General features: G+C 42.1%; 4 protein-coding genes and 1 pseudogene across 5 annotated transcripts in view; all 5 read left to right on the top strand.

Annotated features, from left to right (window-relative positions):
• LOC146982494 (transmembrane protease serine 9-like) overlaps window positions 1-10,362 on the top strand; it is a 15,945-nt gene extending 5,583 nt beyond the window's left edge. Inside the window, exons 6-13 of the mRNA XM_085785583.1 lie at window positions 2,526-2,685; window positions 3,532-3,794; window positions 4,227-4,381; window positions 4,464-4,755; window positions 7,708-7,879; window positions 8,612-8,865; window positions 8,978-9,072; window positions 9,924-10,362. Of these exons, the coding sequence (XP_085641709.1) occupies window positions 2,526-2,685; window positions 3,532-3,794; window positions 4,227-4,381; window positions 4,464-4,755; window positions 7,708-7,879; window positions 8,612-8,865; window positions 8,978-9,072; window positions 9,924-10,262 (1,730 nt within the window). The 3' untranslated portion in view covers window positions 10,263-10,362. The remainder of the gene's footprint in view (window positions 1-2,525; window positions 2,686-3,531; window positions 3,795-4,226; window positions 4,382-4,463; window positions 4,756-7,707; window positions 7,880-8,611; window positions 8,866-8,977; window positions 9,073-9,923) is intronic.
• Window positions 10,363-20,552: 10,190 nt separating this feature from the next.
• LOC146982495 (polyserase-2-like) lies at window positions 20,553-39,923 on the top strand. Its single transcript, XM_085783506.1, has 12 exons — window positions 20,553-20,654; window positions 21,148-21,168; window positions 22,061-22,220; window positions 26,202-26,464; window positions 26,891-27,036; window positions 27,123-27,396; window positions 28,816-28,987; window positions 29,697-29,950; window positions 30,058-30,152; window positions 31,491-31,599; window positions 31,666-31,881; window positions 39,862-39,923. The coding sequence occupies exons 1-11, from the start codon at window positions 20,576-20,578 to the stop codon at window positions 31,875-31,877; spliced, it is 1,785 nt and encodes a 594-aa protein (XP_085639632.1). The 5' UTR covers window positions 20,553-20,575; the 3' UTR covers window positions 31,878-31,881; window positions 39,862-39,923.
• LOC146982496 (trypsin-1-like) lies at window positions 22,257-25,362 on the top strand. The gene is made up of 5 exons (XM_085785525.1): window positions 22,257-22,315; window positions 22,561-22,823; window positions 23,823-23,968; window positions 24,051-24,336; window positions 25,199-25,362. The coding sequence occupies exons 1-5, from the start codon at window positions 22,257-22,259 to the stop codon at window positions 25,360-25,362; spliced, it is 918 nt and encodes a 305-aa protein (XP_085641651.1).
• On the top strand, window positions 34,984-39,875 carry LOC146982497 (chymotrypsin-like protease CTRL-1; annotated as a pseudogene). The gene is made up of 5 exons (XR_015036262.1): window positions 34,984-35,058; window positions 38,202-38,222; window positions 38,315-38,474; window positions 38,580-38,833; window positions 39,227-39,875. The product of XR_015036262.1 is annotated as a chymotrypsin-like protease CTRL-1 (transcript).
• A 3,342-nt stretch (window positions 39,924-43,265) lies between the features above and the next one.
• LOC146982498 (chymotrypsinogen A-like) lies at window positions 43,266-50,687 on the top strand. The gene is made up of 5 exons (XM_085785584.1): window positions 43,266-43,320; window positions 45,574-45,736; window positions 49,519-49,760; window positions 50,185-50,330; window positions 50,415-50,687. Exons 1-5 carry the CDS (start codon window positions 43,266-43,268, stop codon window positions 50,685-50,687), a joined length of 879 nt encoding a protein of 292 aa, XP_085641710.1.
• Window positions 50,688-59,484: the final 8,797 nt, after the last annotated feature.

The following is a 59,484-nucleotide window of genomic DNA, read 5'->3' on the forward strand; positions in this document are numbered from 1 at the left end:
ATGCTTTTTCTAGTTCATTTTAATTCACCAAAAAATAGTCACAGGTCACAAAAAAGTCCTCTTCTTACTTGGTGTGGCTAATTTATACTAATTTCTTTTTATTTTAAGCATCATTGAAAAATCCCACATTCATCAAAGTCTCAACCTCTCCTCTCCTCAACTCCATTGTAGTGTAGGGGTTAGGGTAACTGCTTGCCAACCCTAAGGTCACTGGTTTGAATCCAAGTGAAGAACTCTTGTTATGTTATGTTGAATTCTGCTCTCCTCCCCCGCCTTCAATTGGTTACAGGTGTTTGTTATCTCTTTGATTACTCGTACCAGTTTGCAGCACATCATCACATTACAATGAATGACAACAGTTTTGAAAGCAGTGTGCTCTCTGTAGCCGAGTAGCAGAGTAAAGGCTTAGTGATCATATGGTCATGGGTTCGATTCCTGCCTCAGTCATTTCACATCATTGCTTGACTTTTGATTCCAATTATTCAGCTGTCATTGGACAGTCTTTGATTCCTCATAGTATAAAGCTCATTGTAACTCAGGTTCTCTGTGGCCATATGGTTAGTGTGTTAGGTGTTGTGCTATTTCAACAATTCATATATCAAAACGTGCAGCTTTTTTTGAACTTTATCTGCATTACTTTTCTCTTTTTAACTATTTATACTTTTTAAAATATTTAACTTTTTCTGCAAATTAAACTCTAGACAAATTATTTTCTCCAGTTTTGTAGCCACACTTGTCTTCTGGCTAAAATTCTGGTCAAAAATGCAAAGAAACTTAGATAATAATTTTAAATATTTTTTAAATGCAGCCAGGGAGCTCTCTGCACATCATCACATTACAATGGCAACATGCTTATGTCTGTGCTCTCTGTGGTGAAGTGGCAGAGTAAAGGTTTAGTGATCATGAGGTTGTGGGTTCGATTACTGGTTCAAATCTTGCCTCATCAACAATTATAGTGAATTATTTTCCCAGTCGTCCTCTGTTGACTTCTGATAACTTGCTTCATGTTGAAACTGCTGCTCTCAGCCTGAAATTCACAGACATTTTCATTCTAAGTCTTACTTGGTGTGGCTAATTTCTGCACTTTCCTTACCTTTTTTTTTTAAGCAGGAGCCAGTGATCCTCTTATTAAAGGTTTTCTTTGCCATTCACATACTGTCTCTGCCTGTAGCCTAGTGGTTAGCTTGCTGAGCTGGAGACCTGAAGGTTACTGGTTCAAATCTTGCCTCAATAACAATTATTCACAGAAATTTTCATTCTAAGTCATTCAAGCTTGACTCTCAAGCTTTCTTGATGTCAGAGTGAGACAGAGTGCAGCTCATCAACAGACAACAGTCTCTGTAACTGTGTGTGCACTGTGGCCTAGAGGCAGAGTGGAAGTCTATTGACCATGAGGTTGTGGGTTCGAGTCCGACCTTGGTCAAACATTTGTATGGTGATCACTGCTTGCACTATTTGCTAATTCTGCAACAGCGTTCAGCTGCTGTCAGCAGTCACACCATTTCCATTCTTGGAAATGCCTTTTCTAGTTTTATATAAATTCTAGCTCCACTTGTTTCTAAAGGTCAAAGAAGATGTTTCTATCGAAGATTTGGCTCTTTTTACACAGGCTAGTTAACAATATAGCATAATTAGCAGTATCTTCAAAATTCATCCTTTACACACCAAAAGCTGTCTACAGAGGTGGAGAGTGACCCTCATGTTTTGTGAGAAGACGTATTTTAACCCTTTTGTATTATAGTTGTAACAATGGCTGCCAAGACTAGTAATGCTAACTCTGTTAGCTGCTTTAAACTAAACTCTTGGCAATTTTGAAATTAAAGCAATTCAACCGTTAGATAAAAGATGAGATTAGTTTTTCTTTTAATCCAATCTATAATCCACAATGGTTTACAATACTGCAGTGGTCGGGCAGGGCAAGTGTTGCTCATGTAGCCGATGTTAATCTGGCCCTCTGCGTTGTGTGCGGTACGGACTGCGATGACGCAAACCGTTGTGCCAAGAGGTCAATGGCCGCTTAGCAGTTGGGTTTGCACGTCCTTTATGGGTGATTGAGTGCACCCGGACCCTCCGTTACACCCACCCCTGCTGAACTCACTCCACCCAGGGCATCCGGGTCACAGCACCACTGTAGCTGATGTTATCTGGCCCTCTGCGTTGTGTGCGGTACGGACTGCGACGATGCAAACCGTTGTGCCAAGAGGTCAATGACCGCTTAGCAGTTGGGTTTGCACTTCCTTTATGGGTGATTGAGTGCATCCGGACCCTCCGTTACACCCACCCCTGCTGAACTCACTCCACCCAGGGCATCTGGGTCACAGCACTACTGTAGCTGAGTTATCTGGCCCTCTGCGTTGTGTTTTGGTACGGACTGCCCCAGGTCCCACACGGCAGGCGACGATGCAAACCGTTGTGCCAAGAGGTCAATGACCGCTTAGCAGTTGGGTTTGCACGTCCTTTATGGGTGAGTGAGTGCACCCGGACCCTCCGTTACACTCACAGTGTGTTTTCATGTCTCTCCGCAGTGTGTGGTATTGCTCCACTCAACAGCAGGATTGTTGGAGGACAGGTGGCCTCTGCGGGCAGCTGGCCCTGGCAGGTCAGTCTGCAGTCTATAGGCCACTTCTGTGGAGGAACCCTCATCAACAACGGATGGGTTCTGACGGCTGCTCACTGCGTCTCAGAGTGAGTACTGAGGGTGGAGCTGCAATAAAGCACAACATGGGTGGGGGGCGTTCAAGAAGAAAAATATTGTCCAACTTCTCAGTTCTTTATTTAGGCCTCTAACAGTCTGAGAAGTTCAGAGAAAATCTTTATTCTAACTGAGGCTGTAAAAGGTCACAGTCGTCTCCCTGCTGTTGAACATAGTGGAGCAGATGTTTCCTTCAGGAACTGGTGGAGAACAAACACTGAGCTAAAAGACAGTGAACACTGTCACAGTATTGCACCACATGAATCATCGTTTTGCTCTGTAACTGCTCGATTTGAAATGTTTGAATTTACTGTTGTTTTCTAATGAGTCTACATTGCTGCAAAATGTACTAATATTACTGTACTTACAGAATTAAGACTAGTATCTCCCTCAACAATCAAGGAAGCCTGTCATCCAACTGATAATTATCCTCAAATTAACCCTGTGGATGTTTAATCCACAGTGTTTTTTTAGTTCATCTGGACTGAGATTGGGATAGACATCAGGTGTTAGCTACACAATTTCCTGTCGTCTTTTACATTTCTACATACCATGAGAAGACGTTTCACTGTTTAAGGGAAAACAAAACAACTATTATAATTACATGTGTTTCAGCTCATAAAACTGAGGTCAATAGTATTTGCATAACAAAATGCACAAAATGTTAGTTTGTGGGATTAAGTGAGGTAATCAAAAATTATATCAAATATAAGTAAATTGAGAGAATATTTAATTTATATTTTGAGGATACACATTAACCATTAACATTAACATTAACTAGGCTCCATACAATCCTTGTGTAGTTGACTAACATGCAACAACTCTTCTCGTCACCTCAGCTCTTCACCACAGACTGTGATTCTGGGACGTCAAAGTCAAGAGGGCTCCAACCCCAACGAAGTTTCTCGTTCAGTGTCACAGACCATTCTCCATCCTGATTACAATGAAACAACTATTGACAACGACATCGCCCTCCTAAAGCTCTCCTCAGCGGTCTCTTTCACCGACTTCATCCGGCCCATCTGCCTGGCGGCCTCAGACAGCGTCTTCTTTGCAGGCACTGACTCGTGGACCACTGGTTGGGGCAACATTGGATTTGGTGGTGAGTTTTTTTTTTTTTTTGAATTAGCGTCACCATGTGTTGAGTCATAGAATAGCATGAAACTTTAGCACATGGACCCATAGATTTGTTTATGATTAGCATCTTGTGTGTGCATGACACAAATTAAATGGTGACTCACCTGTGAAAACACTCCTCCATAGTGTCACTAGTGGTTTCCTCAGGGCATCTTTAAAATCAAAGAGGTTTGTTTATTTAAGGAGTTTTAATGTTCCCAGGAACATTTGTTGATTTCATTTCACAAACCTCAAGACAAGCAACTTAAACAGCAGAAGATCAATATTTTATATTCTATATTTACTTGTATCTATAGTTTCTTGCTAGCTTCTGAAGTGATGTGGATGTTGACCCATTTTGTGAGAGAGTGTATTTCACCACATTTACAGTATTTAACCTGAGTCTGTGTCTCCTTAGTTCCACTTCCGTCACCAGAGAACCTGATGGAGGTGCAGGTGCCGGTTGTGGGGAACAGACAGTGCAACTGTAACTATGGAGCGGATGGAGTGGATACAATCACAGGGAACATGATATGTGCCGGCTTAAGTGAAGGAGGGAAGGGCGCCTGCCAGGTGATCATTTTACCGTCAGTGTTTATCTCAGATATTACTTCATGTATAGATTCCCAGCTCCTAAATGTTCCTCTCGTCTCAGGGCGACTCTGGCGGGCCGATGGTGAGTAAGCAGAACGGCCGCTGGATCCAAGCGGGAATCGTGAGTTTTGGAACTGGTTGTGCAGAGCCTGATTTCCCAGGAGTCTACGCCAGAGTGTCTCGCTATCAGAGCTGGATCAACAGCCAAATCACCACCAACAAGCCGGGCTTCATCACCTTCACATCCAATGGGACTGACAGTGACCAGAGTGTCACCTGTCCAGGCCTGTCGCCACCTACAACCCTAGTACCTCCAGTAACCACAGTACCTCCAGTAACCACACCAGCTGCACGTGAGTCTCCACACTCTGCAAAAACAGACATTCAGTTTTCATTTAATAAAAATGTATTTATTCTTTCACAGATTTAAATTCTCATTCATATAAAGTCTAGCTCCTCTTGTTTCTAAAGGTGAAAGGGATAGTTCAACATTTTGGCAAATTGGCCCATTGTCATAATCCCTATAGTCATAGCAGTAGGTTTGTTACCTTTAAAGGGACAACGAGGAGTTTTGGAAAAGCGAAGCGTTTTCACACTACATTTATGAGCCTCCGCGCGCACCGTGAAATTTCCGCATTTCCGCCACCACTAATAATAACAAAATAACGATAGAGACAGAACAATATATTTATCGAAAATGGGCCCATTAACAAGTGTGGGTAGCGGAGATTCATCCACATTAACGTGAGACTTTTTTTTATAACCAAATAGAAACTCCTCGTTGTCCCTTTAATTGTTGGTGCAAGCTATTTTTTTTTTTTTTTTTTTTTTGAATAATGTTTTTATTATGGTTTTTCCATAAACATACAAATTGAACACATTACAAACAAACAAAAACAAACAAACAAACAGTGGCCACAGAAATCAAGACACAGGAGCGTTCAGTCCATTTCAATTGACAGTGATGCAACAACACAAAATATGAGCAGTAAATAAATGACAATTGATCACCAAGCAAGTGGAAATCTAGCCTCACGGCCCAAAGATGTCATCTTGCCATTTGTCAGCGCTGCGGTCGACCATTCCCTTTAAAACAATATTTGTAAGTCTTTTACCAGCATATTTAAAGAAGGGTGTCCAGGTCTTGAAGAAGACCGGCGTTTTACATTTGAATCTGTATGTCAGATATTCCATTGGTATTAACTCAAAAACCAGTTTATGCCATCCTATAATTGTAGGAGGTGCATTATCAATCCATTTAAGGAGTATATTTTTTCGGGCAGCAAATGTAAGAATATTAAACAGCCTTCTTTGATCAGATCCTTTGATATGAGGGCTGGCTAAGCCAAGGAGCAGAGCCTGAGGGTCAGGGTCAAGATGGACATCAAAAATCAAATTGAGTTTGTCAGTAATTTTACGCCAGTACTCCTCAATATAAATACATGACCAGACACAATGTCTGTAACTCCCCACCTCTACGTGACACTTTGAGCACATTTCAGTCAAACTCGGATTCATCCTATGTCTGAGCTGGGGGGTAATCTGCAATCTGTGCAGTATCCTAAACTGGGTCTCTCTAGTTCGATTACAAATAGAGATCTCTTTCGCCCGTTGCCACATTTCTGACCATGTTGTCTCATCAATTCTGAGATTGAGATCCTTATTCCACACCTGCCGTAGATAGTCTGTATCCATATTGCTGGCAAGATTAAGTTCAACATAACCCCGGCCAAGGACTGATTTTTTGCCTCGGTTGAGAAGCAGGCGCTCCATCTTTGAAGTCTGATGGTCAAAGACATGACTATTTTGATCCTTAATGAAGCTACGGACTTGGAAAAATCTGAAGCAATTATGTGGAGGTAAATTATATTTCTTTTCAATTTCTGTAAATGGGAGCATCACTCCTTTATGAAATAAATGCCCTAGGGTTAAGACCCCTCTATCTCTCCAAATGTTAAAACCACCATCTGTGCTGGCTGGGGCAAAATCAATGTTACAGTGTAAAGGAGCTAGAGAAGACAATGTATTTGCACGGCCCTCCAGCTTCCTTATTGCTTGCCAGGCTTGTAGAGTTGTTTTAACTATAATATTATTAACTGAGACACTCTTAATTTTTTTAAAATCTAGGGCGAATAACAGACTTGGCAAAGGGCTACCTGCATTAAGTGTTTCTAGATCTAACCAAACTGATTCCGAGTCACCATTAATCCAATCAGCTATGTAGCGAAGCTGTGCAGCAAGCTGATAAAGTCTAACATTAGGGACGGCCAAGCCACCTTTCTCCACAGACATCTGTAGCTTAGCCATCTTTAATCGAGGCTTCTTTTTGTTCCAAATAAATGTACTAAACCAGCTGTTCACCTTCTTAATAGTTTTATTATTAAGTAAAATAGGGATCATTTGAAGGTGATAAAGGAGTCTCGGCAAGATATTCATTTTGAGCAAGGAGATCCTCCCCAACATAGACAATGGTAGAGATATCCAGTGCAAGCTATTTTTAGAACGGCAGAGCAGAGCCGCGAGCTGTTTAGAGCTACGCTACGGAGGCTAATGGGATTTCTTGGTTTCCCTCATCAAACTCATCAAAAACACAATCCAACAACTCCAAAACGCTCTGGTGGACAAGCTGTGACCTGCACATTCACCACGCTATGAGATAATAACAGAACGTTACCAGACAGAGTTGTTTTAGAGGTTAATGCAGAGACTGCTTGCTGAAAAACTGCCCCCAACAGGAACGCGCATCAGCGGTTTTGCATGAATTTACCTCTAAAACAACTCTGTCTGGTAACGTTGTTTTGTTATCTCATAGTGTGATGAATGATGAGTTTGATGAGGGGAACCAAGAAATCCCATTAGCCTCCGTAGCGTAGCTCTGAGCAGCTCGCGGCTCTGCTCCGCCATTCTAAAAACAGCTTACACCAACAATTAAAGGTAATGAACCTACTGCTATGACTATAGTGATTATGGCAATGGGCCAATTTGCCAAAATGTTGAACTATCCCTTTAAAGAAGCTGTTTCGGTTGGAAGTTGTACTATTTTTACAGCGCTAACGATAGCATAGTTAGCATAGTATCTTCAAACTTTTTCCCTTTACACACCAAAAGCTGTCAACTCACCTAGTGGGGAAACATGGAGGCTTTTAAAACAGCATGGTGATGCATTTGCCATCTGATGTCCATTATGAGTATTACACACATTACATTTGTGTGACTAAACAGCCTGTGTTTGTAATGACAGTGGTTTGATTTTAAGGTACCCCACCCCCAACCCCCTCTGTCTCTCTGTTGTTTCCTCCCTCCAGCCGTGTTCTGTGGCCAGGCCCAGAAGAACTCACGTATTTCTGGGGGAAACTCTGTGGCCTCGGCTGGCATGTGGCCGTGGATGGCGAGCGTACAGATGAATGGAACTCACATGTGTGGCGGGACGCTGGTGTCCGAGGACGCTGTGCTGACCAACGCCAACTGTTTCCCCAGGTGAGACACCTGAGTGAGACGACGGGATTTGGAACCAATGAGCTGAGAGCTACAGACGGAGGAGGGGAGGTCAGGGGGACGAAAGTTGTCGGCTTGGTTAACGATAAGAAAATATGGCAGTATCAGCCCGAAGTTCAGTCTTTGTTTTACACCAACCCAGTGTTTTAAAGGGATAGTTCAACATTTTGGCAAATCGGCCCATTGCCATAATCCCTATAGTCACAGAAGTAGGTTTGTTACCTTTAACTGTCGGTGCAAGCTATTTTTAGAACGGTGGAGCAGAGCCGCGAGCTGCTCACAGCTACGCTACGGAGGCTAATGGGATTTCTTGGTTTCCCTCATCAAACTCATCAACTACACAATCCAACAACTCCAAAACGCTCTGGTGGACAAGTTGTGACCTGCACATTCACCACGCTGTGAGATAATAACAGAACGTTACGAGACAGAGTTGTTTTAGAGGGAAATGCAGGTCACAACTTGTCCACCAGAGCGTTTTGGAGTTGTTGGATTGTGTATTTGATAAGTTTGATGAACCAAGAAATCCCATTAGCCTCCGTAGCGTAGCACTGAGCAGCTTGCGGCTCTGCTCCGCCATTCTAAAAATAGCTTGCACCGACAATTAAAGGTAACAAACGTAGTGCTATGACTATGGGGATTATGGCAATGGGCCGATTTGCCAAAATGTTGAACTATCCCTTTAAAGTTTTGCATTCATTCTGTCTACATCAGTACACCCTCACCATCCAACTGGACTGTCATCCTGGGCCGACTGAGTCAGAACGGATCCAATTCCTTTGAGGTGACACTGAACGTGACGAATATCACTCTGAGCAGCCTGAACGGGTCTAACGTCGCAGTGCTGCACCTGGAAACCAAACCCACCCTGTCCGACTACATCCGGCCCATCTGCATGGACAACGGGCAAACCTTCAGCGTTGGCACTACGTGCTGGGTGTCCGGCTGGAACGCCGAGCAAGGAGGCGGTGAGTCCATAACACACAGTTTGACACAGTACTGTATTTCCAACACTCACCACAAAGGAGTTGTCTGGGTTTTAATCCACCATTATCCATTTCCTTATTTTTCCAACTCCAGAGGAACAAGTTCTGCAGGAGTTCCAGACCTCAGTTATTGACTGTGGGAACACAACCACAGGCAGCATTTGTACCGGAGTATTTACACTGGAACAGGTGACTATAATAACTATGATCCTGATTGTTATTATGATTAACATTATCATTCATCTGGCTACGTCTTTGTGTTTATCTAGATGTTTGTAGCCATGGTTTGAAATTACCCCCCATTGCTTTGCCAAATGTGTGTAAAATATTTAGGTCACTTGTCATTGGCAGACCTTTAAATTGTAGGTCCTTCAAAGGGACAACTAGGAGTTTTGGAAAGCGAAGTGTTTTCACACTACACATGAGCCTCTGCGGGCACGGTGAAATTCTTGGACCGGCGCAAGATGGACAAAAGCTAAAACATTTGCCAAGAATGTTTTCATTCGTCAAGAACGAAAGTCGGGGGTTCGAAGAGTAGTAGTAGTAGTAGTTCTGACCATAAATGGCGATTCGGCCGCGTTATTCCCATGGCCCGTCGGGCAGCGGCCTGGAAACAGAGTCGACCACTAAATAATAATATCAAAATAACTATGAAGACGAAACGATATATTTATCGAAAATGGACCCATTAACAAGTGTGGGTAACGTAGATTCATCCACATTAATATGAGACTCTTTTATAACCAAAAGCAAACTCCTCGAGGAATCTTTAACATTTAGCGTGAGAGAGTTCAGATTCAAAAATCATTTTGGAAAGAGAAAAAAGGTCCATTTAGCAGCTTTTCACAAAATCAAGATCCAGAATTTGTCCTGCAGTCGGCACAAGAGTAAAGGTCATTGAAGTGAGACCATGTGATGTGATTTTTCTTAATGATACCTGATTTTTATCTGGCTGATGTTTTAAATATATATTTATATAGGTTACATGTTAATACAGAGTCCTAAGTGTGTTGGACTTGAACGTTTCCATCTCTGTTCAGGGTGACTCTGGCAGCCCGCTCATGTGTAAGCAGGGAGACTCCTGGTTTCAGGCGGCCGTGTTATCGTTTGAAAACAACTCCACCAGCAACTCCACCAGCAACTCATCTGGACGTGATTCACCACCAAGGATGATGGTCTTCACCAAACTGAGCGAGTTCCAGAGCTTCTTGTCTGAGACAGTCGGGGAGTTCTTGACTCCAGACACCACCAACGCCACCAACGCCACCACAGCTGCCCCCACCATGACCACCAGCGGGGGCGTTCTTACCCATTCCCCATCCCTCTTCTTCTCCTGCCATCTCCTTATCCTCTTTATGTGTCTCCTCCTCTTCTCATAGAAACCTCTGAATCTTCTGTTAATAGTGTTTTACATGATGAACAAATGAATGTGAACACCCATTAACTGAGAGACAATGTCATCTTAAAGGGATAGTTCAACATTTTGGCAAATTCGCCTATTGCCATTATCCCTATAGTCTCAGGAGTCGGTTCATTACCTTTAATTGATGGTGCAAGCTATTTTTCGATCGGCAGGACAGACATGAGCTCTACACGGCGCGCCGTATTTCTGGGGTTTTCCTCATCAAACTCATCAAATACACAATCCAACAACTCCAAAACGCTCTCATAGACCTGCACATTCACCACACTATGAAATAATCGAGACAGAGTTGTTTTCAAGGTAAATACGTAATCGGAACTACATCCCAGACGCGACTGGTCGGCAGAGTGACTTCAAAAGCTAAAGTAGTACCGAGTATTTGCTTGCATGTGTTGTAATGTTACATAATTATATGTTATTATGTCATAGCGTGGTGAATGTGCAGGTCACAACTTGTCCACGAGAGCGTTTTGGAGTTGTTGGATTGTGTATTTAGTTTAATAAGGGAAACGTGGAAATCCCATTAGCCTCCATTGCGTTGCACTGAGCAGTTTGTGTCTCTGCCCCGCCGATCTCAAAACAGCTTGCACCGACAATTAAAGGTAATGAACATGCAATGGGTGAATTTGCCAAAATTTTGGACTATCCCTTTAAAACTGCATTCACTTAACTATGACCCAATGTGAATGTCCATTTGTTGTTTTATTATAAATCAGATTTAGGCTCTATGTTAAGACTATGAAAGTAAAGCGTTCAGTCCATGTAGAAATGCCAACAGCCAACAGAAAACAAGCTGTACATATTTTTCAAATTAATTAAATATTTTTGTGAAGGTTAAAAAAATAATAATAATAAAAATGTTTGTGGCAAATCTTGAGTTTTACTTGTCCTTGATATAATATCAACAAATCCAAAATACTTGGGTTTCCAAAACTCAAAACTAGAAAATTACGAATTTTTGCAAGTGCCACAAGGGCACATGATCTGGTTAACTCATAACATTGAGATCAAGAGTCATATATTAGGCTATACACAGAGCTAATTACAGATACATGATCATCTTTCTCTGTGCAAGACAGAAACCAAGAGAAAGATTTGATTTAGTGTTTCTAGAGTAAATATTTTGGAAACCCTTGCGAGTTAAAAACAGAAACTGCGTAAGAAAATTGTATTGGAGTCAATGGACAGCAGGAAGGGATCTGGCCGCATTCAGGCTCATAATTCAAATTCTCCAGTCAAATGAGAAGCAGCTCAACTGGGAGGAAACTAGTTAATCTGATGATGTCACTGTACTGGACACATCAGCAGCTACAGGAAACAACTTTAACCTGCAGGAAAACATGCAAACTTCAAGCTGCAAAGTTTCAATCATGACTTTTCACTTTTGCATACGTGCAATCCACACCTGTTTCCCCTCAGTGAAGCCGACTTCCTTGTCCAGCTCAGGATATCTACAGCCACAATGGCTGCTCCCGAAGCTTGCTACCTACCTACCTACCTACCTACCTGTCTATCTTCAAGGTCTATACCCCTTGTAGAGGGGTTCTGATACACAGAATTACAACTGTCAGATTGAGGCACCGACGTCTTTGTTTGCGCTGTAATGTTATGATGCTATGTGTTGTCACTCCTATAAATTCTGTAATATTCGCCTATCCAAGGCGTACCCAAAGTAAATTGAATGCTGTTCTTGAACTGTTTGGAGAATATGGATGGGCTTGGTCTCTTTTGAAAGGTATCACTCTGAAGTTTTTCCCCAAACTGAAATAATCACTATAAGTGCTACTATCATTGAGTAATCTAAGTGGGAGCACACTGAATTAGAATGTTTTTATTCTCGCCTGAATTTTTTTGTTGCAATCAGATGCCTGAAGATGAGTGTAGCTGAGAATTTTAGCTGGAAAACACAATGGGACTACAGCATGAAGCCTTACCTGGCCCCAGTTCAAATTTGATAACAATCCTGCTAAAAATGAGTATTTTACACATGTTTTTCTAAGTGTATATCTAGGCGTTTTCCTAAAGTTGCCATTGACAAACAATACATGCGCCAAAGTGCAGCTTTTGCAAAGTTACGCATGAAAATGGCGGTGCTGCCTTTTCCCAGGGACCGTGAATGCAGCACATCGTTCGTTTCGTAATTTCATTGGCTATTCAATGCTACAGTTGTCATCGGGATCTGTTTCTATTGGCTGAAGCCATTCAGCGCTGTCGGAGGGGATGTTCCTCATGAGACACAGCCACTCATTCGCTATTGCAGGCGGCAGCCGGAGAGAGGGAGCTTGTGATTGGTCGAGTGAGCTGAAATTTCGAAAGGTCAGAGGGCAGCGCCATTTTGTAAAGTGAAATAAACATTGTTTTCATGTAAACGCCGGACTTATGAGGAGAAATAAACGGATTTACTGGATATACAATGCGTAATTTCATAAGATGCAGCAGCGGGATGAGGTTATCTACCGGTACAACCGTGTGTTTTGGACTAAATACTTTACTGGATTGGATTTACTGGACTTTTCTGAATGTAACGACACCAAGTTTGTGGGGAAACCCTGTGATCCTGAGCCTGCCCTGACACAAATCGTGAGTTATATCGGCTTTTTACGAACTTTGTTAGCATGTTTATAGTCTGATTCGAGTGTTGCTGTGATGATTATATTTAGGAATGGTCGGCATATCTTTAATCACAAGAGTTTTAGCTTTCCAACGATATGTGGCATGACTATTTCAAGTGACTGGTGACATCCTGATGACACCTCCCTGATTAAAACCCCCCCGACCGTCGGAGTGGCAACAGGTTAATGTAAAGGTCTACTATGGTCTCTCTTGCGCCTTGTCAGATTTGATATTTATATGTAGATAAAATTTTTTGTATACTAGACTGTAGCGTTTTCTCATTCTATACTTAAATGATACGATACGAACAATTTTCAAAAAATATTTTTGTACTTTGACCAGCGGTTTGAATTTTACGGGGTCTATATTCAGTGGTCTCTTTTTGAGGCTTGTTTGGGTCTGTTTTGTGGTCTCTGTTTCGAGGCTTTTTTTGAGTACCCCTCCCTTCACTTAATGTGGAGGGGGTCAGATATTTATTTATTAACATGAGACACTGTTGCCCTTATGTCCTTGTTTTTCATTGTAAGTGTCATTATGCTTCATGTTATGTAAGGCTCCATGGTGGCTCTGGTGCCTTGACATTTTTTCTAATATGTATATATTTTTGTATTCTTGTACACTGGAGGGTATTTTGTAGCCCTTCGTTTTTGATGTTTTGCCCTGTGGGCCTTATGTGTGTTCATGTGTATTTTCTGTGAGGAGGTCTAATGACTGAGGGTCATACACCTGGTTCAATTAGCCTCTAGGGTATTTATCTCCCACCTCAGGCACCTGTGTGTTTACATTGAAAAAGACTTCGGTCGAAACGTCTGTCCTGCCTGCCTGTCCTACAATAAAAAGTTAAAAGGAGCTGATTGGAGGGTGCTGGTTTTCTCTTCTCTTCTTGTTTGCCTTGGCCGTGCACCTCCACATGAGAGTTTTTTTTTTTTTTTCTCCTTTTTTGAGATTCAGGGTGAGTGCTCACTCTACCACAAGACAATCTCGATCAACACAGTTTGCTAGGACGGGAGCATACCTATGTTCCCCAGGTCCTATGTTCCCCGATCGGGGTATATAGGACCCTCTTTTTGAAAAAGGGTCCTATGTTCCCCGTTTTTCCCAAAAAGGGTCCTATGTTCCCCGGTCGCAAACTGGGAACATAGAACCCTGTTTCAAAAAAAGGGTCCTATGTTCCCCGCTGTTGCTGGTCGATGGACTCTCTCTATCTATCTGGCCTGTCTAGCCACTACCTGGTCTTTTTTACTAAACTTAACCAACTCCTTTCTTCATTGCATAAACCCAACCAATGGGACAATTACACTTCTCACTCAAAGTCACAACTCAACTTCTCACTCAAAAATAGGCCAAAATATGCCAAGTCACAACTCCACTGCAGGTATGGGACCAAAAATTGCACAGGTCCATTTTTCTAAAAAAGGGTCCTATGTTCCCTGGTCAGTACACAGCGGGGAACATAGGACCCTTTTGGGGAAAAGGGTCCTATGTTCCCCGGTCCCATACAGAGCCAGAGCCACCACTTCATACTGAACCCCACCCACTCCTTTTATATAACTGTTAACTTTGATCCTCTTGATTCAATGTGTAGAAATATGTGAGTCTCCCTGTTTTCTGTTTGCTCACTTCCACCTTCTCCTGCTCAGTGGGGCCTCATTCAGAAAAACAAACAGTCCAGTCGATGAGGATAATATTTAAATCACCAGCATCATCACTGGAAACAGACCAGATGAACAATGTTATCAAAGTCATCTCTGCAGAACGGATAGTAGTTTTTAGTTTTTGGTTAAAGCCCCTACAAGGAACTTTCAGTTTTTCTTTATTTTGGCGTTCCCTGTGGACAAAAGCGCTTGCGTTTTGTCGGAATGAAGACTGCATTTCCCATGAGCTCTAGCGCTCATGCGTCAGGGCTCGAGACTAACTTTTTTTGTGAGCAGTTTTAGGCAAGTTACTTTGGAAATGTACCTTTGTGTGTAGTGATATGCGCATTTTCAGTGAAAAGAAAAGAAACTTATTAATTATCATCCTACATATTTTACGTCTGCGCGACTTGAGGTCTTGAGGTCCCGGTTTCACTAGTTAGAAACAGCTGATCTTCACACCGATGGGCTCATTTGCTGTTAAAGGTCACACACAGCGACATCAGCAGAAACCAGAGACTTTTGCATATCCAGTTAAAAGTTCCTTGTAGGGGCTTTAAGATTAATTTCTCTAACGTGCTGAAACGGTTGATGAGCCTCGTGCAGGATCCAGTCAACTAACAGATTTTCTCTTTTTGTCATATTTGAGTGTTTAAAGGGAATTGTGAGAGAATTGAGGTGAAGAGTTCATTGACATGTTCGTGCAGTTTAATGAACGTGAGTCATCAGACAGGTTTGTGATGAACCTCTGTGAAGTCCCAGTGTCTTATTTATTCATTTGTTTGTGAACAGGTTTAACTATAATTGAACTAAAGCTGCTCTTTGTCCTATCAGTGATGTGTGGTTACCAGACCTCACCTCACCTCGCTGCTGTCAACCTGACACACCAACCTGCTTTATAAAGACTCAGTTATGCCTTTAACTTCCTCCTTCTAATCTTATTTTGACAGACGCTCTCCATATTAACACAGACTTTTGTAAATGAGGCCCCACAGTGAAGGTGTTTTATTGAGGCTGAACTCTTACTTATGTATTTATTTATTCATGAGTTGATTTTTGTATTGTCTTGTGCTGGTTTTCAAAAGAACGTGTTGATAAAACCAAACAGTGCCTCTGTGGTCCTTATTCACCATCGACTTGTTTACAGTTGACATCATGCTGCTTTCAAGCAACTGGTTTGTACAGGAAACTAATAAAACTGATGGCGCTCTGGTGTCAGAAACTACAGACGTGCCCGGGGGAGATGCAGAAGCGAAACATACCCAACCTCATGAACTTGTTCGGTTTGTGTTAAGTATGGGAAAGATGATGCAGGTTTAATCTCTCATAATTGTCACAACTATTACAATCCTCGTTGCTGTAATCAGGGATATTAAACATTAATTCATCATATTTTAATGCTTATCCTAACACATGAAACTTGAACGATGAAGACGGCCAAATTGTTTTCCTTTTTCTTATATAATGGCGATAGCAGTTTCATCACCTGGAGCAATGAGCAAGTAATTATTTTTAATTGTTTATCATCTCCTGAGTTTTTTTTCTTAATCATTGTGTGGGAGTTGCAGTGATGACGTTTCAGTTTACACTTCTTCATTCCTGAAGACTTCCTTGTGTAGCTCAGCATATCTGAATGTTTGTAGACTAACTGGCAAATCCAGTTTGTCTTTACATGAGAAAAATAATAATAGATGCTTCGCAAACGGAGTGACTCCCATCACATCCATGCTGAAGAAATATCGGTAACACTTTATTTGATACTTATCTCTATAAAGCATTATAACCATACTTATAATTTATTTATAATGCAGTCATAGCATTGTATAACTATAGTTATAAACACTCATAAATGACCATAATGCTTTATAACAATAATCATAACACACTATAAAGCATTTTATCATGACTTATAAAGTCAAGTATACATTATAATTGTTAGTAACTCGCTGACAATGCCCACATCGATAATGCATTATAAATATAGTTAGAATTGGCTTATAAATGTGTAAAACTATCATTATAAACACTGGTAAATTATCATAAGACTTTATAACAATATGCCTAACACATAGATAATTTTAGGCTTATAAGGTCAAGTATTATAATAGAGTTATAATGCTCTATAATGTGTTATGCTTATCGTTATAAAGCCTTATGATCATTTCTGAATGTTTATAATGAGAGTTATACACGTTTATAACCCAATTATAACACATAACTATATTTATAATGCATTATCGATGTGGCGAGTTACTAACAATTATCATGTATTATAATATCTGACCTTATGAGTCATGATAAAATGCTTTATAGTGTGTTATGATTATTGTTATAAAGCATTATGATCATTTATGAGTGTTTATAAACAGTGCTATAACTGCATTATAACTCATTTTAAGTATGATTATAATGCGTTATAGAGATAGGCGTCAAATAAAGTGTTACCAAAATATCAATACAGCTTCTTTAAAAAACAACATGCGTGGCGCTCTATCCACTCAACCCCCGAGCCCCCCACCTGCTGAGGTCTAATGTGGGTTTTTGATACTCATCAACGGAGCTTTAGTGTCTACATGAAGACAGAGTTCATGACAAATCTAAAACAAAAAATACAATTTTGCATAAACATTCATCTCCGCTGCAACAGCCAGTTGGTTTGTTCTACTGGTGCAGCTGGGGGAGGACGTGGCTTCAAACAGGTGCAAAGTCATTTTGTGTTCAGTCAAAGCTTGATTGTAGTAGGGGGGTAGGGGCGGTGTTTAGCTCAGTTATGTGTTGAGGCTAGAGTGCCTATATAGGCACTCTAGTTGAGGCTATCCACCTTTTTCCGAGCCTGTATGGCCTGTTTTGCCGGTTTTGCTCTTCCGGTGGAATTTTATGTTTACGTTTCCATGGTTTCGGTAGTCGCGGTAAATGCATGGATTACTCTTTTTTTTTCCTCAATTAAAATCTGTAAAATGCATGGATCATCACACCAGCTTTTAACAGTGGATATCACACAAATTGACATCCGTGTTAAAATCCAGCGTTAATAGATCCATGCGTTTACCGCAACTATGACAACGACTGAAAACCGTGGAAACGTAAACGTACAATTCCACCAAACAGATGACGTTCGGAAACTTGTGAATAGTCCTCACTGCAGGCGGCCCCAGTTTGAATCCTGCATCGAGCGGCCCTATCCTGCATGTCATTCCCCCCCTCTCTGCCTCCCATTTCCTGTCTCTGTCTCAACTGTCCTGTCCATTGAAGGCAAAAAAAGCCCCTAAAAATATAGGTAAAAAAAGAAAAAAAAAGCTTGATTGTAGTCCCCACCTGGCTGCAGAAGGAACCGTTAATTGGAGTCATCATCATCCGCCCTGTCCGCCATGATCGCAACAGGTTCTTCGTCTGAATCAAACGACAAGGCCAGATTAAAGCAGAAGTAAGCGATCCGGTGGTTTTGGCTAACTTCTTGTCAGCCGATGGAGTTAGCAGTCCCCGCCCTCGTCCCTACGTCACCACATTCACACGCATCCCTTGGCTGCACACACAGAGAGGACCGCCCCTTTATGCCGTTCTCTCTCCTCATTGGATAAAGGTTGTAGGATACAAGGAAAGTTTTCTCCTCAGCTTACAGCAGAGCAGAGTGACTGACAGACCCGTGTTTCGGACCAAACACTCTATGTAAGTGATTGCTGTCGGATGATATAACTATTTAAGACTTATATTAACACAAATATTCCGCTTACTTCTGCTTTAAAGCCTTGTAAAAGTAGATAATCTCAACACCCAACCAAGTTTCTGCTTCACAGGGTGATAGACAGTGGTAAGCAGTATGTCCCATACTTCCCCTTATCGCACTGCATAGACCTCCTGAAGAGTGTCGTCCATGAAATATGTGTATTCCTTGTGAAAGCACTCGTTCCTGATGAATTTCGGCCCCAAGTTCTGTTCTCGCTGATTGTTGGGCATGTTGACCATCCTGTTCTTCTAGAGAAACATGGTGTATTGGCTGACTGTGGACCTGTGTTTTCTGTGACCATGTTTATAAACTGGTGGTCCTCTATCTATCTATCTAAACATGTCCACTTCATCATGGCTCCCTCCCTCTGGGAAATCCAGCTGAAAAACAGTTGAAACGCCAAATTCTCCAGACTGGCCACTGAGATTTAAGGTAAGGCCAGCTTTCAAGATCCTGTTGTTGTGGTTTATGTTTTCTTCACCTTCAGGTATTGTCGTACAGTACATGTGAAAAACTGCTGACCTCTGAGCTAGACACCACGAAATTACCAGGATGGGTCTGTATTGCAAGGAACCTTCAGGCTAGAGTGGTAAGGTATGGGTGACATCATTTTTTACACAGTTGTAGACAAACTTATTATCTTTCTCACAATGTGCTTTAAAAAAAACAGAAACGTATAGAATTTGTACAACAAGCTTCTTCTTTTTTTTTTTTTTTTTTCACTTTATTACAGTAAATAAAATCCATATCATACAAACACACACACATACAGAACAGGCAGAGACAGGTTTAAGTTTGTCTCTCTCTCAGACCAACGTTCACAGCATCAAAGTAGAGATAAATAAAACAAAGATGTTATAGACCCAGAGATGTGCAGTGATCACACCTAACATGCAACTGTAGACGTTCTCTCTTTTGTTTTCTTCCTTTTGGTAATAAAACATCCCATAGGAAACATCCACAATTGTTAACAAACAGACATACAAATAAACAGACAAGCAAACAAAACAAACAAATAAACAAACAAAAAGAAAGAAAAACAACCACATCATTCTAAATCCTACCTCCAAATCTAACCCTGGAATAAAGGTGTATTAGTGTGCCATTTTGATTTCCATTTAAACATACTTTCTATCTTCCTTAAGTTTTCAATTGCACTCGTTATGATTTGTCCATATTTTTGTTTACATTTTTTAATAGAGAGGTTTGTTAATAAGACGTCCTGTAATTGCGCTGGGGCCAGAGCGCAATTGCGTGGAAGTACAGTTTTAAGTTAGGTACTGACAAACCCCCCAATTCCTTCTTTCTTTGTAAATTAGTTAATTTAATCTTTGAATTTGTACAACAAGCTTCTTATGGACGCCAGTCCCATCCAGCTGCCCATTGACTCCAAACTGATTTCCAGAGAAAAGTAGAATTGTCTCTTTCTTTTAATATTTACTCTAGAAACACTAAAAACATACAGTATGAACATGTTCAGGCCTTTGGACACTCATGGTCTGCTTCTTCTTCTAATAGGAGCTACCGTTTTGTCACAAGCCCAAATGTATTACATATTGCACTTCACATATCTGCTATCCACTATCATCTTCTGGACATTAGTTTCAGGATTGTATGTTTTTAGATTGTGCCTGTTTTTAGATGTGTTTACTTTTCATCTTGACTGTTGTACTGGGACCTGAGTACAAATTTGTATTCACAACAATGAATGACATTGAACCATTTAAGTTGTAAGCCTAAATTTGACAGAAACTAAGCAGATAAAATCACCTTGACACTGAGGGCAGGCTGAATCACAGCCCTCTGTTTTGTGTTTGGTGTGTCTTGTAAGCCCATGAGACACCACGTTTAAATAAAAAACCTACTACTACTACTACACAGGTGTTTTAGACAGATGGATGACAGACTCAACTTTGTTTTTAAAAGTGCTTAAATTATAATTATTTATTGTTAGTATGTGACACTAGAAAGTCACACCATCAAAAAGGCGACACGCACAAGATGCACTCCTGCAGCATGGCGCTATTATTATTATATAATTATAAGTTGAACACTGAAACATGCCTCATGACAAGAAGACATCATGTCCATTATGTGTTGTTGGCAGACCTGATCAGACATCATGAGTGAGGACATCTATAATGTACCATACCTGAATGAGGGTGTATAGGGGATGTGACCTATGACTAACTGAAACCGGGAGCAGACCTGTTCCACCACCTTGAGCAGGCCTGTTCTGAGTTTATGCAGAGGGAGATAGAGAGGGAGGAGAGACGAAGGGTACTTATATCAGTGCAGATGACAATATATGGACTTTTAGTTATGGCTCTCTACAAAGTGATGTGTGTGGCAACTCTGCTGACTCTCCTGACACCAGGTAAGGAAAAATTATGTCGAGCAAACTTTGAAACCTATATAGATTAGTCTGTGTTAATTCTCATTTGTCCATTTCCAAAGTAAGCATCTCTAGGCAATTGAATCAGGTCAACTGGACTTAGCTTTCAGCTTTATAGATTAGTGTATATGCAGGTAGCATATACACATAGCCTATGTTCGAACATGTGTTTGGCTTGCATATGCATTTGTGCCACAAATGCATATATGCACATCTTTTTTTTCTCTCTCTTTATTGTTCTTGTTTGTTTTGTTTTCTGAGTTTTAACATGGGCACTATATGGCCAATATTTGAACTATTGCAAAATACCATTACTGTATGTAATCATACCTATTTATTTATCGATTGCATTGATGCCATCTGCAGTCTGTCTGTTCAAAACTTTTAAAGACGGGGGAAAAAATTCACATCTATGTGGTGTAAACACAAGACACAGAATTGTTGTTTCAAGAATATTTCTCTTTCTACTTTTCAGAGTCTCACTCACAGTCTGATGGTAAGTTGTTTTTTTTTTAACGCCAAATCAGAAGATATCTGATTACGAGGGGCCAAAACGACAAAGCTCCAATTACTTTTAATTAAATCAATATGTACATTGGCACAGCTGAAAAGTCCTATGCTTAGTCCAACGGTGTAGTACAAAGTAAGCTTACTAGGCCCAGTGCTGTAAACCCAACTAGACCTTGTGTCGTGCTGATTGGTGCTTGTCCTTAAATCCTTTGGTAGGCGCTCAAGTCGCTTCATGGAGGTTGGAGAGTAGCAGAGTTAGGGTTAGGGTTAGCTGGCCACTTGGAGGGAAGAGCAGAGGAGAGCAGTGCAAAGAACCTCAGACTAGGGACAATATGGAATTTTTTGGACAATTTATGAAATGAGATTCATTTCATTTCATAATGGTTTACAATAAGAGTTCGGCAGGGCAAGTGTTGCTCACAGTGTACGTTTTCATGTCTCTCCTCAGTGTGTCGAGATGAATATGTCAGTTTCAACCCTAACACATCAGTAATGTGGCTTAGTCCATTATGGGCTACTATTTTTACATAGTAGTTGGCATAGTATCTTTAAACTTTATACCTTTACAAAACAAAAGCTGTCTACAGAGGTGGAGAGTGACCCTCATGTATTGAGAGAAGACGTATTTTAACCCTTTCATGATGTTACAATGGCTAAACTTTTGCCAAGATCAATAAACAGCATTTAGGCTAATGCTAACTCTGTTAGCTGCTTTAAAATAAACTAAAGACAATTTAGATTTAAAAGCAATTAAACCTTTAGACAATTAACAAAATGAGATTAGTTTTGCTTTTAATCCAGTCCATAATGGTTTACAATGTTACAAGTGTCGGGCAGGGCAAGTGTTGCTCACAGTGTGTTTTCATGTCTCTCCTCAGTGTGTGGTCTTGCTCCACTCAACAGCAAGATTGTTGGAGGACAGGCGGCCACTGCGGGCAGCTGGCCCTGGCAGGTCAGTCTGCAGAGCTCTAGCCACTTCTGTGGAGGATCCCTCATCAACAACGAATGGGTGCTGACGGCTGCTCACTGCGTCGCAGAGTGAGTACTGAGCGTAGAGCTGCAACAAAACACAACATGTCTCCAACCGGAGGGTTACAGGATAAATCAGGGGAGTGGGGCATTCAAGAAGAAAAGTACTGTTCCACTACTCAGTATTACTGTACAGAATTAAGACTTGTATCCCCCTCAACCATTAACGAAGCCTGTGGCCAAACTGTGTCATCTTTTACATTTATTGAATTTATTGAATAAGTTTTATATTAAATACATCTTTTTCAGTTCATAAAACTGTTTTGAGGATACACATTAACCATGTCTTCCTAAGCTCCATGCAATCCTTGTGTCTACTAACATGCAACAACTCTTCTCGTCACCTCAGCGCTTCACCACAGACTGTGATTCTGGGACGCCAAAGTCAAGAAGGCTCCAACCCCAACGAGGTTTCTCGTTCAGTGTCACAGACCGTTGTCCATCCTGATTACAATCCAACAACTACTGACAATGACATCGCCCTCCTGAGGCTCAACGCATCTGTCAATTTCACCAACTTCATCCGGCCCATCTGCCTGGCGGCCTCAGACAGCAACTTCTTTGCAGGCACTGACTCATGGATCACTGGTTGGGGCACCATTGGATCTGGTGGTGAGTCACTGTGTTTGGTTGCTAGTAGTTGCCTTTGTTGCTTCAGCTCTACATTTTTAAAAAAAAATTAGTGCCACCATGTGTTGAGTCGCAGAATAGCATGAAACATTTTAGCATATGCACCCATAGATTTGTTTATGATTAGCAGCATCTTATTAAATGGTGACTCACCTGTCAAAACACTCCTCCATAGTGTCACTGGTGGTTTCCTCAGGGCATCTTTAAAAAACAAAGAGGTTTGTTTATCTACGGAGTTTTAATGTTCCTAGGAATATTTGTTGATTTCATTTCACAAACCTCAGGACAAACAACTTAAAGGGATAGTTCAACATTTTGGCAAATTTGGCTAGCTAATGGGATTTCTTGGTTTCCCTCATCAAACTCATCAAATATACAATCCAAAAACTCCAAAACACTCTGGTGGACAAGTTGTGACCTGCACATTCACCACGCTATGAGATAATAACAGAACATTACGAGACGGAGTCGTTTTCGAGGCAAATACAGAGACTGCTTGCCGGAAAACTGCCTCTGACAGGTAACGTGCATCAGCTGTTTTGCATAAATTTACCTCTACAACGACTCCGTTTAGTAACGTTCTGTTATTATCTCATAGCGTGGTGAATGTGCAGGTCACAACTTGTCCACCAGAGCGTTTTGGAGTTGTTGGATTGTGTATTTGATGAGTAATGAGGGAAACCAAAAAATCCCATGAGCCTCTGTAGCGTAGCTCTGAGCAGCTCACGGCTCTGCTCCGCTGTTCTAAAAATAGCTTGCACCGACAATTAAAGGTAACGAACCTACTGCTATGACTATAGGGATAAGCCAATGGGCCAATTTGCCAAAATGTTGAATTATCCCTTTAAACAGCAGAAGATCAATATTTTATATTCTATATTTACTTGTAGTATCTAGCTTCTGAAGTGGATGTGGATGTTGACCCATTTTGTGAGAGAGTGTATTTCACAACAAGTTTAACGTGAGTCTGTGTCTCCTTAGTTCCACTTCCGTCACCACAGAACCTGATGGAGGTGCAGGTGCCGGTTGTGGGGAACAAACAGTGCAACTGTAACTACGGAGCGGGCAGGATCACAGGGAACATGATATGTGCTGGTCTAAGTGAAGGAGGGAAGGACTCCTGCCAGGTGATCATTTTACTGTCAGTGTTTATCTCAGATATTACTTCATGTATAGATTCCCAGCCCCTAAATGTTCCTCTCGTCTCAGGGCGACTCTGGCGGGCCGATGGTGAGTAAGCAGAACGGCCGCTGGATCCAAGCGGGAATCGTGAGTTTTGGAATTGGTTGTGCCCTGCCTAATTTCCCAGGAGTCTACGCCAGAGTGTCTCGCTATCAGAGCTGGATCAACAGCACAATCACCACCAAGCAGCCGGGCTTCATCACCTTCACATCCAATGGGACTGACACTGACCAGAACTTCACCTGTGGAAGCCCCACAGCCCCTCCAGAAACCGTAGCCCCTCCAGAAACCATAGCCCCTCCAGAAGACACAAGTGAGAGTAAGTCAAAATCTAAATTCATTCTTTTGCAGATTTTAATTCTCATTTTATATAAATTCTAGCTCCACTTGTTTCTAAAGGTCAAAGAAGCTGTTTCTATCGAAGATTTGGCTCTTACACAGGCTAGTTAACAATATAGCATAATTAGCAGTATCTTCAAAATTCATCCTTTACACACCAAAAGCTGTCTACAGAGGTGGAGAGTGACCCTCATGTTTTGTGAGAAGACATATTTTAAGTTAACCCTTTTGTATTGTAGTTGTAACAATGGCTGCCAAGACTAGTAGTAAACAGCGTTTAGGCTAATGCTAACTCTGCTTTTACTAAACTCTTGGCAATTTTGAAATTAAAGCAATTCAACCGTTAGATAAAAGATAAGATTAGTTTTTCTTTTAATCCAATCTATAATCCACAATGGTTTACAATACTGCAGTGGTCGGGCAGGGCAAGTGTTGCTCATGTAGCCGATGTTAATCTGGCCCTCTGCATTGTGTGCGGTACGGACTGCGATGACGCAAACCGTTGTGCCAAGAGGTCAATGGCCGCTTAGCAGTTGGGTTTGCACGTCCTTTATGGGTGATTGAGTGCGCCCGGACCCTCCGTTACACCCACCCCTGCTGAACTCACTCCACCCAGGGCATCTGGGTCACAGCACCACTGTAGCTGAGTTATCTGGCCCTCTGCGTTGTGTTTTGGTACGGACTGCCCCAGGTCCCACACGGCAGGCGACGATGCAAACCGTTGTGCCAAGAGGTCAATGACCGTTTAGCAGTTTGGTTTGCACGTCCTTTATGAGTGAGTGAGTGCACCCGGACCCTCCGTTACACTCACAGTGTGTTTTCATGTCTCTCCGCAGTGTGTGGTATTGCTCCACTCAACAGCAGGATTGTTGGAGGACAGGTGGCCTCTGCGGGCAGCTGGCCCTGGCAGGTCAGTCTGCAGTCTATAGGCCACTTCTGTGGAGGAACCCTCATCAACAACGGATGGGTTCTGACGGCTGCTCACTGCGTCTCAGAGTGAGTACTGAGGGTGGAGCTGCAATAAAGCACAACATGGGTGGGGGGCGTTCAAGAAGAAAAATATTGTCCAACTTCTCAGTTCTTTATTTAGGCCTCTAACAGTCTGAGAAGTTCAGAGAATATCTTTATTCTAACTGAGGCTGTAAAAGGTCACAGTCGTCTCCCTGCTGTTGAACATAGTGGAGCAGATGTTTCCTTCAGGAACTGGTGGAGAACAAACACTGAGCTAGACAGTGAACACTGTCACAGTATTGCACCACATGAATCATCGTTTTGCTCTGTAACTGCTCGATTTGAAATGTTTGAATTTACTGTTGTTTTCTAATGAGTCTACATTGCTGCAAAATGTACTAATATTACTGTACTTACAGAATTAAGACTAGTATCTCCCTCAACAATCAAGGAAGCCTGTCATACAACTGATAATTATCCTCAAATTAACCCTGTGGATGTTTAATCCACAGTGTTTTTTTAGTTAATCTGGACTGAGATTGGGATAGACATCAGGTGTTAGCTACACAATTTCCTGTCGTCTTTTACATTTCTACATACCATGAGAAGACGTTTCACTGTTTAAGGGAAAACAAAACAACTATTATAATTACATGTGTTTCAGCTCATAAAACTGAGGTCAATAATATTTGCATAACAAAATGCACAAAATGTTAGTTTGTGGGATTAAGTGAGGTAATCAAAAATTATATCAAATATAAGTAAATTGAGAGAATATTTAATTTATATTTTGAGGATACACATTAACCATTAACATTAACATTAACTAGGCTCCATACAATCCTTGTGTAGTTGACTAACATGCAACAACTCTTCTCGTCACCTCAGCTCTTCACCACAGACTGTGATTCTGGGACGTCAAAGTCAAGAGGGCTCCAACCCCAACGAGGTTTCTCGTTCAGTGTCACAGACCATTCTCCATCCTGATTACAATCCATCAACTAGTGACAACGACATCGCCCTCCTAAAGCTCTCCTCAACGGTCTCTTTCAACAACTTCATCCGGCCCATCTGCCTGGCGGCCTCAGACAGCGTCTTCTTTGCAGGCACTGACTCGTGGATCACTGGTTGGGGCAACATTGGATCTGGTGGTGAGTTTTTTTTTTTTTTGAATTAGCGTCACCATGTGTTGAGTCACAGAATAGCATGAAACTTTAGCACATGGACCCATAGATTTGTTTATGATGAGCATCTTGTGTGTGCATGACACAAATTAAATGGTGACTCACCTGTGAAAACACTCCTCCATAGTGTCACTAGTGGTTTCCTCAGGGCATCTTTAAAATCAAAGAGGTTTGTTTATCTAAGGAGTTTTAATGTTCCCAGGAACATTTGTTGATTTCATTTCACAAACCTAAAGACAAGCAACTTAAACAGCAGAAGATCAATATTTTATATTCTATATTTACTTGTATCTATAGTTTCTTGCTAGCTTCTGAAGTGATGTGGATGTTGACCCATTTTGTGAGAGAGTGTATTTCACCACATTTATTTAACCTGTGTCTGTGTCTCCTTAGTGCCACTTCCGTCACCACAGAACCTGATGGAGGTGCAGGTGCCAGTTGTGGGGAACAGACAGTGCAACTGTAACTACGCAGTGGGTACAATCACAGGGAACATGATATGTGCCGGGTTAAGTGAAGGAGGGAAGGACTCCTGCCAGGTGATCATTTTACTATCAGTGTTTATCTCAGATATTACTTCATGTAGCTATAGATTCCCAGCTCCTAAATGTTCCTCTCGTCTCAGGGCGACTCTGGCGGGCCGATGGTGAGTAAGCAGAACGGCCGCTGGATCCAAGCGGGAATCGTGAGTTTTGGAATTGGTTGTGCCCTGCCTAATTTCCCAGGAGTCTACGCCAGAGTGTCTCGCTATCAGAGCTGGATCAACAGCCAAATCACCAGCAACAAGCCGGGCTTCATCACCTTCACATCCACTGGGACTGACAGTGACCAGAGTGTCACCTGTCCAGGCCTGCCGGCACCTACAACCCTAGTACCTCCAGTAACCACACCAGCTGCACGTGAGTCTCCACACTCTGCAAAAACAGACATTCAGTTTTCATTTAATAAAAATGTATTATTCTTTCACAGATTTAAATTCTCATTCATATAAAGTCTAGCTCCTCTTGTTTCTAAAGGTGAAAGGGATAGTTCAACATTTTGGCAAATTGGCCCATTGTCATAATCCCTATAGTCATAGCAGTAGGTTTGTTACCTTTAAAGGGACAACGAGGAGTTTTGGAAAAGCGAAGCGTTTTCACACTACATTTATGAGCCTCCGTGCGCACCGTGAAATTCTTTGACCGGCGCAAGACAGACTCATGTTTTCATTCATCAAGAATTAAAGTCAGAGGTTCAAAGAGGTTCACATACCGTCGTAGTTCCGACCATAAACGGCGTTTCGGCTGCGTTATTCTCATGACTCGCCACGAAACCGAAAGTAAGGAAATGCTGGTCGGCTCGACCAGCATTTCCGCCACCACTAATAATAACAAAATAACGATAGAGACAAAACGATATATTTATCGAAAATGGGCCCATTAACAAGTGTGGGTAGCGGAGATTCATCCACTTTTTTTATAACCAAATAGAAACTCCTCGTTGTCCCTTTAATTGTCGGTGCAAGCTATTTTTAGAACGGCAGAGCAGAGCCGCGAGCTGTTTAGAGCTATGCTACGGAGGCTAATGGGATTTCTTGGTTTCCCTCATCAAACTCATCAAATACACAATCCAACAACTCCAAAACGCTCTGGTGGACAAGTTGTGACCTGCACATTCACCACGCTATGAGATAATAACAGAACGTTACCAGACAGAGTTGTTTTAGAGGGAAATGCAGAGACTGCTTGATGAAAAACTGTTCCTGACGGGAACGCGCATCAGAAGTTTTGCATGAATTTACCTCTAAAACAACTCTGTCTGGTAATGTTGTTTTGTTATCTCATAGTGTGATGAATGATGAGTTTGATGAGGGAAACCAAGAAATCCCATTAGCCTCTATAGCATAGCTCTGAGCAGCTCGCGGCTCTGCTCCGCCATTCTAAAAACAGCTTACACCAACAATTAAAGGTAATGAACCTACTGCTATGACTATAGTGATTATGGCAATGGGCCAATTTGCCAAAATGTTGAACTATCCCTTTAAAGAAGCTGTTTCGGTTGGACGTTGTACTATTTTTACAGCGCTAACGATAGCATAGTTAGCATAGTATCTTCAAACTTTTTCCCTTTACACACCAAAAGCTGTCAACTCACCTAGTGGGGAAACATGGAGGCTTTTAAAACAGCATGGTGATGCATTTGCCATCTGATGTCCATTATGAGTATTACACACATTACATTTGTGTGACTAAACAGCCTGTGTTTGTAATGACAGTGGTTTGATTTTAAGGTACCCCACCCCCAACCCCCTCTGTCTCTCTGTTGTTTCCTCCCTCCAGCCGTGTTCTGTGGCCAGGCCCAGAAGAACTCACGTATTTCTGGGGGAAACTCTGTGGCCTCGGCTGGCATGTGGCCGTGGATGGCGAGCGTACAGATGAATGGAACTCACATGTGTGGCGGGACGCTGGTGTCCGAGGACGCTGTGCTGACCAACGCCAACTGTTTCCCCAGGTGAGACACCTGAGTGACACGACGGGATTTGGAACCAATGAGCTGAGAGCTACAGACAGAGGAGGGGAGGTCAGGGGGACGAAAGTTGTCAGCTTGGTTAACGATAAGAAAATATGGCAGTATCAGCCCGAAGTTCAGTCTTTGTTTTACACCAACCCAGTGTTTTAAAGGGATAGTTCAACATTTTGGCAAATCGGCCCATTGCCATAATCCCTATAGTCACAGAAGTAGGTTTGTTACCTTTAACTGTCGGTGCAAGCTATTTTTAGAACGGCGGAGCAGAGCCGCGAGCTGCTCACAGCTACGCTACGGAGGCTAATGGGATTTCTTGGGTTCCCTCATCAAACTCATCAAATACACAATCCAACAACTCCAACACATTCACCACGCTATGAGATAATAACAGAACGATACGCGACAGAGTAGTTTTCGAGGCAAATGCAGGTCACAACTTGTCCACCAGAGCGTTTTGGAGTTGTTGGATTGTGTATTTGATGAGTTTGATGAGGGAAACCAAGAAATCCCATGAGCCTCCGTAGCGTAGCTCTAAACAGCTCGCGGCTCTGCTCTGCTGTTCTAAAAATAGCTTGCACCGACAATTAAAGGTAACAAACCTACTGCTATGACTATAGGGATTATGACAATGGGCCAATTTGCCAAAATGTTGAACTATCCCTTTAAAGTTTTGCATTCATTCTGTCTACATCAGTACACCCTCACCATCCAACTGGACTGTCATCCTGGGCCGACTGAGTCAGAACGGATCCAATTCCTTTGAGGTGACACTGAACGTGACGAATATCACTCTGAGCAGCCTGAACGGGTCTAACGTCGCAGTGCTGCACCTGGAAACCAAACCCAACCTGTCCGACTACATCCAGCCCATCTGCATGGACAACGGGCAAACCTTCAGCGTTGGCACTACGTGCTGGGTGTCCGGCTGGAACGCCGAGCAAGGAGGCGGTGAGTCCATAACACACAGTTTGACACAGTAATTCAAACACTCACCATAAAGGAGTTGTCTGGGTTTTAATCCACCATTGTCCATTTCCTTATTTTTCCAACTCCAGAGGAACAAGTTCTGCAGGAGTTCCAGACCTCAGTTATTGACTGTGGGAACACAACCACAGGCAGCATTTGTACCGGAGTATTTACACTGGAACAGGTGACTATAATAACTATGATCCTGATTGTTATTATGATTAACATTATCATCATGTTTGTAGCCATGGTTTGAAATTACCCCCCACTGCTTTGCCAAATGCGTGTAAAATATTTAGGTCACTTGTCATTGGCAGACCTTTAAATTGTAGGTCCTTCAAAGGGACAACGAGGAGTTTTGGAAAGCGAAGTGTTTTCACACTACACATGAGCCTCCGCGGGCACGGTGAAATTCTTGGACCGGCGCAAGATGGACAAAAGCTAAAACATTTGCCAAGAATGTTTTAATTCATCAAGAACGAAAGTCGGAGGTTCGAAGAGTAGTAGTAGTAGTTCTGACCATAAATAAGTGGCGATTCGGCCGCGTTATTCCCATGGCCCGCTGGGCAGCGGCCGGGAAACAGAGTCGACCACTAAATAATAATATCAAAATAACTATAAAGACGAAACGATATATTTATCGAAAATGGGCCCATTAACAAGTGGGTAACGTAGATTCATCAACATTAATATGAGACTCTTTTATAACCAAAAGCAAACTCCTTGGGGTCTCTTTAACATTTAAAGCAGAAGTAAGCGATCCGGTCGTTTTGGCTAATGCTGCGTTCCAGGCAGGCTTTTGAAACCGTAAATTACAGCTTCAAGTCACAACTTACGACTTCGTAGCGTTTCAGGCAACCCACTCGTGTTTTTCCGACCTGTTTTACCGGTGAAAGTCACTATAACGGCCACTCGTAACTTCCGACCCGTGAACTCGTACCAGATCGAACTGGTACAACTTCACAGGTTGGAAAAACACGAGTTACGAGTTTCCTTGAACGCACCATAACAGTCATCGTCCCTACGTCGCCACATTCAGGCGCGTCCCTTGGCTGCACACACAGCCCTGCATGCCGTTCTCTCTCCTCATTGGATAAAAACTGTAGGATACGATAAATGTTTTCTCCTCGGCTCAGAGCAGAGCAGAGTGACTGACAGACCCGTGTTTCGGTCCAAACACTCTATGTAAGTGATTGCTGTCGGAAGATATAACTATTTAAGACTTATATTAACACAAATATATCACTTACTTCTGCTTTAACGTCAGAGAGTTCAGATTCAAAACTAATTTTTGGGAAGAGAAAAAAGGTCCATTCAGCAGCTTTTCACAAAATCAAGATCCAGAATTTGTCCTGCAGTCGGCACAAGAGTAAAGGTCATTGAAGTGAGACCATGTGATGTGATTTTTCTTAATGATACCTGATTTTTATCTGGCTGATGTTTTAAATATATATTTATATAGGTTACATGTTAATACAGAGTCCTAAGTGTGTTGGACTTGAACGTTTCCATCTCTGTTCAGGGTGACTCTGGCAGCCCGCTCATGTGTAAGCAGGGAGACTCCTGGTTTCAGGCGGCCGTGCTATCGTTTGAAAACAACTCTACCAGCAACTCCACCAGCAACTCCACCAGCAACTCCACCAGCAACTCCACCAGCAACTCCACCAGCAACTCATCTGGACGTGATTCACCACCAGGGATGATGGTCTTCACCAAACTGAGCGAGTTCCAGAGCTTCTTGTCTGAGACAGTCGGGGAGTTCTTGACTCCAGACACCACCAACGCCACCAACGCCACCACAGCTGCCCCCACCACGACCACCAGCGGGGGCGTTCTTACCCATTCCCCATCCCTCTTCTTCTCCTGCCATCTCCTCATCCTCTTTATGTGTCTCCTCCTCTTCTCATAGAAACCTCTGAATCTTCTGTTAATAGTGTTTTACATGATGAACAAATGAATGTGAACACCCATTAACTGAGAGACAATGTCATCTTAAAGGGATAGTTCAACATTTTGGCAAATTCGCCTATTGCCATTATCCCTATAGTCTCAGGAGTCGGTTCATTACCTTTAATTGATGGTGCAAGCTATTTTTTCGATCGGCAGGACAGACATGAGCTCTACACGGCGTGCCGTATTTCTGGGGTTTTCCTCCTCAAACTCATAAAATACACAATCCAATAACTCCAAAACGCTCTCATAGACCTGCACATTCACCACACTATGAAATAATCGAGACAGAGTTGTTTTCAAGGTAAATACGTAATCGGAACTACATCCCAGACGCGACTGGTCGGCAGAGTGACTTCAAAAGCTAAAGTAGTACCGAGTATTTGCTTCATGTGTTGTAATGTTACATAATTATATGTTATTATCTCATAGCGTGGTGAATGTGCAGGTCACAACTTGTCCACGAGAGCGTTTTGGAGTTGTTGGATTGTGTATTTAGTTTGATAAGGGAAACGTGGAAATCCCATTAGCCTCCGTTGTGTTGCACTGAGCAGCTTGTGTCTCTGCCCCGCCGATCTCAAAACAGCTTGCACCGACAATTAAAGGTAATGAACATGCAATGGGTGAATTTGCCAAAATTTTGGACTATCCCTTTAAAACTGCATTCACTTAATTATGACTCAATGTGAATGTCCATTTGTTGTTTTATTATAAATCAGATTTAGGCTCTATGTTAAGGCTATGACAGTAAAGCGTTCAGTCCGAAATGCCAACAGCCAACAGAAAACAAGCTGTACATATTTTTCAAATTAATTAAATATTTTTGTGAAGGTTAAAAAAATAATAATAATAAAAATGTTTGTGGCAAATCTTGAGTTTTACTTGTCCTTGATATAATATCAACAAATCCAAAATACTTGGGTTTCCAAAACTCAAAACTAGAAAATTACCATGGCGCATTTTTGCAAGTGCCACAAGGGCACATGATCTGGTTAACTCAGAGATCAAGAGTCATATATTAGGCTATAGACAGAGCTAATTACAGACACATGATCATCTTTCTCTGTGCAAGACAGAAACCAAGAGAAAGATTTGATTTAGTGTTTCTAGAGTAAATATTTTGGAAACCCTTGCGAGTTAAAAACAGAAACTGCTTAAGAAAATTGTATTGGAGTCAATGGACAGCAGGAGGAAGGGATCTGGCCGCATTCAGGCTCATAATTCAAATTCTCCAGTCAAATGAGAAGCAGCTCAACTGGGAGGAAACTAGTTAATCTGATGATGTCACTGTACTGGACACATCAGCAGCTACAGGAAACAACTTTAACCTGCAGGAAAACATGCAAACTTCAAGCTGCAAAGTTTCAATCATGACTTTTCACTTTTGCATACGTGCAATCCACACCTGTTTCCCCTCAGTGAAGCCGACTTCCTTGTCCAGCTCAGGATATCTACAGCCACAATGGCTGCTCCCAAAGCTGGCTACCTAGCTAGCTACCTACCTACCTGCCTGTCTATCTTCAAGATCTACCACAAAACAATCTCGATCAACACAATTTGCTAGGACGGGAGCATACCTATGTTCCCCCCCTTTCAAAAAGAGGGTCCTATATTCCCCGATCGGGGAACATAGGACCCTCTTTTTGAAAAAGGGTCCTGTGTTCCCCGGTCGCAAACTGGGAAACATAGAACCCTGTTTCAAAAAAAGGGTCCTATGTTCCCCGCTGTTGCTGGTCGATGGACTCTCTCTATCTACGTATCTGGCCTGTACCTGGTCTTTTTTACTAAACTTAACCAACTCCTTTCTTCATTGCCTAAACCCAACCAATGGGACAATTACACTTCTTACTCAATGTCACAACTCAACTTCTCACTCAAAAATTGGCAAAAATCTGCCAAGTCACAACTCCACTGCAGGTATGGGACCAAAAATTGCATGTTCCACGGGTCCTTTTGGGGAAAAGTGGGGAACACAGGACCATTTTTCTAAAAAAGGGTCCTATGTTCCCTGGTCAGGACACAGCGGGGAACATAGGACCCTTTTGGGGAAAAGGGTCCTATGTTCCCCGGTCCCATACAAAGTGGGGAACATGGGACCCGGGGAACATAGGGATGACCCCGCTAGGACAGCCTTTTCAGTTACAGTAAAGCAGCAGAACCGTGAAAGACCTTGGCTGTCTCAGTATCAGTACATTGTGCAACTTTAATATTAGTGTCAAAAAGTGGACAGTCTTGCACCCATTCTTAGGTGAAATATGAGTCATTTCATCAATGTTTATTTCAAACCACCATGCTGGTACAGCTCGTCAAACAATGGCTGACAGGGGTGGGGATGATTGTAACACCTTTTATCTTTGTTGTTTTATTAAGTGTCATTAAGTGTCACCATCTTTTCTGGGATTATACATGGACTATGAGCTGCTTCTGACCTCCTGCTGAAGGTTTCCATTACAGTAATACATGTTCACCATTCACTGGTATTATCTTCTTTAAGACAGCTTTACTAATGTTAGGATCCACACCACTGACACTGTTCTTCATTTAACCATCAGTGATAAGTTCTTTAGATGCTTTAGTATTGGAACATGCACAATAAACTTACATAGATGCATGTTTTTTTTGGTTTGGTCTCAGTTTTTAGTTTTTAATCTTACTGTTACAGTGGCACTCATTGTATTTGACATCAAATAGTGAATTCTGTGATATACTTTGAGAAGTTTAAGGCATTGCTATTTGTACTGCCTACTCATGGGAGAAAAAGGAGGAGAAAACAAAAGCTCAGATTCAGTCAGTTTTCATTGTTTGGATTTTAATGTTTGCTTTAAATGCTTTTAGTGTTTGTTTCCTTCATCCTTTCAAAAATGATTGTGGATCATTTCATCCTATTTGCTTAAAATACAATCAGACATCTGCAGCATCCAAAATTTCAATTGTCGAGTTCGTCTACTGATGTGGATGAGAAAGGCTGTCTGTGATTTGTGGTCACCTGTGGGCGTGTCTCGGACAGGTAACAATTAACCTGCCTAATTGGGGGGTGGGGGGTTGTTTTATACAAGCGGAGATAGGAACAAACAGACGTTCTGTCATGGCTCTCTACAAAGTGACCTGTGTGGCGACTCTGCTGACTCTCCTGACTCCAGGTAAGGAGCTTCCTCACACCTGAACACCTGAATCATGATAGAGATCTGCTGACAGAGACTACCTTTATACTGTATGGAGCTTTAACACAAACGTCTACCTTTATACTGTATGGAGCTTTAACACAAACGTCTACCTTTATATTAAAGCTCCATAGTATACAGTATAAACAGTAATTGTCATTGGAAGTTGTCAGTTTGGTCTCAAAACAGTCGATTTATTGATTTACACCACTTACAGTTTTGGTTATTGTAACAGTTTGGTTTGGTGTGTGGTGTGTGTGTTATCTTAGGCCGCATTCAGACTGCAGGCAAATCTGATTCAAATCATATTTCTTCTCAAACCAGATTTTTAGGCCTGACTGTCCACACTGTTTTCAAATTGGATTTGGCTCTGTTCAGACATGGGTCACATTACTGACCAATCTGACAGGTTGCTGTAGCAATGACGACAGAACGGAGGCGTCATCCAGCGCGTGTGTTGTGTTACGTCATATAATTGTGACAGCAACAAGAACACCAACAACGGAGCCATCCATAAGCCATCTCACCACAGATTTTGTTTCGTCCTCTGTCCAAGGACGGATGTTTTTGACGTCTTCCATTGACTGCTCCTCTGTTGATATCGCTCCACAACTTGAAATAGGCGGCCGGTCAGAGGGCGGCCTGGCGCATTGGGTCTGGTGCAACGTAGAGTGACGTCACAGAGAGTCAAAACCGATCTGAGTGTTTGGAGCTGTTCAGACTTATGGTACAGACACACCAACTCCGTCAACCGACGTTCAGTCAACGGATTCCATTCATGTCTATGTGGAGCAGGAGCTCCGGCAGGGCGGGGCAGATGGATACAGCAGGAGGAGTTGACGGACCCGTCGCCGTATGTGAATTTGCATAAAGTTCGATAGATTGAACTTTATGCAAATGAGGTCCGTCCAACGCAATGCGGCCGGCTCCAGAAACTTCGTTCAAACTATCAAACTAGGCGGTGTTGATCAAATATAAATCCAGATTCTGTTACTGCACTACACATTTCCCGCCTCAAATGTTTTCAGAAACATACTTTAGTGTGTTGTTTAACTGTAAAATGAGATCGTTTGTGACCCGGCCGCCATGTTGGAAACGGCAGAGCGAAACTCAAGCTCGGCACTACGTCACATAAACGTCACATAGTCCTGCCCACTCGCTGCAGCGCTCGCCGGTCCGTTGTGGCCGGATCCGTCGCCGCCGGAGTTGGTGTGTCTGTACCATTAGACGCATCTGTGTCCAAATGCAGTGTTGGGCAGTAGCGTCGTTACAAGTAGCGGCGTTAGTAACTTAACTACATTTCTCAGTAGCGTGGTCGTAGCGTCGCTGTTTTCTACATCAAATAGCTTTTCAGTAGTTAAGCTATTTTATTGATCAGTAGCGCGGTAGCGTCCACAGAGGCTACATGTGATGTCATGTACGTATCTGTTGATGCCCGTCTGCTGCAGCGGCGCGGCATGCAGCAGGTGACAGAGGAGGAGGGATAGTTAAGTTCGTGAATCAGAGCCGTAGCTGGACAACTTTATCGCTGCACAGCGACCGCGCGCACCGTTGCACGTCGCTCCAAGAGCCCGGTGCGTCCTGTCTGCAGCGGAGACACGGCCACTGACAGGGCTGGGTGAGGGGACCGGTCCTGTAGGAACGCGCCTTTTAATTAATCAAACCAAACACCCTGAACAGCTGAGTAGGCTACGAGAGGGAGAGACGGCTGCAGCAGTTAAAACGAAAGTTCCTCGTCCCAGCTGTCGCCCACTCCGTCCGTGGCCGACAGCTTTTAAAACAGTGTTTCCCAACCTTGGGGTCGGGACCCCACGTGGGGTCGCTTGAAATTCAAATGAGGTCGCCTGAAATGTCTAGTAGCCTAATTGATGAATTTAAAAAAAATCTGACCAAGAAAGGTTAGGAACCACTGTTTAAAAAGACACTTGGGTTTTTTTGGAATGTACTTGCATAGATCTTTCACTCACAATGGGACGATATAGGCCTAAATGAAAAACTTTATTTAACTTCTTGTGCTTTTTTGATGAGCAACGGCAACTGGCATATTCAAAAACTGTCAGAATAGTCAATAATTCTTTGAAAATTAAGTCTAAAAAAATATTTTATTTATCCAGTAGGCCCTATTAAAAAAATAAAAAAACAACAACTTTAAAACCACTTTCGGTATTCGGTATTATTCGGTTATTCGGCCAAGCGTTTTGATTTTATTCGGTATTCGGCTTCGGCCAAAAAAATGCCATTCGGTGCACCCCCTACTTGGAATTAAGTTGGTTTGATGTAAAAAAAAAAAAAAAAAAAAAAAATAGCTTTGATGTAGCTAAGCTACTTTTGTCATTTTATTGTAGCGTAGCTTGCTACATTTCTCTGGTGGGTAGCTTTAGTGTAGTGAAGCTTCATTTCATGTAGAGTAACTTGTAGCTTAGCTCACTACATTTTCCAAGTAGCTTGCCCAACACTGTCCAAATGCGATTTGAAACTATCTCCCAAAGGTGGTTTTGATCTGGTTTGCAAAAATAAGATTTCATGTTATTTGTGGCTGTTCAGACTTAAACCAACACTAAGGAACTTTTCAACCTTAATATAATATTTTTAATAACTTTTGTGATGGTACATCGACTTAAAACAGGTTGAATGACACCTCTGTCATGGCCTGAGGGGATCTGTATCGCCTTCACTGGCACTAAGCAGCTTTTAGGAGCATGGTGGGACACCGGCTCTCACTTAAGTTTCACTTTCACTTTCGCGAGTCAGGACGAGGAGGGAGCAGACAATGCGGCACCTTTCCGTCGGATTGTGTATGTGTGTTTACTGTGAAATGATCCGCTGGTAACAGAAACTTAGTTTGGACGTCTTCTGTTAATTTCCATGCACCAGGAGATCAGGATGTTTACGGCGCTACGTGCTGGTGCTCATGGGAAATGGAGTCTTCCTTCAGGCAAAACACTACCGCTTTGGGCCACTTGCGCCGCCAAACTCAACCAAAATTGAAAGTTCTTAAGTACTGGTTTAAAAAGAGCCATTGTGGATGGGCCAATCTAAATGGGCTAAAAAACGGATTTTGGCTGGCAGTCTGAATGCGGCCATATTGTTTTTTCAAGAGTTTTCTGTTTTCTTCATTTCAGAGTCTCACTCACAACTTGATGGTAAGTTAAAGTTTTGGTATACACACATACTTTACTTCAACATCATGAACCTGTTTGTTATACCGGTAGTTCCATTATATGTCTCTCCTCAGTGTGTGGTGTGGCTCCACTCAACACCAGGATTGTTGGAGGACAGGCGGCCCCTGAGGGCAGTTGGCCCTGGCAGGCCAGTCTGCAGCGTTCTAGACACTTCTGTGGAGGATCCCTCATCAACAACGAATGGGTGCTGACGGCTGCTTTCTGCATCTCAGGGTGAGCACTGAGGGTAGAGCTGCAACAAAACACAACATGGTTCTTCCAAGGCTCCATACAATCCTTGTGTCTACTAACATGCAGCAACTCTTCTCATCATTTCAGACCTTCCACACAAAACACGACTGTGATTCTGGGCTCCAAACCTAACAAGGTTTCTCGTTCAATATCACAGACCGTTGTCCATCCTGATTACAATCAATCAACTATTGACAACAACATCGCCCTCCTAAAGCTCAACTATTCAGTCTCTTTCACCAACTTCATCCGGCCCATCTGCCTGGCGGCCTCAGACAGCATCTTCTTTAACGGCACTGACATGTGGATCACTGGTCTTGGATATACCGGTGAGTCACAGAGTTTATGGTTGGTTCCTACTGTAGTAGTTGCCTTTGATGTTTAATTTTTGCATTTTTTCCCCCACCATGTGTTGAGTCACATGACATTTTCAGCATATGGACCCATAGATACGTTTATGAGTGTGTTAATGTTTATGACCGTAGTGTCACTGGTGGTTTCATCAGGGCATCTTTAAAATCAAAGAGGTTTGTTTTTCTGAGGGGTTTTAATTTTCTCAGGAACATCTGATTTTGTTTCACAAACCTCAGGACAAACAACTTAAAAAGCAGAAGATCAATATAACTGTCTTTACGTGTATCTATTGTATAGCTTCTGAAATGATGTGGATGTTGACCCATTTTGTGAGAGAGTGTATTTCACAACAAGTTTAGCCTGAGTCTGTGTCTCCTTAGATCAGACTGCTCCAGAGAAGCTGATGGAGGTGCAGGTGCCAGTTGTGGGGAACAGACAGTGTAACTGTACCTACGGCTTGATCACAGAGAACATGATATGTGCCGGGTTAAGTGAAGGAGGGAAGGGCTCCTGCGGTGTAATTATTTTGTTTTACAGTGTTTATCTCAGATTTTACTTAATGCAAAGATTCCCAGCTCCTAAATGTTCCTCTCGTCTCAGGGCGACTCTGGCGGGCCGATGATGAGTAAGCAGAACGGCCGCTGGATCCAAGCGGGCGTGGATTCTATGTTCACTTGTGCCCAGCCTAATTCCCCAGGAGTCTATACCAGAGTGTCTCGCTATCAGACTTGGATCAACAGCATCATCACCACCAACCAACCGAGCTTCATCACCTTCACACCCACTGGGACTGACACTGACCAGAGTGTCACCTGTCCAGGCCCCCCCACCACCACCACCACCACCACCACCACCACCACAGCTGCCCCCACCACCACCACCACCACCGCCACCACCATCACAGCTGCCCCCACCTTGACCACCAATGGGGCTGCACTTACCCATTCCCCATCCCTCTTCTTCTCCTACCACCTCCTCATCCTCCTTATGTGTCTCCTCCTCTTCTCATAGAAACTTCTGAATCTTTCTGTCAATTGTGTTTTACATGATGTGATCGGCACAAATGAATGTAAACACTTTTCCTCTCTAGCGTAAGCTGTCAGGACCTTATTGTTTTCCCCAATGTTCTTCTTCTTCTTCCGAGGAAATCCGACTTCCATGTGTGACAGTTGACGGGTCCTGTCACTATGCCTCCAATTGATCATGTACCCTGGCTACTTGGCCAAGGGGATGTCCCTTTGGGTGACTGGCAAGCGCGCCTGACTCTTACCTGGGAAGTGTGGGTTCAATCCCCGCCTGGGCCCTCTTCACCTTGCCACACATGCATAATCAGTGAAAAAAATGTGCAGAAATGTTCAACCCCATGCTGGATTTACTTAACTCCAAGGACATGTCAACAATAAGCGTTAAAGGTAAAAAAAAATTCCTACCGAACCAACGGTACGGAATTTGCTACAGTTTTGCAACTTTCACCAAAATGTCGCCCCAATACTGCTGAAACTTTTGTCGTTTGTCATTACAAATTATGAAGTCTGTCACTCTGTTTTTTTTTCAAAAACTGTAAAACTTATTAAACCTATCTCCTCCCACAATTTTTGCTCAATTGACACCAAACTTGCTAGAGAGCATCTTCAGACTGCCCTACACAAACGATCCACACAGATTTTTGATTTTTTCCGAAAATTGAGCCTACAGTGCATGAAAACGTTTGACTGTAAACAGTACTGTAAACATATACCATCCAGTTCCTGCTAAATATATACAAATATCGTCCAAATTTGACAAACCGGGAAGAGGAGCTTCAAGAAGCTTCCGCCACAAACAAGCTTGAAATAAAGACTTATTTAATTTTTTTCGGGACAGTTTCGCATTTCGGGGCTTCAATACAAGACGGACATTACATACGAGCAGCATGGAGGTATTTGGATGTTTTTTGGTGTGTCTTTTTGTTATGAAGACAGTTGGTATCCATTTGCAACCGTTATATGGACTTGCAGTGCTACGCCGAGACCCCCTGTAACTCAGAGAAGCCACGGAGGACTCTGAAACTTCTCCCAGCCCTTAGTCGACATGAGGGTGAGTAGATAATGAGTGAAATTTCAATTTTGGGTGAACTATCCCTTTAAGACCGGACACCTAGTACTTGACCCTTTACAATTTGCCTACAGGGCCGGTCGTAGAGTTGAGGATGCCACTGCCACTTACATTTTTAAACTGGGTTTTTAAACATCTTGAAGGCAACAAAAACCATGCTAAGCTGCTATGTGCAGATTTCTCATCTGCTTTTTACACGTGATGATGGGGTAGATGACATCCTCCACTCGGTCTCCCCAAGGCTGCGTCCTCTCCCCTCTCTATATTCTGTATGCCAACGATTGCCGCAGTCGGCATGACAACAGCTTCATTTTAAAATTTGCTGACGATTCAGTAATAGTCAGCCTCCTTATATGCCCATGGTCCTGTGGTTGATGAATTTGCAGACTGGTGTGACAGTGCCTTTCTCCAACTAAATGTACAGAAAACTAAGGACAAGTGCATTGATTTTAGACAAAGGCTGCATAACACCAGTCAAAAAAACATAATCAAAGGCCTCGTATAAACAGGTACAAGCACTCCTTTGTTCCTACAGCCGTCTCCCTTTTGAATTCAGGACAGGGTAGGAGTCATACTGTATCTGATGGATTTAAATTCTGTGGTTTCTCACAGGCACGCTGTTTTTGTTTCTGTTTTGTTTTCATGTCACGCTCATGATGTTGGAAATAATTTTCCCCTCCTTGTACGGGCTACTTTTTAGTAGTAGTAGTATATTTTGGGGGGCTTTTTTGCCTTTAATGACAGGACAGTTGAAAGAGAGAGACAGGAAATGGGAGGCAGAGAGGGGGTTGAATGACATGCAGGACAGGGCCGCTTGATGCGGGATTTGAACTGGGGCCGCCTGCAGTGAGGACTATAGCCTCAACACATGGGGCAGGTGCTCTACCAACTGAGCTAAAAGCCCATTTTCACAATCAGTTTGTCTGAAAGGGCTTCACATAGCATCATAACAACATCCTCTGCCGTTAGACCCTGAGGAAAAACTCTCAAGAAACCTCCCCCCTGCACCCAGGACGGGCAGACGTGCAATAGATGTTGTATTACAGATAAGAAAACAGCTAACACAGAATATGCAAAACATGGAAATAGATAACAAGAGCTGATAAAGGTAGCTTCTGGTGGGAGGGAGCGCAGGCCGGTTTATGCAGCTTTAATACAAACATATAGCCTACCTTTATACTGTATGGAGCTTTAATACAAACATCTACCTTTATACTGTATGGAGCTTTAATACAAACATCTACCTTTATACTGTATGGAGCTTTAACACAAACATCTACCTTTATACTGTATGGAGCTTTAATACAAACATCTACCTTTATACTGTATGGAGCTTTAATACAAACATCTACCTTTATACTGTATGGAGCTTTAATATAAACATCTACCTTTATACTGTATGGAGCTTTAATACAAACATCTACCTTTATACTGTATGGAGCTTTAATATAAACAGTAATTGTCATTTGAAGTTGTCAGTTTGGCTTTAAAACAGTTGATTTATTGATTGTATTTACACCACTTACAGTTTTGGTTATTGAAACAGTTTGGTTTGGTGTGTGGTGTGTGTGATAGCACTATTGTTTTTTCAAGAGTCTCACTCACAACTTGATGGTAAGTTAACGTTTTTACACACATACTTTACTTCGACATCGTGAACATGTTTGTTTATAGTTCCATTATTATTCCATTACGGCTCCACTCAACACCAGGATCGTTGGAGGACAGGCGGCCCCTGAGGGCAGTTGGCCCTGGCAGGCCAGTCTGCAATTTGTTTCTACCCACTTCTGTGGAGGATCCCTCATCAACAACCAATGGGTGCTGACGGCTGCTCTCTGCATCTCAAGGTGAGCACTGAGGGTAGAGCTGCAACGAAACACTACATGGGTGAGTGGGGTCCTTTATTTAGGCCTCTAACAGTTCAGTGAAAATCTTTAGCAGCAGTTTCCTTTTAGGAGCTGGTGGAGACCAAACATTGAGCTATGAGCTATGAGAAGGATGATACGTTAGTCTCCAACTGTGGATTTTAAAGATTACATGTGGTTTTAAGGTAAAAGTATGCCTAAGTAGTAGATATTTGAAAAAGTCCAATAATTTTTCCTCTCTAATTTTCTATGGGACGGCCGGGGTGACCCTCTTGATTCAATGTGTTTACTGTTCGCTCACTTTTACCTTCTCCTATACTGCTGTGTTTGTGGTCATGTTTGGGTGTGTCACGTTTGGGCGTGTCACGTTTGGGCGTGTCTCGGACAGGTAACGTGTCTAATTGGGGGGTGGGGGGGCTGTTTAATACCAGCGCAGATAGGAACAAACTGACTTTCAGTTATGGCTCTCTACAAAGTGACCTGTGTGGCGACTCTGCTGACTCTCCTGACTCCAGGTAAGGAGCCTCCTCACACCTGAATCGTGTTAGAGATCTGCTGACAGAGACTACCTTTATACTGTATGGAGCTTTAACAGAAAATTTTATTTTTATACTGTATGGTAAGGCAAGGTAATTTTAGTCCAGTAATTTTAGGCCAAAAAAGGAGTCAACGTTGAACAAATTGCAACAGAAGCAAACTCAACTGATTTTGTATCCTCAACATGTCCTGAGTGAGGGAAAAAAAGCCCCGAAGAATCCCATTAGGGGAAAGTTTTGAAAAAGACCCAAATATACCCCATTCATACGCCTATTAATTATTTTTCTCACGTGAATAGGGTAAAAATGTTTAACCTTTAAATATCTCCATGAAAATTACTGAGTTAATTACTTACATTAAGACAAACAAAAAATGTATTAGGCTACAGGTTTTTTGAAATTCTTTTAACATGAGTAAATTTGCATAAATTCCACTGTTTTGACGGCACATGTATAAAGGTGCTGTGGTGGTACCGGCATGAAAATTGGAATGAGTTGACTCCATTGGTCAACCGACAAGAAATCACTTTAAATTTCAAGATGACTGCAATTTTTCAAGACAGCCACATCCTTAGTAGAGCAGGTATGAGCAAACAGTGCATAATCCAATTACGTATGGCTAATTTGCATTCATAGAACACCTGATAGCCTAAATGGGTTCCATTCAGACCTTAATATTAAGTTTTTTAACTGTAATATGTTAACAAGACTGAACAAGACATTTTCACCTGCTATACCCAATGTTTAGATCAGGTGTTGTATGAATGCAAATTAATACGTAATGTCATACCTGCTCTACTAAGGATGTGGCTATCCTGAAAAATTGCAGTCATCTTGAAATTTAAAGTGATTTCTTGTCGGTTGACCGATGGAGTCAACTCATTCCAATTTTCAAGCTGGTACCATCACAGCACCTTTATATATATATATGTGCTGTCAAAACGGTGGAATTTATGCAAATGTATGCAAATTAAACAAAATTAACAATGTTTGTCTTAATGTAAGTAATCAACTCAGTAATTTTCATCAAGATATCTAAAGGTTAAAAATTTTACCCTAAATAAAAATAATTAATAGGCGTATGAATGGGGTATATTTGGGTCTTTTTCTAAACTTTCCCCTAATGGGATTCTTCGGGGCTTTTTTTCCCTCACTCAGGTCATGTTGAGGATACAAAATCAGTTGAGTTTGCTTCTGTTGCAATTTGTTCAACCTTTTTTCATAAAATGACTGGACTAATAGCCCATTTTCACAAACAGTTTGTCTCTTTTGGCTTCACATAGCATCATAACAACATCCTCTGCCCTTAGACCCTGAGGAAAAACACTCAAGAAACCTCCCCCCTGCACCCAGGACGGGCAGACGTGCAATAGATGTTGTATTGCAGACAAGAAAACAGTTTACAACACAGAATATGCAAAACATGGAAACAGACAACAAGAGCTGTGAAGGCAGCTTCTGGTGGGAGGGAGCGCAGGCCGGTTTATGCAGCTTTAATACAAACATCTACCGTTATACAGTATGGAGCTTTAATACAAACATCTACCGTTATACAGTATGGAGCTTTAATACAAACATCTACCGTTATACAGTATGGAGCTTTAATACAAACATCTACCGTTATACAGTATGGAGCTTTAATACAAACATCTACCGTTATACTGTATGGAGCTTTAATACAAACATCTACCTTTATACAGTATGGAGCTTTAATATAAGAAAACCCTTTTAGAAAGAAATTGGAGAAACCTCTGGGTGAGCAAAAGAGGAGGGACAACTCACCCAGGATGGGCAGACGTGCAATAGCCTACCGTAGATGTTGTAATACAGACAAGAAAAAAGTTTACAACACAGAATATGCAAAACATGGAAACAGACAACAAGAGCTTATGAAGGCAGCTTCTGGTGGGAGGGAGGGCCTCCCTACCTTTATACTGTATGGAGCTCTCATATAAACAGTAATTATCATTTGAAGTTGTCAGTTTGGCCACTGTTGATTTATTGATTGTATTTACACCACTTACAGTTTTGGTTTTTGAAACAGTTTGGTTGGTGTGTGGTGTGTGTGATAGCACTATTGTTTTTTCAAGAGTTTTCTGTTTTCTTCTTTTCAGAGTCTCACTCACAACTTGATGGTAAGTTAAAGTTTTTGTATACACACATACTTTACTTCGACATGTTGTTATTTATAGTTCCATTATTATTAACTATTATTATTCCATTACTCCTCAGTGTGTGGTGTGGCTCCACTCAACACCAGGGTCATTGGAGGACAGGCGGCCCCTGCGGGCAGTTGGCCCTGGCAGGCCAGTCTGCAATTTGTTTCTACCCACTTCTGTGGAGGATCCCTCATCAACAACGAATGGGTGCTGTCGGCTGCTCACTGCATCTCAGAGTGAGCACTGAGGGTAGAGCTGCAATGAAACACAACATGGGGGGGGGTTCTTTATTTAGGCCTCTAACAGTTCAGTGAAAGCAGCAGGTGTTTCCTTCAGGAGCTGGTGGAGACAAAACATTGAGCTATAAATGAGTGACCTGACCACTGAAGACTGATTTCAAAATAAAGGTGCTGCATCAGACTGCTCTGATATTTTCTGAGTGACACCAGAGACGTTCTGTATTGAAGGACTTTGGTGACACTCTCCGAGGAGGTGTTCTGTAACAGGTAGTTTCCTTTCAATATAAATCTGAATTTACTTGGAACACAGTGAAAATTAGACTGTATTTTTTGTGGAGCATATCCTGGGAAAAGTTTATTGATGCTTATGTTCGAGCCGTCAGTCTGGAAAATAAAGCAATGGTGGAACCTGTACCAAAGTGGGTTTTAAATAAAAATCCTTCACAAGGTATCTCATGGATCTCTAAAAAGATGTAATAGATCCGTGATGAGGTGGAGGCTTGACTGCAGTGGTTAACCGTTACTTGCAGGTGGGAGCGGGATTTTGAAATCTCGTTAAGTCAGAACCCCCCCCGAAAAACAGGAGGAAAAAAATGACCACGAAAAACAGAAAAAAAGTCAGAAGAACAGGGAAAAAAATTTGTCAGAAAAACAGAAATAATTGCCCCGAAAAACAAACCAAAAAATAAATTACTCAAGCGAATGCAATACGCTTAAAGACTAGGTAAACCAAATTCAGTATTTTTCTTCTTAACTAGGCCTTAAAGCAGAAGTAAGTGATATATTTGTGTTAATATAAGTCTTAAATAGTTATATCTTCCGACAGCAATCACTTACATAGAGTGTTTGGACTGAAACACGGGTCTCTCAGTCCCTCTGCTCTGCTCTGAGCCGAGGAGAAAACATTTATCGTATCCTACAGTTTTTATCCAATGAGGAGAGAGAACGGCATGCAGGGCTGTGTGTGCAGCCAAGGGACGCCGTGAATGTGGCGACGTAGGGACGAGGACTGTTATGGTGCGTTCAAGGAAACTCGTATTTTTCCAACCGTGAAGTGGTACCAGTTCGATCTGGTACGAGTTCACCGGTCGGAAGTTACGAGTGGCCGTTATAGTGACTTTCACCGGTAAAACAGGTCGGAAAAACACGAGTGGGTTGCCTGGAACGCTACAAAGTCGTAAGTTGTGACTTGAAGCTGTAATTTACGATTTCAAAAGCCTGCCTGGAACGCAGCATTAGCCAAAACGACCGGACCACTTACTTCTGCTTTAAATGTGTCCCTCAAAACATGTGAAAAGTATTTTTGCCAATTTCCTTGAGGAGCTAGGTCTCAGAGACTGTTCTGTGTTCAGGTTTTGAATGGGCGGGCCTAAGTCGAGGGCCCGTTACATAAACCCGCCCCCTGCTCTGCTCTACGTATAGCTAAATACATTCAGCCAACTGGCTTCCGACTAGGTTTTCCGTCCCACTTGCTCTTCAGTCTAGCTGAAACACGTGAAACAGCCAGCTAAGTTAACTAAACGTAGTTCATGTTCACACACAGGGCCAGAGACCACTACTGTCTTGTTCCTTCATATAACGAGTTTGTATTCACACCGTGATTAACGTCAGTCACCGCGGGGAGAGAGGTTGACTCCCCCGGTCAGACACCGAGGATCCCTCACAACGTTACACACAGCCGCAGCAGGTCTTTTGACCATAGTCTCCCTCATTAACACACTGTCTGACCAGACAGCATCCACACAATCAGACACACGGGAGACCAGCCATAAAATCACAGAGGGAAAACACCGTAAAAAAAACAAAACTCCGCCTTGGTCTGGCCACACCAAGCGGACACACAGCTGATCAAACCATTTCTTACCTTCACTCTGGTGTCTAAAACAGGCAGCAGCAGCAGCATCAGTCATCCAGCACCACGTTAATAATCCACCGATATTATTCCCGTTTTGATCGTTACTCGCGGTCTGCCCGTTTCATCAATTTGCATTGTGTGAAAGAAAAAAAAAAGGTTTTTTAGCGGCGGCAGCAGCCGTAGCCTACTCCCGGCTCCACCGTGTTGTTTCCCCCGGTCTCCTCCCACCGGGCGGTCTGGACCGGGTCTGGACTCGGTACCAGGTCCAGAGATAATTCACTGTCTCTGCTACTGCTTCTCCTGTCAGGACACTTGAAGCTAAAGCTAAGCTAACGTTAGCTAAAAACTTTATTTATTTATTTTTTCTTTCTTAACACAATGCAAATGGATGAGATGTAAACAGAGCAGCAAGGTGGATTATAACCTGTTGCAGCTGGATGAAGTTGCTGCTGCTGCTGGGACTGTTTTAGACACCAAGAGTTGAGGTAAGAAATATTTCCTGAAGGTTTATCAGCTGTGTCAGTGCTGAGGACTGGGGTGTATGGCGGAGTGTGTTTGAGGCATAGGTTTGAGGTCACTTTCCCGTCTTTAAGACGTGTAGGCTACATGTTTAGGTTGTGTATCAGTGAAGCCCAGCTCTCCTGCCATGGGGCGTGGTTTCTTTGCCTGCAGCGGACACACCCCCACCGTCCCGAAGCAGAGAAAACTGCTCAACTTTTATGCAGAATTTTATATAGGCTACTTAACAACTTTTTTAGTCCTCCAAATTTGGTTAATAATATGTTTTTCTGTGGTATTATAAACTTAAAACACATATTTATTCTTGGTTTACCCGGCCTTTAAGTGCATCTGTAAAAAACAACAAAAAGAAAAAAAAACAGAACAGACGTAAATATGCACTGGTTAAATGCGCCGGTCATGGGTTTTCAAACTCATACATTAAGCATTTTTCTTTTCACTACACCCCTGGGCATTTAGCCTACTTTAACTTAAAGCAGAAGTAGCCTAAGCGATCCGGTCGTTTTGGCTAATGCTGCGTTCCAGGCAGGCTTTTGAAACCGTAAATTACAGCTTCAAGTCACAACTTACGACTTTGTAGCGTTCCAGGCAACCCACTCGTGTTTTTCCGACCTGTTTTACCTGTGAAAGTCACTATAACGGCCACTCGTAACTTCCGACCCGTGAAGTCGTACCAGATCGAACTGGTACCACTTCACAGGTCGGAAAAACACGAGTTACGAGTTTCCTTGAACGCACCATAACAGTCCTCGTCCCTACGTCACCACATTCACGGCGTCCCTTGGCTGCACACACAGCCCTGCATGCCGTTCTCTCTCCTCATTGGATAAAAACTGTAGGATACAATAAATGTTTTCTCCTCGGCTCAGAGCAGAGCAGAGTGACTGACAGACCCGTGTTTCAGACCAAACACTCTATGTAAGTGATTGCTGTCGGAAGATATAACTATTTAAGACTTATATTAACACAAATATATCACTTACTTCTGCTTTAAAGCAGAAGTAAGCGATCCGGTCGTTTTGGCTAACTTTCTGTCAGCTGATGGAGTTAGCAGTCCCCGCCCTCGTCCCTACGTCACCACATTCATGCGCATCCCTTGGCTGCACACACAGAGAGGACCGCCCCTTTATGCCGTTCTCTCTCCTCATTGGATAAAGGTTGTAGGATACAAGGAAAGTTTTCTCCTCGGCTTACAGCAGAGCAGAGTGACTGACAGACCCGTGTTTCAGACCAAACACTCTATGTAAGTGATTGCTGTCGGAAGATATAACTATTTAAGACTTATATTAACACAAATATTCCGCTTACTTCTGCTTTAAATAATTGATTAAACACTTAATCGTGTCTTCCAAGGCTCCATACAATCCTTGTGTCTAACTTGCAACAACTCTTCTCATCATTTCAGATCTTCCACACAAAACACGGCTGTGATTCTGGGCTCCAACCCTAACAAGGTTTCTCGTTCAATATCACAGACCATAGTCCATCCTGATTACAATCCAGCAACTCTTGACAACAACATCGCCCTCCTGAGGCTCTCCTCAACGGTCTCTTTCACCGACTTCATCCGGCCCATCTGCCTGGCGGCCTCAGACAGCAACTTCTTTGCAGGCACTGACATGTGGATCACTGGTCTTGACAATACTGGTGAGTCACTAAGTCTATGTTTAGCAGTTGCCTTTGTTGCTTAATTTTTTGCATTTTTTCCCCACAATGTTGAGTCACTGAATATAGCATGAAACTTTAGCACATGGACCCATATATTTATGATTAGCATTAGCTTGTGTGTGAACGACAAAAATAAAATAGTGACTCACCTGTCAAAACACGCCATAATGTCTCTGGTGGTTTCCTCAGGGCATCTTTTAAAATTTCTGAGGAGTTTTAATATTCTCAGGAATATTTGATTTTGTTTCACAAACCTCAGCATGAACAACTTAAACAGCAGAAGATCAATATAACCGTCTTTACTTATATTTATTTTATAGCTTCTGAAGTGATGTGGATGTTGACCCATTTTGTGAGAGAGTGTATTTCACAACAAGTTTAGCCTGAGTCTGTGTCTCTTTAGATCCAGATTCTTCACCAGAGAAGCTGATGGAGGTGCAGGTGCCAGTTGTGGGGAACAGACAGTGTAACCGTAACTACGGAGTGGGCAAGATCACAGAGAACATGATATGTGCCGGGTTAAGTGACGGAGGGAAGGGCGCCTGCTATGTAATTATTTTTGTTTTACAGTGTTTTTCTCAGATTTAAGTTCATGCAAAGATTCCCAGCTCCTAAATGTTCCTCTCATCTCAGGGCGACTCTGGCAGGCCGATGATGAGTAAGCAAAATGGCCGCTGGATCCAAGCAGGAGTGAATTTTGTAGCCACTTGTGGTCTGCCTAATTTCCCAGGAGTCTATACCAGAGTGTCTCGCTATCAGAGCTGGATCAACAGCACAATCACCACCAACCAGCCGGGCTTCATCACCTTCACACCCACCAGCGGGGCCGCATTTACCCATTCCCCATCCCTCTTCTTCTCCTACCACCTCCTTATCCTCCTCCTGTGTCTCCTCCTTTTCTCATAGAAACTTCTGAATCTTTCTGTAAATTGTGTTTTACATGATGTGAGTGGCACAAATGAATGTAAACACCCATTATCTGACATTGTGAGAAAGTTGATACGTCTACAACTGTGGATTTTAAAGATTACATGTGGTTTCTAGGTAAAAGTATGCTTAGTAGATGTTTGAAAAAGTTCAATCATTTTTCCTCTGTAATTTTCTATGGGACTGCCGCGGTATCGCCCAAGGACAACCTGAGTCCTCCCACTCCTTTTATATAACTTATAAGACTTTGATCCTCTTGAGAAATATGTGACTCTCCCTGCTTTCTGTTTGCTCACTTTACCTTCTCCTGCTCAGTGCGGCCTCATTCAGAAAAACAAACAAGTTACGTAATAGTGAAGTCGCCAGCACTATCAATGGAAAAAACAAACAGATGAACAATGTTGCCTTAGTCATCTCTGCAGGATGGTTATTTTCACTCCTGTGTCCACCACATAAATAATAAATTAATGGAAAATTCAGTTTTTTACAGTAGTTTTTGGTTCAGATTTATTTTTCTAACATTGGGCGACAGTCAATGTGCCGACATTTACATTTTTCTCATGAACTGTTTACTGTTTTTCTCAATTGCTAAAACACTAAACCCTGTTGTCTGAACCAAATTCTCAGTTGCCTGAACCCACTGATTGAATCCGTCACTCTTTTGGCAAAACCATCAGCACTTTTCACCTGTTTAGACACATCTTACCAACACATTTTCATTGTGATGCACCTGTGTTGCATAATGCTGAGCACAGGTGGCAAAAGTCAAACACAAGTTTCACCAGTTGAACACAACAACTCAAAATTGATAACATTTGTGTCCAATGATGTGAGGGCACATGTAAGCCAGTTCAGGATGAAGTCTTGTGTCCTGACCCAGTACAGAGAAATGATGCTGTGGCTGAGTTGTGGCTAGCAAAGTTCCTTTGGCTTGGATGTGGCCCAAATAAACAGCAAAGATCTGGCCCACTTACGGAAGTGAATGACGGCCCATATCTGGCCCAAGTATATGAAAGCTATGCTTAACCATAACATTACCAGACCTCTACCAGAACTGTACCAACTACATATGGCTTATAGCTGGGCTTCATAGGGCCTGCCTGTATGGCTGTGTTCAGGTTAAGCCTACTGGCTCTTATGTGGCCCCCATGTGGCTGACAGACCAAAATCCAGATTTTACCCAGAACCTAAACTAATATACACCAAACCTTTCATCTGGCCCACTTTTGGAAGTGAATGATGGGCCACATCTGGCCCTAAGGTATATAAGCCCAAACTGAACCATAACAAAACCAGACTTCTACCAGGAGTAAACTAAATTCAAATAATTATATGGCTCATGGGTCACATACAGAATACGTGTGGCTCAGTTCTGTTGAATCATTGTGGCCCACATGTGGTTGACAGAATAAAACTGGTACTTTTTTTTCATCAGATCTATAACACACCTTCCATCTGCCCCACATTATGAAGAGAATGACAGGTCAATTCTGGCACCAAAATTAAAAAATGATAATTTTTAGTGCAATAGCAGTACTGATTAAGTTGTTCGATACCTATATAGATCACTTAAATCACACAAAATCAATATAAGAAATTAAGAAACACACAAGTTTCCCTTTAAAATTGTATTTTTTCATACTTCAAAATTGCCTTCAATGAACTGTACAGAACATGTAGAAATTACATCCTTATAAAAACAGAATCAGAAAAAAACTGATCAAATAGGTTACAGTAATACTGTACAAAAATACAAGAACAGTGTAGAAATATTAGAAATGATGAAAGTTTAATTTGTGCATCAAAACTGTCTGTCTTAACTGTCAGTTTCAGCTTGTATTTTTTGTCTCTCTTCATACCAAGGCCCAGTTTCCCATCACCTCCACCTCCTTGTCTGAAACAGCTGCAGTCAGGGTTTCGTCTACGGCACCTTGAGAACACAGGACATTTTGAAAGAGTAGTGTTAAGGCTGTCAAACAATTAAAATTTTAAATTGCGATTAATCTCAAAATTTCCTAAGTTAATCGTGATTAATCGCATCGTTTTCTTTTTTGCTTGAAATCACAGCAATATGAATGGATAAGAAACAAAAGAAACATCTGGATGTTTCTTATGCTTTCCATTCATGGTATTTAAAAATCAGCTGTCAGAGAGAGAGAGCAGCCTTGTTTGGTGATAAGAAGAACAAGTTCTCTAGTGTAGTCAACATGCAGCTTTTCTGTAACATTACAAGACGGCAACGGCTGAGGTTCCAATGTCACAGCGTTAACTTAATCGTGCGTTTTCTTTTTTCGTGTTATTTTAAAAAAAAAAAAAAAAATTAAAATTAAAAAAAAAAAAAAAAATAGTGCCGTTAAAATCATTTTTGCGTTAACGCGTTTATAAAAAACATTGTGTGAAGTTCCGGTGAATCAAAATAAAATAAATCAGACATTGGAGTAACTTAAATCAAGCTTTTTCATCCCAGGAGCAGTAGGGTTAGCAAAGCTGCTAAAGCTGCTAACACAGCCATAGCCTGTCTCTTTCCACCATGGGCTTCAAACACACGCTTTATTAAATTAAAACCGAGTTCTGTTCGGCTAACTTGTAGCTTTCTCCTCTAAAGATGTAGGCCTAGTGTGTGCCATTAATTATCAGTAGTTCAACAAAAATGTAAAAGGTTTAAAATTCACTTACCCAAAGCAGCAGCCAGTCCAGAAACTGAGTGAGAGAAAATGAAAATGTCCGGAGGGTGTCGCAGAATAAACTCCACCCATGGCCACTTGTGCCAGTTGCATGCCAACTGTAGCCCAAAAGCTAACATCTATCATCTGGGAGAGTGCCTTATTTCAGAACTGTGCCAGAAGAAAAATTCCCTCCAATTTTGAAGGTATGGCAAAACCAACGTGGTTATGATGTGGACCTCATGTGTTTTGCCATTTTGTCAGTTACAGGGCCAGGTGCTTCTATTACAGAACTGCCCCAGAAGAGATATTCCCTCCAATTTTACCAGTCACATACCACATGTGGCCCAAAAGAATATTCTATTATCTGGGCCAAGTGCCTCAGTTAAATAAGTGTACCAGAAGAATAATTCCCTCCAAATTTGAAATATGGCAATGCGTATGTGGTTATGATTTGGCCCTCATACATTTTGCCATACCACATTTCAACCAGAGGTGCCAGCTAAATGCCACATGTGGCCCAAAAGTCAATGCTATTGGGGGCACTTCTCATTTGTATATTTTTGCACTTTATTTTTACGTATAGGCTTACTGTATACAAGTGCTAAATGCACAAGATTTCTGTTTTTTGTACTCCTTTTTTTTCCACTATGTAGCCTATAAGTGCTAAATGCACAGGTTTTTTGTTTTGCAAGAGGAGAAGATGAGAGATGACAGGGTGAAGGAAGAAAGGAAGGAAGAAGGAAGGAAAAGGGGATGAAATGGATGTGGAGAGGGAAGGAGGAGGGTGAAAGAAAGGGAAGGAGAGAAGTTCTACAGTGTAAATGCACAGGTTTTCTGTTTTGCAACATGCATTTAGCCCACAGTGAACGATAAACATTTATTTCTACAGCTTCATATTTTTCTATGTAGTGTTTAGTGGCTGCTCAGTAGTGTTTTTAATTTTGATTGACTCGGGGCACGGTTTGTTCTGTTAGCTCTGTGCTAACGGCTAGGCTACTGTTAGCTCTGTGAGTGGAACTCCGGACCGGCGCGGCTCCACTCGGCTCGGTCTGGATTTATTTTCGGCCTGAACCAGCGCATCAGGTGGCGCTGGTCCGGCCGCCAGCCCGGCTCGTTGAGAACTGTAATCTGTAACAATCACTTCCCCTGCGTCTCCAGTAGCAGTAGGCTAACAACAGTTTATTATAAAACTCATCAGTCGTGTTTGTTTGTGTTGTTCCCGTTTCACTCACGTTCCTGTTCTGTTTACCGTTGCCATGCCAACGCATGCCGCAGGGAGGGAGGGGGCTCGTGGAGATGCGGCAGGAGGGAGAGGTGGGTGGGACCAGAGCGATAGATATAACAGAGTGGCGACACTCCCATAGGACTCCGTTGTAAAAAATGGCGGGCCGACTTCCGGGTTATGGAGCCCTCAATAGTTCCAAACATTCCTCCCGCGGCGCTGGACCACGTCTGTTTCTATGGCTGCACAGCAAGAAACTACTGAGCTACGTTGACGAAATACCGACCAATTTTAAGTTATAAAGTGGTAATAATCTTTCCCAAGTACAGTAACCATGTTGACTTAACAAAATAAAAATTATTAGACTGATCGGTTCATTGAAAAACATTTATTTATTTACGTAACTGTGGTGATTTCAGTCCGTAGCCCAGAAGCAGCCCTGCTCACTTTTCATTCAAACAAACTAATGCCACTGCCACAGTTGTTAAATTTCATCAATGAGACCAACATTAATCTCTTCAAAATAATTTAACAAGCCAGCGGTAAACCTCTAAAAGCATGCGGATACGTTACTTGGCTCGTTTTCTCCGACGGGAGGACGGACGGTCGGCCCGCCGGCAGATCAGCTCAGTAGAGCGGCTGCTGCTGCTGTGACAGCCGCTGCCCCTGGTCCCCGGTCGGGGCTCACACAGACTCTGCACTTCTCCCAGAACAAACATCGGTGCAAGTTCCTAACAAATGTTATGAACTGACCACAGACTCCGGATTAAACGGTGACTTTCTTGCATGAAAAAAATATTAAAACAGTGACGTGTTGACAGCGCTAAAGCCAGGTTTTGGCAGCTTTACTGCTGTGGCTCGGTTGCCGCAAAATGGCGATATCGATGCTAATTTCTGTTAGCCCGTCTATGAGGTTTTGCATTATACGTTAGTATTAAGCTAGCGGGCTTTATATTTAGGTGATACTGGCTGTGTGTGTGTTTTGAACGTTGTTTCAAACTGTGTGGGTTTGATTGAACATCTTTTATGCTTAAATATATATATTCCCGCTTAATATATTGCTTTACTCCTCTTCTTATGCCATTTTTACTGTAGGGCAGGCTAATCTTCACTTTAGAGTGACAAATAAAACCTTGAAGCAAGAAGATTTTGCCTTTTGTTTGAAAACTGACATTGATGTACATACAGTAATTCAGTAAAATTGTAAATATACCTTTGTACGGTTTATTTTTTAATATTTACTGTCCAAAAGCAAGCTCAGTGCTGTCTGTCCCATAGCAGAACATGACAGCGGCAGCCTCGTTTGGAACTATTGGGAGCTACATGAACCACGTGACCGCGCTGGCGGCGACATCAAAGGCTGTCGCCACTCTGTTATATCTATCGCTCTGGGTGGGACCAGAGCTCTGGGTGGGACTTGTGAGGGAGGTGGAGCTGTTGATTTTCAAATGTTTGTGCTGTGCTGAGTGAAATTCCAGATCGGTAATGGGTCGTTCAGACCAAAAGCGTCAAAAGCGTCAAAAGACGCTCTTGACGCTTTTCCGTGACGCTGGTGGTCTGACGCCTAGGATCCACTGGCGTCAATGCGATTTCTTGCCGGACGCGACGCCTCCAAAAAAACGGACGCTTCGGTAGGCGGGAACACAGACCGGCGAGTTAACGGACAGTGGACAAACAGACCCCCGCCCCAGAGCGATTATATCTATCGCTCTGCCCCGCCCCCCCGAGCTGTTCTCTATCTCGCTCCCCATTGGACAGTGACCCTGCGTCGGACGCGTTCATTTGCATATAGTTGAGCTCCGGTCAACTTTTGGACGCGCCGCAACTGCTCGAACGGACGCGCCGCCTACCCAGAATGCTTTGCGGCCCGCGCGTCATTATCGGTTTGACGCGTCCCATAGGAAATGAACTGGCAGCCGCGTCGCGGCGGACGAAACGAACGCCAGGATCCCAGGCGTGAACACCCTGGCGTTTTGACGCGCGTCAAAGAAGTTGACGTCGATTGTGGTTGGTCATCCATTTAAAGGGGCCGCGACATCTACACTCTGATTGGTTGCCGCTGCTCCGCATCATCGCTCATTAGCATAAAGTTCAGGAGATTTCAACTTTCTCCTGACGCTCTCGCCGCCAAAACGCGACGCCAACGCCTTTGACGCTCTTCAACGCTCCTCGACGCTGGTTCTCATTGAAAATGAATGACTTCCGGCCACCGCGACGCTCTCGACGCTTTCGGTCTGAACGTACAGTAAGTATTGCTTTAATCGTAATTAACGCGTTAAAGTCCCGGCCCTAGTAGAGATATGTGAGTCAATATCACTATAAGGTGCCTTTGAGACTTCCCCATTTCCCAAAAAAAAAGCTGAGATTTTCCATGTAACTTCATATTAATTGTATTAAGTAGATGTTATGCTATTAGAAATGCATGATGGTCAAGCTCCCACACTTTTTAGAAATAAACTGAAAGCAAACAAAGTATATGCAAACACCGAAATATGTCCACCCTGTCATGGACACATTCAAAGTAGAATAAATACATTGTAATTACATATAAAATATACATTTTTAGAAAGCTTTTTAGTCCCTTTCTCAACACTATATTTTAGTTAATGGGAAAAGTATTTGGATATTAATGAAATTATGGCAAACTCTTTGTTTCTCTATAAAATCTGCGAGAATTGCACTTTCTTTTCTAAATAAAATCTAACAGCAATGATATTTGGTCAAACTTTCAAACTATTCTATTTGGCCCTCTTTTGTTTATAACAGAATCACACAAAAGGTTTCAATAACTTGTGAAAATAATTTTTTTATTTTAATAAAACATGAAAATGACGGGGTGGACAATGACAGGGTGGACATTGGGCATGACAGGGTGGACACTCATAAATGCAATAAATCTAAAAGAAATTATGTTTAAAAAAATGTCAGAGGTCTTTTTCCCATATAGGGGGAAACCAGTTGAACAATTGAATCTTCTTATATTCCTCAGTTTTAATTTTCTCTTTTGCGAGGTGTTTTTTCAGTTTCCTCCTTCGAATGCTTTCCCCTTGACACCGTTGCCTGAAACACAATTTGTAATAATATCACCAAAAAAGTCCATATTGTCCACTCTTACTATGTACAGTACAGCATGTACTGTTATAAAATATATAGTAGTGTGTAACATTATCAGCATAAGGCCAAAATTATGCACATGTCCTTCCTGTCATGAACCATGTCCACCCTGTCATGGGAGGTTTACAGTACTGTACTGACAGGGTGGACAGTGACAGGGTGGACATTTTAAGCTAATTTTAGTATTAAATGAGCACATGGTGGACCTTCAGTTAGCAACATGATGCAGTTAACAAGCTGACTGTGTACTTTTTAACAAATATGTTTCAAATTTTTGAAGGGTATTAATTGATATTTCACTATGACAGAGTGGACATGTTAAGCTTGACAACATCCAACTACACACACAATACGAGAACAAATACGAAATATATGTGTAAACACTTACTTTGCAACTAGCCACTGTGTCAGGCTCCATTGAAGAAAGACAAAATGATGGTAGTAATGTCACTGAAAACATCATAGGGTTTCTTAAAGGGGCAGTTACCCCAAAATGACAGGGTGGACAGCGATTTCAGGGACACACACAAAATGTTCAATATAATTATGAAAATAGAATATACATGATCAAAATTACTGTTTTTCTCAAATAGGCTGTTGTGGACAATAAAACCATGTAAAAAAAGTTTTGATTTAGTATCATGTAAGCACTTATTACACACGCTGTAGTTAGCAGAGCACTGTGTGGGACATGCCAAAATCACGTACATCCAATGCAAGAAAACGGTATAAAATAAAGGGAACATATTTTAAGTGAATTATAATTATACCAATATGTGAGTAAATGTTTGGCCATTTATAATAAGACCTCAGAGTTTCATTATTCTGCTACATTTTCATGATGACTGAGTGATTCTGATGAGGACACCAAAGGCACTCCATAGTGATATTGACTCATGTGACTCTCCCTGCTTTCTGTTTGCTCACTATCACCTTCTCCTGCTCAGTGCGGCCTCATTCAGAAAAACAAACAAGATAATAGTAAAGTCGCCAGCACTATCAATGGAAAAAACAAACAGATGAACAATGTTGTCTTAGTCATCTCTGCAGGATGCATATTTTAACTTCATAAATAATAAATTAATGGAAAATTCAGTCTTTCTGTGTAGTTTTTGGTTTAGATTTATTTTTCTAACGTTGGGCGACAGTCAATGTGCCGACATTTAAATTTTTTCTCATCAACTGTTGAAGCTACCTAATGTATTTTGTTGCAGATTAAGTCCTCTGTCTAAAAGCTGTGACCCGCTTCACTGGACTCAGTCATATCAACAGATTTGCTCTATTTACAATTTGTGAACAGATTTGAAAACTGTAACTGAACTAAAGCTGCTCTTTGTCTGTGATTTGTGTGTATGTGTACCAGACTTTATACCTCGCTGCTGTCAACCTGAGACACCGAACTACATTTATTAAGACTCAAGTTATGCCTCTTATTACAAGATGGCGGCACACACAAGTGCAGCTACAAATGCATTTTTAACTTGCTTAACTAAACTGAGGAAACCCTTGGAGATATGGAATAAAAATATAAAACTACATAGGCTAAGAACATAAAAATAGATAAATAAATTAAATAAAATGATGAATAATAAAATAGATAAAATAAACTCTGTCATAACAAAAGCTAAATTATGAATTGACTAAGAAAATAAGACATTAGTTAAAAGCCAAATTAAATAGGTGGGTCTTAAAGCAGAAGTACGCGATCCGGTCGTTTTGGCTAATGCTGCGTTCCAGGCAGGCTTTTGAAACCGTAAATTACAGCTTCAAGTCA

This window comes from Trachurus japonicus, chromosome 8 (genome assembly GCF_045865225.1).
Source record: "Trachurus japonicus isolate A0001 chromosome 8, Traja_1.0".
Taxonomy (NCBI): domain Eukaryota; kingdom Metazoa; phylum Chordata; class Actinopteri; order Carangiformes; family Carangidae; genus Trachurus; species Trachurus japonicus.

Coding starts and splice junctions, on each gene's coding strand:
- LOC146982495 (XM_085783506.1), top strand. CDS start 20,576: ATGACAATATATGGACTTTTAGTTATGGCTCTCTACAAAGTGATGTGT. Junction 20,655..21,147: donor GCTGACTCTCCTGACACCAG/GTAAGGAAAAAT, acceptor TCTACTTTTCAG/AGTCTCACTCACAGTCTGAT. Junction 27,397..28,815: donor AGTAACCACACCAGCTGCAC/GTGAGTCTCCAC, acceptor TCCTCCCTCCAG/CCGTGTTCTGTGGCCAGGCC.
- LOC146982496 (XM_085785525.1), top strand. CDS start 22,257: ATGTCTCCAACCGGAGGGTTACAGGATAAATCAGGGGAGTGGGGCATT. Junction 22,824..23,822: donor GGGCACCATTGGATCTGGTG/GTGAGTCACTGT, acceptor GTGTCTCCTTAG/TTCCACTTCCGTCACCACAG. Junction 23,969..24,050: donor GAGGGAAGGACTCCTGCCAG/GTGATCATTTTA, acceptor CTCTCGTCTCAG/GGCGACTCTGGCGGGCCGAT.
- LOC146982498 (XM_085785584.1), top strand. CDS start 43,266: ATGGCTCTCTACAAAGTGACCTGTGTGGCGACTCTGCTGACTCTCCTG. Junction 45,737..49,518: donor GCTGCTCACTGCATCTCAGA/GTGAGCACTGAG, acceptor TCATCATTTCAG/ATCTTCCACACAAAACACGG. Junction 50,331..50,414: donor GAGGGAAGGGCGCCTGCTAT/GTAATTATTTTT, acceptor CTCTCATCTCAG/GGCGACTCTGGCAGGCCGAT.